A 72,089-nucleotide genomic window follows, 5' to 3' on the forward strand; every position below is an offset into this window, starting at 1 on the left:
TTTCACTTAGTCACTTCAATAACGATCTGATGTACAAGTCATGTTTGCAAAAGGTAAACGGTAAAACGGAATTCGACAAAATAACAAGTTATTAATGTCAAAACAAATAACCGTTTAAGTTTAACACAGATTGCATACAAAACGTAACAGAACCATTACCTTTTATTGGACATATATAAAATACTGTTTGATCGGCCTACTTACTTTTTATTGATAACCACGCCATTTCCATGTGTATTAGCACCGGAAGTTGGGCTGCGCATGTGCGTATAAAATGTTACTGTAACTGAGTTGGCGTTTTATCCGATTTAATAGACAGCACTGACCGTTACAGTTGTACTCTGAACACCTCGGCAGTAATTACGCTATTGTTTCAGCAGTTTAAAGATTTAATAGGCGCCGGTGACTGTGTCATTTCTACACCTGTAAAAACATCAGCCGGGTAGATCTACCGGTGTGTCAGAGATTAGTTCCGCTTGAGCGAACGGGTAGATGAGTTGTTGACTATCGTGTGTACTGATATCGGCGACCGCCTTGGGAAATTACCTGATGTAAGTAAAGCAGTACTTTTTATCACCAAGACTTGTTGTTATAAGATTCAACCGACAATTTCTTTTATGAATTTATGAAACACTTATAATAGCATGTAGGTTAGTAGTGCCGATATGTTCAGTATTACAAACGGAATTTAGCTCTTAAAAAATGTCGGCGTTTGCCACCGATCGACGAAAATTATACTTCGAGTTATTCGAACATTTCAAGTAGGATTTTTATTGTTGGGACCAAAGTTTACTTCGTATTATCCGAGTTTTTCGAGTTATCCGAATTCGAATTATCCGAGTTTTTTTTACTAAGATAAAGAGAGAATTCGGCCGGGACCGGCGAGGTACTTCGAGTTAAGCGGGGTATTCGAGTTATCCGAGTTCGAGTTAACGAAGTTCCACTGTACTATAATATGGGTGAGTTGAGGATCGTTATGGGGAATGTTTCATGTACGATTCCAGGTCAAATTCCGACAATTTATAATTCTATTCTTACTTCATGGTAACGTCCCCTGTCGTGGTTGAATGCGGGTCTGGAGATGTAGATGGCCCCTTTAACCCCTCTCTGGAACCAGCTGCATGGGGTCTTGATCCAGAACAGTGATGTTCTGTACTGCAAAGGAGTGGGAACGCTGGTTTATGTGCGTACCCAAAGTTGATGAGTTTCTCTGGTGTTCTGTGACCTCTTCCGGTCTTGCCTATATATGTAGCTGGACACTCTACACTATGGATGTGGAAGAAAGCTAATAACTTATCTTGTGCGTTTGTCTTGTCCTTAGGAGCCACTAGCCAAATAAGCAATGCTGATATGTCCTAAATGTGCAAATATAAGGGGGAAAAAAACAAGTAAAAACGTTTTGATAAAAGAAATATTCATTAAGTGCGGACGGTGAAGATTATTTAAAAAGATCTTTGGAGTTTTTTCTCCAAATCCGCATTAAATTGATTCCACTGTCACTGGAGTTAACAGTATCCCAATAGGACTGCAGTCCTGAATTAAAATAAGAATGTTTCTGAGTTTCTAATTTCATTTTAAATTTCTTATTTCTTTCTTGAATTCGTTTTGGTAACGTTTGAAAAAAAATAAAGAATAAACGAAACCATGATTTATACAAATGTCATCGAAACCCATTGAGCTGTTTCACTACTTCCTCGATTCGGCCCTGCCCCTTAGCCCGTAGGTGAGCCACGGCCTTCTTTCATACAACGTTGAATCTCCTTTTTCACAATTATTCTCCATATCACATTTCATAAAAAGTACCTTCAAATGTCCAGGACTAGTAGTAATTAAATGAAAATGATGACAGATGTCGGACCAGGTGAGAGAAAGAATTTGCTATATCCCCTCAATTGGGCCCCGCTCCTCATGCCCCTATAGGGATACGCCTCTCCCTCTGTTTATACTGAAATATTCCCCTTTTTTTCACCCAGGGATGCTTCAGCCGACAAGACACTCAATGGGCCTGTATTGCTAACCTGCTTCTAATGCAACTTTCTTTGCAGGTTTCTGTCTCTTATTTACTAAGAAATTGCTGTTAATTGATTTTAACAAAGTCTCCTATGTCTTTGAATGAAGGTCGAGGTCATTCGTTCAAATAATATTGGCTGCCTTTACCCCAGCATGGTACAGGTCCATATGGGCATCTTGTTTATTGAGAAGCCTTCAAAGATTTTAGAATATTTGACCCCTGTGACCTTAAATAAGCAATTTAGGTTGAGATCATTTGAACGAACTTGGTTGCCTTTTGTCCAGCATGCAACAGGCACAAAATCGAGTCATTGACACTTGTATTGAATGAACAAAGTTGATGCTGGACACCGCACCACAGCCGAAGATGACTTGGCCTTTGGGCAGTTGAACTAAATATGAATAAAATCCATTTGTTTCTAAAGCAGACAGATTTTAAGAAATTTGCTATGTTCCCCTATTTGGCCCTCCCATTATTTCCCTGTTGGTGACCTGTCATTGATACCAAATTGGTTATCCTTCACCTTAGGATGCTACAGACCAAAAAACTAGCAACGTTTTTCTGAAAAAGTCGATGGACAGACAATGGATTGACGCCACGCCATGGCATTATCTCACTGCTCCTTTGTACCAGACAAGCTTAAAGATCTTCTCTCAAACAAAAGTTAACGCTGCACAAAGCCATACCACAATACTTCCATCAAAATTTGACCTACAGAAACAAGGGATAGATCAAGCTGACAAAATAACCCTTTATGATTGTGGTCTTTCAATAATGATGGTCAGTAAGTGTCATACCAGTTGGATGAAGAAATTTAGTCTAAAGAGGCACATATGTCCTGGATAGTGTTCCATCGCATCAAATTAACACTTTAAAGTACATGTATAACAAACGACCTTTCAACCGAGAAATAAAACGGAAACAGTTCTTATCAGGAAAATTAAATTTTATTGTGATGTTTATATCAAGTACATGCATAAATTTATAGTATGTATAGAGAATTTGCATAGAATAAAAAAATAGATATTGTGAGCATATAATCAAATCTGAGTATAATAATTTAGTTTCTTCAACAGAATCAATCAGAACTGGGTTATCAAAATTAAAATTTAAACAAGTTTGATATTGTTCAGTATTTTATCTGGTAAGTCATAACTATTTTGAAAGATATTAACTGTTAAGTACAAGTTTACACGATATAATATTTAAAAATATACAAAATACATGGAATTTTATTGTACTGGTTGTACATAGTCAAGTTAAATATCTTGAGTAAAAACACTTATAGCAAGCAAAATATGAATTGGATTTCAACAAAAGGTGCCAATAGTAATGGAATTAATATCACGTTAAGCTTGAAATTATAATCACAGGAAACTTAGACTTGTAATGTCCACTCCTCTATGATACACTGTATTGAAAAGTATCGTAAAGTATTGCAGAGGAGCAGATATTACAAGTCACATTTTAATTAGATGGAGGAATCTTGTAAGGCAAACAGAGTTGAAATTTTGATTTATAAATTTACAATGTTGTAATTGTAATTAGAAGCTTTCACATGATATCAAGATTTTCTATCCTATATAGAATGCCAACAGTTTCTTAATTTGAGATGATCACATCTGCTATGTGAATACACTGTGCATATCACATCTATCAAAACAGATACAAACAGTTACAACATTAACTTGATTTATAATAAGATTCATAAGTCTAAATAATCTAAGTGATATGATCATTAAATGTCACTTCATAATCAAACTAATGTGTAACTTTCTCGACTTGTCAGTTAACTTGAGTTTAAATAAGGGTCACCTGTGCACTTGAATTCTTAATATCGATGTCAATCACCTGTGGTTGTAAACATCTTATTAGTCGGACCTATTGTCATGTCTACAGCTATCAGAACTATGTACAGAAACTGGCTGGCTTTTAATGCAGAAAACAGATTAGCTTATGCAGATTTGTAACAGGAATTTTTCACAAGCCCACAGACTAATAAAGCCCAGGAAGTCGGGCAAATGGAATTCTACATTCTTGGAGTCTTACCAGATCATAGCTCTTAAAAATAAAAGAGATTCTCCAACTAAATGTATATAATTTCTCTAGATTCCAAACTTTGTAGCATATGATTGTTTCAAATGACTCTTCAAAAGTTACAATATGAGCATCTCTTGTTATTATAATTGTACCAGGTATAGCAATATACCTGTATAGGTATAGAGACAAGGAGGCCAATGAGTATGCATCACACATATTCTTAAATGTTGTCACAACCAGACTACATATATTGGTAGTGGATAAATTTAATAGATAGAGAACACATTCTTCCACTCAGGGACTAACAAAGCAGGTAAAGGTCATTTATTTTAGAAACAAACAAAAATGTTATATCAAAGGTACAGCTTTACATTATGATCTAGACATGTAAACACATTTTTTTATATCTTTATATAAATAATTCAGATGTGCAACCCCGTATTTTTGACAAAATCGACAAAGGCCATTTATTGGAATAATTATTTTACCACAAAATTAATTTCATATCACATAGTGAGATTCCTGTTACCAAGGAAAACATGTCCTGGATTTGTAACTCATTCATATAGAAATAATTATAAGCTGTAAGAGTTGAAAAATTATATAAAAAAAATAATGAAAAAATATAAATTTCTATTAAAATAAAAACAAAATGCATTTAAGTTTCTTCACCCTCTATTATGCAATATTTCACATCAAATCATCAAATGAGACACAGATTTTATATATCATATTGAATGAAAAAAGTCTATAAAAAGAATGCTGATACAATCCATATAACTTCCTCTAAACAAACCTTTACAGGATCTAGCCAACCTCCACAACAGTATCACAAGTACTGGAATATGTAGCCACTCTAACACACTCATGAAGTTACTGGAATATTTAGATCAATATTGACTGTATACTATAAACATAAATTTAACTGGAATGTTAAGATAAATATTGAATTGTATACTAAGAACATAAAGTAAACTGAAATGTTAAGATAAATATTGAATTGTATACTAAGAACATAAAGTTAACTGAACTGGAATGTTAAGATCAATATTGATTGTATAATAAGAACATAAAGTTAACTGAACTGGAATGTTAAGATCAATATTGATTGTATACTAAGAACATAAAGTTAACTGAACTGGAATGTTAAGATCAATATTGATTGTATACTAAGAACATAAAGTTAACTGAACTGGAATGTTAAGATCAATATTGATTGTATAATAAGAACATAAAGTTAACTGAACTGGAATGTTAAGATCAATATTGAATTGTATACTAAGAACATAAGGTTACTGGAACATTAAGTCAATTTTGATTGTATACTAAGAAGAATCACATTACCTTAACTCATAAGTCATTAACTTACCCAACATAAGTGTATCATTAATATGTAAACCTAGTGATCACCAACATATCAAGATGACTATCAGAACCGCAAATACTTTTTACTCTCCTGTTTGTGGTTCATAGAGGTCAGTACAGAATACAATCAGTACAAAATAACCTCATCATAATCAGCTTCGACAATCATCATGCAATGCAGTGCGAGTCGCCATGTAACTTGAAAACTGTACTTGAAACACACATCTTCCATAGTACTGAGTTTGGAAACTAGGGTATAACAGACATATTCTATAATGGGACTCCAATATTTCACTGATAACTTACATGCATATGAAAAGTAGGCTCTACATAGGTAAAATAACAATGATAATTCAACTCTGTAATAAGATATGAAAGGCACATCATAAGTAACAATTGAACCAGAATATATAATACAAATGTATATCACAAAATATCTTGCACTGGAAAATATCTTATACAGTGCAACTTCCTGAAACTAATCCTTCTCAAAACCGGTCAGCTCTTGATATGATTGCATATGATAAGAAAGAAAACATTAGACCATTTTAAAATGCCATATCGATGTCATGAAAAATATTGGTAGGAACTGGTTAATGTTTAAATTATAGTTCTACGAACTTTTCTTGGTAAAGCCGTTAAAGTTGCAATGAAATAAACACTCCTTTTCATACCCTATAGCACAGAGGTGTAGCGACAGTCAGGATGCAGGTCTTTACCAATGAAACCATTGTGAAATTATATAATCATGGCATACATTTAATTTTGCAATCAGTACTAGAACTTATTTGGTTAGCTTTTTTTTTTATTCATTAACATCCATAATATTACCACTGTTTCAAGGATAGAAAATGTCTTTTTAATCAATATTACCCCGATCCTGACCAGTCAGAATAGATTCACTTCTCCACACCCTATCTAAAATGTCCCAATTTTCATGCACTGGGCATCATCGGTTTAAAGAAGTTCCACTATATTAAAACTTCTCGCACCCAAAACCTTATTTAACAACTATACTCAAAAACTAAAGCTGGATTACATGTGCAGATGACAGAAGTATATGATATAAGACAACATTTTTTCACAAAATGACAGAATTACATAATGCTAGACAGCCTTTTACCAAAAGTAACAGAAGTAAATAATATGAGACCACTTTTTTACACTAAGTGACAAAATTACATACTAAAAAAAATTTTTTTCATAAAGACAGCTTTTTCTGGCCATTTATGGGCCCCATTCCCAATTGAAGTTGTTTTCATGAAATGAAGATTATCTTCATTTTTTTCCTTCTAACCATACCAAGATAGGTAAATGTGAATAAAATGTCAATCTGATTAAAATCAGCTGTTACATTGCTATTTTTACTATGTACTACGCCTGTCAGGCGAAGTATATATTAAATGTAGCCATGTTACAGCTGATTTTGATCAGATTGTAAAAATGTCGCCAGTACAAAATAACTTTAAAATTTGAGATTTGAAAATTTGAAGACCCAAGCCCACTGACATGGCATTTTGCTGTATGGAATGTTGGGGATTTGTACTACAACTCCAGATTTTGTTCCTCTTTTCAAACTTATTTCACCCGAGTATCCGACTAGATGCACAACCGTGTCTGAGGTCAACTCAGGTGATCCCAGGAAGAGCTCATTATCAGTTGGCCAGTCCAGCACTATAGCATATACATCTCTCCCAGTGTCCGTTTTCTTTGAAGTGTACCTGGTAAAAAAAATGAATAAAAATATATTATTAATAAGTCTCTTTGACAATGATTAGGTATTTTTATGAGTGTTTATATGTGATTACCTGGTTATAAGGTTGGCGATATCAAACATCCATATAAATCACCCAAAAACTCAAGAAACAGTTTCATAGTGTTTATATTAACAGGTATCTTGCACTTAATTCTGAATGTCACAGGCCCCAGAAAACTATATTTTTGACAATGTCAAAAGACAAAATCCAATGACTAATTGTGTTAAATTAGTTTCATTATTTTATGGGATTGTGCAGTAGGACCTTGCATAAAAACAAACAAGAAACAAAGGTTCAAATCCATTCTTAACTTTATGACAAGTAGCGATTTAAAGGAATTGCCTCTATTTCCCCTATTGGGCCCCGCCCCATTGGCCCCTGGGGGTCACCATTTATGCAAAATCTGTTCCCCTTCCCATAAGGATGTTTCTGACTAAATCAGGTTCAAATCTATTCCCAACTTTATAACTAGTAGCAATTAAAAGGAATTGCCTCTATTTCCCCTATTTGACCCCTCCCCTTTGGCCCTTCGGGGTCAGAGTCACCATTTATGCAAAATCTGTTCCCCTTTCCCCAAGGTTGTTTCTGACCAAATTTGGTTAAAATCCACTAAAGTAGTTCATGACTAGTAGTGATTTAAAGCAAATGTTGATGGATGCCACGCCATGGCATAAGCTCACTGGAAAGATCAGGTAAAAAACTGTCATACTTAATCTTCCAATATATTTCTGGAATATCACGACTCATTAGTGATTGACAAAAATACAAAAAATGATACTTCCTGACAGGTTTATAAAGCAAAAGCTGGACTGAGAGATGAATCTAAATATCCAATTTCAAGTATCATAAGAGAAGTAATTAATCTCCAAGTATCAGAAGACAATTAATTAATCTCCAAGTATCAGAAGACAATTAATTAATCTCCTAAGATTTCAAATACAACGTACTAGTCGAATCAGAGGAGGGAAACAGCAGTTTTGCATTATGACACCCTTAATGTATTTCAAAACATTTCATTAATACATGACAGTGCTAATATCATTTTAACTTTAACTTTGTATTTTAACAATCAGTCTTGGCCCTGGATGGAAGCACAAGAAGTGTCTGGCTATACTGAGGCTCCGGCATAAACTGTAGGTTGTGAAAGGATGTGTGTGAAACAGGAGGTGTTTTGGTATGTGTCCTGTTTACTGTGGACTATTCAAATCAGCATCTTATTCATACAGTGCCACTTGATTTCAATGTCACAGACCTTGTTCAGTACAAGTAGTCCCTAATAATTTTATAAAATGCAGGTTTTACTTTCCTTCAATATGTGCATATATGTCTAAATTGTTCATAGGACTTACCAATTTGATGAAAAAGTACTTACAAAATATGATAATGCATGACATTTTAAAGGAACGCTCAGCTGACCTCTATGCTTACAATGCATTTTTCCCCCAACCATTCAAAACACCTCTCCTAATGACTGTCCAGCAGTGTACGTAAATTGAACAGACAATCAAAATAGTGTTTATAATGTTAAAATCTCATCTGTCCTGTTTTTGCTCCTACCTGGGTGGTTTCCTCCATATAAAGGAAAACCAGAGACAATGCATGCTCTGACTAATCAATACACTTTTGGGTTTGAAGGGTATTGTGATGAGTGAGGCCATTCTTAGTTTGGTAGACAATTGGAAAATTCAGATATTATATTGATTCAATAACGAACAACCTTGGCGAGTGCCATGGGCAATAGACTAGGTAATACAATTTAACCAGTTGCTTTTTGACTTGTTGTTTAAAAGGTTACTATCAGATCTTAATTATGAAGTATAGAATGATGATCTGTATCAGCTGCAATAAGATTGTGGATTTTCACTCTTAAATCTCCAATACACTTGCTTTTAGCAAATATGAAATGATAAAAGTAAAATAAGATTATGTTCATACCAGACACCAGATGTGATAGTATCATTCTGGTGTGTCCAGGGTTTGGTGGCGTAGATAGCCTCGCCATTAACATCCAGCCATTGACTCATCTGTTTGAGTCGTTCCGCAAAAATAGGAATCACACGTCCATCATGGGTTATACCAATGTTGATCAGGATATTACCACCACAACTGCAAAACAAAAATATTCATCATATGGTGATACAAGCTCAATGTGATTAAACAATCTCAAATACATACATATAAATTCATCAACTTCAAAAACATGAGCAAAGATTATTTCTAGTTTCATGTACCTATTTGCTGTAGTTAGCACTCTTGCTCCTTTAACGTCCCTCTACTATTTTATCTTTATATGACCTTGAATTTCAATGCAACAAAACTTTAACTCGACCATGAAAACATTAAGATCTTGCTACCTGACAGTTGAAACAATGTTCTCTATCAATTCTTCCATGGTGAAGTAATCATCGAGATCAGCTTCTCGTCGATATCCCCCCGCTTTCTTGTCCATTGTCATAATGTTCTCCCACTTGTGCTTTAAAAGAACTCCTAAGGAAATAACAAAGTACCAATTTGAACGAGGTGAGGCAATTTTGCCTATCCCATGAAAAAGTGTATACATTTTGACATCTTTCAAATAAAAGTGTTTTTCGAAAGTATAAAATAAACAATATACATGTATATATGCCATTCATTATGATCATATCGACATGTAAAATATGTCAATAGCAATGAAACCATCCTACTTGCTTTATTGCTTTTCATTTGAAATAAAATCGAAATTAATATTAAAAAAAAAAAGTCTATATTTTGTCATTTTAAACCATTTTAACCCCAAATTTATAAGTTCTACACATTTTGAGTTTAGAGAAAACCTGTTTTCAATGGGGGTTTTGTGCACTCTACAATACTATGAAAGGCCTTCTGCTTTCAAAATTCATAAAGACATGTATTGTAACAAAATAAATGTAAAATCAAAATATGTTGTTGAAGAACATTCATTTTACATAATGGTTACTGGTATAAAGCCCACAGGTATCACAAGAGGTTGGTGGACAAGAATTACCTTTACCAGGGTAATTATAATCTGTATTTTTTGCCTGTCCTAATTTAATTTGTCAATTTTGAAAGTTGTAAACTCCAAAATCGCTTAAATTTCTGTATTGTTTTCCCGAATGAAGAGATAGTGTGAAAGCCCCCATATCCCTAATAGATATGTACAATGTTGATAGATTGCAAAAGAAATAGAAAACATTCCCTAAATCATTTATCCTCAATATTCAGCTAAATATGACGTCCCCCTCCCCCCATAAAAGTCACACTTCCTGGAAATTAAGAAGAATGAATATATATACATGTTCCAGGTTTGGTTGAACAACACTAAAATGTTTTTGAAAAAATTGAGCAAATAGAATATGATCAAATTCCAAAGTCAAGCAACATTGATTATGTTACCTGGAATATTTTGACCATCTCCCGTGGTCTTCATCACTTCGCCAAATGATGGTCAGTAGTTGTGATTACAAGGTAATATTTAAAGATAAAAAAACATGTGAAAAAAGGCACAAAGAAACAACAGCTACCTTGAATGGATGTTCAAGATACCTAATAAAAAGGAAGAGTACAACCAAAGTGAATGTTGCCATACCTTACTAAGTTATGTAAGAGGAACATCTGAGGCCCAACACAGAATATTCAAACAACATTGAGTAAACATGTACCATAAACTATTTAACTCCATTAGACATTAGGGGCTGTGAAAAGATGTGGATACCCAGATCTGGCAATCTAGAAAATTAACAAGCTTAGGGAAATGAAATTTAAGACCAGGAGGCGCAACACCAAAGAAAAGACCAAGCAATCAAATGGAATGGAACACTATCCAGAACAAGTTCAGGCTGTGCCGACAAAATGGTGGTGTGGCTCGCACAGTGACATTATCCATCATGGCCACTGGTAACATAACATGTTTCACAAATGTGCATGTAGTATTATCTCTGCCACCAAAGCTGCAGTTCAGCAATATGTACTTTTTGTTGAAAATGAATTATAAAGGAAAGAACTATAATCATTTGTCTGAAATCTGAAGCACAACATCGTTATCATTTTTTCATGATTTTTGACATGGCTTATTGTCTTCATTTTCTACATTATATGTCAAGATAAAAGCTATTATTATTTTGGTGGTACTATATATTTTCAGCTATGTTGATATCTTTCACCTCCTGTTCGGGACAGTCCCCATGCATTCTCCTGTTCGGGACAGTCCCAATGCATTCGACTGGGAACAAGTCCAGCACACTTTCAGAACATGTGCCAGACAGTGAATCGAGCGCAACCCAGGTTACCTACGTTGAAGACAGAACTGAAACAAGGGCCCAATGGGCCCAAATCGCTCACCTGCAATGCAGTGATCTTTTCATATATGGATCCTGCAGTTATTTGAAAGCATGCTACAGGACCAATATAATGTCTCTCTGCACTTTGGCTTTTCACTAAAAGTCATTTAAAGATTTAAGCATACTTGATCGACGTGACCTTGAATGAAGGTCAAGGTCATTCATTTGAACAAACTTGGTAGCCCTTCACCCCAGCATGCTACAGACCCAATATCAACTCCCTGGGACTCTTGGTTATTGAGAAGAAGTTGTTTAAAGATTTTAGCCTTTTTGACCCCTGTGACCTTGAATGAAGGTCAAGGTCATTCATTTGAACAAACTTGGTAGCCCTTTACCCCAGCATGCTACAGACCCAATATCAACTCTCTGGAACCCTTGGTTATTGAGAAGAAGTCGTTTAAAGATTTTAGCCTTTTTGACTCCTGTGACCTTGAATGAAAGTCAAGGTCATTCATTTGAACAAACTTGGTAGCCCTTCACCCCAGCATGCTACAGGCCAAATATTAGGTCTCTGGGACTCTTGGTTATTGAGAAGAAGTCGTTTAAAGATTTTAGCCTTTTTGACTCCTGTGACCTTGAATGAAAGTCAAGGTCATTCATTTGAACAAACTTGGTAGCTCTTTACCCCAGCATGCTACAGGCCAAATATTAGGTCTCTGGGACTGTTGGTTATCGAGAAGAAGTCGTTTAAAGATTTTAGCCTTTTTGGCCCCTGTGACCTTGAATGAAGGTCAAGGTCATTCATTTGAACAAACTAGGTAGCCCTTCATCCCAGCATGCTACAGACCCAATATCAACTCCCTGGGACTGTTGGTTATTGAGAAGAAGTCGTTTGAAGATTTTAGCCTTTTTGACCCCTGTGACCTTGAATGAAGGTCAAGGTCATTCATTTGAACAAAATTGGTAGCCCTTTACCGCAGCATGCTACAGACCCAATATCAACTCCCTGAGACTCTTGGTTATTGAGAAGAAGTCGTTTAAAGATTTTAGCCTTTTTGACTCCTGTGACCTTGAATGAAGGTCAAGGTCATTCATTTGAACAAACTTGGTAGCCCTTCACCCCAGCATGCTACAGACCCAATATCAACTCCCTGGGACTCTTGGTTATTGAGAAGAAGTTGTTTAAAGATTTTAGCCTTTTTGACCCCTGTGACCTTGAATGAAGGTCAAGGTCATTCATTTGAACAAACTTGGTAGCCCTTTACCCCAGCATGCTACAGACCCAATATCAACTCTCTGGAACCCTTGGTTATTGAGAAGAAGTCGTTTAAAGATTTTAGCCTTTTTGACTCCTGTGACCTTGAATGAAGGTCAAGGTCATTCATTTGAACAAACTTGGTAGCCCTTCGCCCCAGCATGCTACAGACCCAATATCAAGTCCCTGGGTCTTTTGGCTATTTAGAAGAAGTCGTCTAATTTTTTTTTAGCCTTTTTGACTCCTGTGACCTTGAATGAAAGTCAAGGTCATTCATTTGAACAAACTTGGTAGCCCTTTACCCCAGCATGCTACAGACCCAATATCAACTCCCTGGGACTGTTGGTTGTTGAGAAGAAGTCGTTTGAAGATTTTAGCCTTTTTGACTCCTGTGACCTTGAATGAAGGTCAAGGTCATTCATTTGAACAAACTTGGTAGCCCTTCACCCCAGCATGCTACAGGCCCAATATTAGGTCTCTAGGCCTTTTGGTTATTGAGAAGAAGTTGCTTGAATGGAAAGTTGACGCCGGACGGACGGCCGGACGGCCGGACGGACGACGGACGGACGACGGACGCCGCGCCACGGCATAAGCTCACTTGCCCTTCGGGCAGGTGAGCTAAAAATGAAGAGTAGTTTATTACATTTAATGTGACCAAGGTTAACTGGGTGAAACAGGAAGGACTCTTGATACTAGGATTAAAGAATACTAGAACTGAACCAGTTCTGCAATACACAAACATTGTGCAAATAGTGGACATGTCACCAATCCTATCAGAACCAAAAGCCTATTAACAGAGGGGTGCAACATCAAAAGGAAGATAAAGGAAGCCAATACCATCAACATCCTCTGACCATCATTGAACAGGGCCTTGAGTTATCTCCACTTTACAACCATCGATGTCCTCTTGTATCATGTCACTGTGTCATGTGATAAGTAACCACAACATCCGATCATCAATTAGCTGATGAAGACCATGAGAGATTGTCAAAATATTCCAGGTAAAATAATGTTGCTTTGAGTTCCAATTTTAACAAGAGGCCCAATGGGCCTGTATCGCTCACCTGGCTCTACAGCAACTTTGAAGTTGATTGAGGTCATTTCTAGATACTATGCTGATTATCATAGTAAGCTAGGTTTATTCATATTAATAAATTTTCTAGTCCTTCATTCCAGCATTTTATTGGCCTAATATCTGGTCTAGGAGGCTCTTGGCTATCGCAAAATTATTTTTTACAGATTTAAGCCGATTTCACCCCTGTGACCTTAAATGTAGGTCAAGGGTCATTCATTTGAACAAACTTTGTAGCCCTTCACCCAAGCATGCTACAGGCCCAATATCAAGTCCCTGGGCCTCTTGGTTATTAAGAAGAAGTCATTTGAAGAATATAGCCTATTTGACCAATGTGACCTTAAGTGAAGGTCAAGGCAATTCATTTGAACAAACTTGGTACCCCTTCACCCAAGCATGCTACAGACCCAATACCAAGTCCCTGGGCCTCTTGGTTATTGAGAAGAAGTCGTTTGATGATTACAACCTATTTGACCAATGTGACCTTGAATGAAGGTCAAGGTCATTTATTTGAACAAACTTTGTAGCCCTTCCCCCCAGCATGCTACATGCCCAATATCAAGTCCCTGGGCCTCTTGCTTATTGAGAAGAAGTTGTTTGAAGAATATAGCCCATTTGACCCATGTGACCTTGAATGAAGGTCAAGGTCATTTATTTGAACAAACTTTGTAGCCCTTTACCCTAGCATGCTACAGGCCAAATATCAAGTCCCTGGGCCTCTTGGTTATTGAGAAGAAGTGGTTTGAAGATTATAGCCTATTTGACAAATGTGACCTTGAATGAAGGTCAAGGTCATTTATTTTAACAAACTTTGTAGCCCTTCACCCCAGCATGCTACAGGCCCAATACAAAGTCCCTGGGCCTCTTGGTTATTGAGAAGAAGTTGTTTGAAGATTATAGCCTATTTGACCCATGTGACCTTGAATGAAGGTCAAGGTCATTTATTTGAACAAACTTGGTAGCCCCTCACCCCAGCATGCTACAGGCCCAATATCAAGTCCCTGGGCCTCTTGGTTATTGAGAAGAAGTTGTTTGAAGATTATAGCCTATTTGACCAATGTGACCTTGAATGAAGGTCAAGGTCATTTATTTGAACAAACTTTGTAGCCCTTCACTCAAACATGCTACAGGCCCAATATGAAGTTCCTGGGCCTCTTGGTTATTGAGAAGAAGTCGTTTGAAGATTATAGCCTATTTGACCAGTGTGACCTTGAATGAAGGTCAAGGTCATTTATTTGAACAAACTTGGTAGTCCTTCACCCCAGCAAGCTACAGGCTCAATATCAAGTCCCTTGGCATCTTGGTTATTGAGAAGAAGTCGTTTGAAGATTATAGCCTATTTGACAAATGTGACCTTGAATGAAGGTCACAGCCATTTATTTTAACAAACTTAGTAGCCCTTCATCCCAGCATGCTACAGACCCAATATCAAGCCCTGGACCTCTTGGTTATTGAGAAGAAGTCGTTTGAAGATTATAGCCTATTTGACCCATGTGACCTTGAATGAAGGTCAAGGTCAATTATTTGAACAAACTTGGTAGCCCTTCACCCCAGTATGCTACAGGCCCAATATGAAGTTCCTGGGCCTCTTGGTTATTGAGAAGAAGTTGTTTAAATGAAAAAGTTGACGCCGGACGGCCGGACGGACGGAGGACGGACGCCGCACCATGGCATAAGCTCACTTGCCCTTCGGGCAGGTGAGCTAATAATATACTATTGATCCAATCTATTTGGTGAGCAAATAGAAGTTTACAATGTCTGGTCAGATCGACAATGTCATACAATAATACTCCTGTCATAGGATAGAGCAAATAAATTTAATTGATATTTATTATAATGTAGAACTATATTAAATTGTATATTATTAAAATTGTTACGTGGATTGTATCTGTCACGACAGTTCCAGTATCCACCATGGAGACATCTGGTATTACTACCCCATCGGTCATTCACCAACACTGTATCCTTCACTGGGCTGTGTAAAATAGGTACAGGTATATAGCATTAAAGCAATGACTACTTTCATATATCTTTTGTCTTGTCTTGTTAAGATAAATATTGAAAGATATTTAATGAGCAATACAGTATAATTTCCAATTATCATTTGCATTGTTTTCAACATTAAAATTACAATCGTCTGGAAGAGAGTTTTAGAGATGATACTGACCTTTCATTGTACAGCCAGGCAATGAATTCTGTTGAATTCCAGTAGGTATCTTTTGCCTCCCAATCTCCGTCTGACCAGATAATCTCAGGTTTGTATCTGTTGACCAGGTCATACATTTCTGGCATTGTCTTACGCTAGAGGAATATCGACAAAACAATTTTGTTGTACATGCACCTTTGCCTTTGTTTGTATACAGAATCTTGTCTAGACAACTTTTGCACAGAGTTCATGGAAACTTAACCAATGTAGTCAACTTACACTGACAATTTGCTTACACTACACTTATGTTTATGTATACATTCAACAATTAAGCATAGGTGCCCAACATCAGTGTGTGCTGACAACATCAGCAAAGTTTTGAAAAGTTTAGATATAGATTAAATCTAAATTCATTTTAAAGGGGCATGACAGACAAAAAACAGGTGGACAAAAGAAGTAAGTGCAGGTGCACAAAAAGTTCAATGTGTGATGATTATATCAGAGTTGTTTTCCAAAATCCTGCAAACTGCTTGAGTTGTCTCAATTCAGTCTGTAATCATAACTGAGACTACAATAAAATAGACTGACCCATAATTAAGCAGTCTGCAATCATAAGTAAGAGTACTATAAAATAGACTGACCCAAAATTAAGCCAAGAAGCACAACTAACGTGTGTGATGATTACATCCACAAAGTTTTGATGAAACTGTAGTGAGAGTTATACAGGCAAAAGCTACACACAGACAGACAGTTAAAAAGGTGAAAAACTTGATTCCAGTACATTGTGTAAGCACCTAACTTTGTCTTAAATTGTTCTAAATTGTTATCTGAACTTGCCTTGAGAGGCAATAATCATTGCACCTATATGCATTTGTTTACCAAGGTCAAATGCAAGCTGAATATTTATAGCACTCAATCATTGTCATGTGCTGGCAAAATATTATTTATATTTGTTTGACTGAACTTGGAAAGAAAATCATTGAAGTTTTTAACATATTTGACCACATGAAAATGGGTCAAGGGCATTAATATATAGAAATTTTAATGCGTTTTTCTTCATGTACTTGCAGGCCAAATATCAATTCTCAGTTGCTAATAGTTTTCTAGAGGAAGTAAAGTTGATTGACGAAGACTGAACACTCATGCACCAAACCATAAGCTCAATGAAATCCAAACTCTTCAAAGTGTGCATAACATAGCCTCCTTCTGTAATTCACCGATAATTTACCTCCAATAATAAACAGGATGACCAGCATCCTCTTATATATAATTGGAGTAATAATTGATTGACGAAAACAATTATTATTCTCTTTGATACACACTACCTTGCCGATGCCTACCTTGATGAATTCCTGCGTTTTGTATCCATTGGCTTTGTCCTGGAGGTATAGTGGGTGATAGAACTCATACAAGGAATGGTAAACTCCAAAGTGCAAACCTGGCTTCTTCTTCACAGCATCCACCAGTTCACCTGGAAAATAAAATAGGCAAGATTTATTGAAATTGTTCAAATAAAAACAGAATTATCATTGGAAAAAGTCATTTGGATTGAAAATATATGCAATAATTTGTAATCGGAAATCATCATTTATGTACAAATGTAATATGGTGAAAGTTACTTTTTGCATACTCAAAGTCATTAGAACACTACATGACTCTCAGTTGGAAAGCGTCCATTCACCTTCAAGAGCTAGGCCATTGCATCAAAAAGTCATTTGAAGATTAAAGTCACACTGCTTCTTTTTTTTAGTTTAAACATATTTTATTGACATAAAATGACAAAGGGATTGGTCGGTAAGTTTTGCCAACTTATTGTTGACCTTTCCCGCATAAATGACATATGATAATATACAGTGGTCACATGATGATATGTACAAATATTCAACAATATGATAAACAAAAGATGATTTATGAATTGTCTTTCTTAAAAAATAAAAAAAAAAGGTTATATTTTATTAGGGATGGAAAAAGAGAGAGAGAATGAGAGACAGGCAGGAGGAGAGAGAGAGGGGGGGTGACAATAGTTTTGTATAGCTTGCAACAAGTAAAATTAATGAACTGAGATTGTGTTTCCGATCCTTCCCGACACAGACGACACTTGTTACACTATTCACTTTCCAATCTTTCAGCTGTTTCAAATGTTCATCACATCCCGTGCGTAAGTGGCTTTCTCCTGGTTCCGTCCGCTCTTCCAGTTAACTACGTTTCTCAAGTGCCGTTTGGATCCGGAAGGACCAGAAATACAACCTACATTTTTAGATGGATTCAATTGATCCATTGTTGTCCTTACACTATATATAAAGTACGGATAGATAGGACACTTTTGAAGCAAGTTTATGAACTAATAAGATTAAGAAAAGGAGAGGAAAAAGGGAGGGGGAGTAAGAAACGGCAGCTAGTCGAATCTACCCGACCTTCTCAGGAAGTTTTGCACAGCTTTGGCGATTTTTACATTGTCATTTGGTGAAATATTAGGATCACCTTTACAAAGAACATCGATGTTGGCAGGACCGTACCATGATATTTCAGTAATAAGTGTTCTTCTTATCTGCTTCTAAAACAATATATGCTTATCCAAAGTAGACCAATATATGTTCACTTTGAAAAATTAAAAGCTCTTAGCAAAACATCCAGCCTCAAATTAAAATCAAACTTATCACCCTAAACTGGGATATTTCTGTGTTAGAAAATTGAGAAGGCTTTTTCTTCAAAACAGGGAAGCTTTATTTTGGCATGTCAAAATTTGGAGTTTCCATCAACTGTGTGTACAATTTTAGCATATTCCAATGTGCATGTTGCAATACTAATTTATGCTATCTGAACTGGAGATATAAAGTATTTACAGTTATAGGTACATTGAAGTTTTGTCATTGTTACGCAGTGATCAATCCTCTATTTTCTCCTAAAATAGAGTGGCAGCTACAGCCACATTACAAAATTACTTAGCTGGTAAAACAGTGCAACTGAAATATCTAGCATTCTAATATAAACAGCATTATAATTTGGTGTGTTAAATTTTGGCACTTTCATGCCAGGCGCCAATTAGTGAACCAAAATGTGGTCACATACCAACAATATCCCGTCTAGGTCCAACATCCATGGAGTTCCAGTTCCACGAGACATTGGAGGGCCAGTTGGTAAAACCTTCGTGGTGCTTGGTTGTCAGAATAACATATCTGTAAATCATCAACAGACAATTTCACAAGCTGTAGGTACAGGAAGAAGCCATTAAGCGGAAAAGCTAATTCAACATTTATTGTAGGAACATTGGATAGATCCAAACTTAAAAAAGGTTTTCTGATAATGTCTGTCCAAATAGACATGAAAATCCATATACCAGGTTCTATACATACATAGGTCAACATGAAAGAACAAAAGCAAGTTGATTGAATCACTAACATTTTAATGTTGTATATCAATATATTCAGGAGACTAACTTCAATGTCTTGGTATGACGACATTATGACAAAATACCGTATTTGACCTAATAAGGGCGCCTGCCCTACTAAGGGCGCCCATACCTTTTTTCAAGGAAATAAATCTTTGATTGAGTGTCAAAATGGTGTTCAAAAGTAATAATTCATGTGAAATATTTTGCTACTTTATGTGTTCAATTTTCTTCAGCAAATTAAGTAACTGGAACACATGTTTTCGCCACATTTTGTGTATTCCTACAGGCTACAGATGACATGTCAGTGCAAAGAGCACCCAAAACTAAACACACATACAAATAATAACTTACCATCTTTATTTGAAGATAAAGTAAAGACTTCATTCTTGTTGATAATAACTTTTGTTCAGAACAGAAAGCTAGTAAAAGACATTATAAATTAATTATTAGGTCAAAGAAAACGATGTCTAATATGATCTGGGAAATCACCTGTTTCTATAAATAGAACACAAAAGAGTTCCATTTGAACATAAATGGTGGAACACACGTTCTCTGGTCTAAAGATCAGCTGGCATGGTTTACAAGTTTACAGGAGTATTCAAGTGATGTTTAAGCTTAATATATGATAATAAATAGATATCTTCATCTGGAATATTTTTATGACTGAATATTTAACCGTTTCCACAACCTAGGGTATTCTGCTATAAGGTATAGTCTGTTTCATAAAACTTCAGAATAACTAATCTTAATAAGGGCGCCCCCACTGTCAATTACCCGCGCCCTGCGCCCTTATTAGGTCAAATACGGTACTAACGTAAAAATATTTTCACTTTAGGTCTCCACAAATTTGATCCTTGTCAATTATCTATCACTAATTAAATTATAAAGACATAGTTAATCAGATCCCCTACCAAGGGAACCCAGTCACAAGCGCAATTGAAAGGGGTCAATAGACTTATATTATATTTACACTTAAATAATATCCATTTTGAAATCTCCTTCTCAAGGCCAAGATAGAGTAGAATCAAATACTCTTCATAGATGGAATCTTAATTATATATAAGGTATTTTACAGAATTTTAACCTCCAATACTCAACATATTTTGACCATACACAATCACATTGTTTTATAATACAGAAGAGATAGTAAAATCAACATCTTCTTAACCACACTTAATTGGAGAAAGTATTGTATTCTTCTCCAGGCATAAATCAACTATCTGTAACTGTAAAAGTATATATACCCCGGTATTAAACTACTCAGTTACTTGTGACAATCCTATTTGACATGGTTAGTTAACTTTGCATTAACAGTTTGAAACTACGATGGACAAATAAAGTGAATGGAAGGTTATATCTGACAATCCTTCATTTTAGCATGAGAGTTCAAATTAATGTTTATCTGAATCAGTATTACATACTGCACTAATGTCAGATTATATGCAAAATTGATGATTCAGTATAGAACAGAATAAAGCAAGTTGGGAAATTACTTGAAAGGGCAGCAGTACAATAGATCTCTAGTGCAGTACAATGCACTACACTAGAAATCTTCAAGGCACATATACACAATGCAGCCCTTGATGATCTCAAGCATACACCGTAAATGTAACCCTGGTAAATACAAACCGCAATATACCGCTCGGCTAGAGAGATCTTCTCTTTAGCTCGATCGGTTGAGCGTAAGACTAGTAAGCCAGAGGTCCCTGGTTTGATCCCTAGCGGAGGCAGTGATTTAAATTTAATTAATCACCATGTGCTCTGTTACATTGGCGCCCATGTAGGGACCCGGGGAAAATACTCAGGATTGCTCCACAAGCATTGCTGTTACTCCTGGAAACTCGAGGATGAGTTATTTCCTGGAGGGGGAGTATGTAACCCTGGTAAATACTAGCCGCAATATACCGCTCGGCTCGGGAGATCTTCTCTTTAGCTCGATCGGTTGAGCGTAAGACTAGTAAGCCAGAGGTCCCTGGTTCGATCCCTAGCGGAGGCAGTGATTTTAAATTTAATTAATCATGTGCTCTGTTACATAAACACACCCTCATGTTTTTATCTTATAGTTCCCACTAAAAAAAAAATTAATAAAAAAAACCCTCTCACTGTAACTAAATTCCCTCACTTTTTTAACAGCACCCAACCAACAAATTTAACCGTCATTTTTGACGGTGGTCGTACCAAGAAGAAGAGGAGTGATGTTTTTGCGAGACGTCTTTCAATTTCACAATTGAGTGTGCCCTCAGATTCATCAATATTTCAGTATAATTTTCATTTGATTAAAAATCGCAACTCTTTTTTTTTACTTTTGCATACCACTCCAGCCCCGCTACATTATAAACAACCTAATCTATTGTTTTAACTTTTTTGCCCTTATTTATTGATTTTGGAGCGTCTGAGCTCGCCTTTTTTGAAATGCGTAAAAGTCATCAGAAAATAGAAACGAGGCTGCCTAAAATATAAATATATATAGGAGCACTCAACCGTTAAATGCATTGTCTCACAAAATCCCTGGAGACTGTCTCGCTATGGCGACGGAGTTCCCTACCTGTTTATTCGGGATATAACTTACTTCGCACCAGAGGCGCTTACGATGTCCGCCCATTGTTCCGGGTTGTAAAATTCGGCTGTAAATTTTGGTGCAAAATCAGCATAGGTAAAATCAGGTGGGTAATTTTGCTTCATGAATTTGACAATGGAGGGACTCTTGGAGGTCTGCCATTCGTACCAAAACCATTCGCCGACAAAGGCGGGTACAGAAAATACCCCGAAATGGAGTTCGATTCCAATCTTGGCCTCATCGAACCATGCTGGCAGGGGCCTGGAATCCAAAGATGCCCAGTCCGGAGTATACTTGGTGCTACATATCAATCCAATACTCGCACACAAAACCAGTAGTGTTGTGATATTAAGAACCCCCGACATGATTCACGTATCCAGTACTTGCTAGACTATGATAATAACAATTATCTTATAAGCGACATTGGAGTTCTTGATTCAAAGTAGACGTCCTGTTTATCAAATCCTGCAGCTAACCTTTTGTTGACAAGCGAGTATTTATGTAATTACGACGCACTTTGGTTAGAGATGCGCATGTGCTGAGAAACAAGAAGTGACAATGCGCATGTCAAAACTGTGGCTCAACCAATGGCAATCGCAACATCTCGGGGAAATTTGAGTAGATTTCCGAGTGTTGCCGGAAATTTCCCCGAGATGTTGCGATTGATGCCGTAGTTTTTCTACTCTCCGCTAGGCTTCGCTTAGTATTCATGCGCAGCCTAGCAGAGAGAAATGGTACTAAGGCAGGTAATCCAGTCTATTTACTTTGGTCCTGCGTGAGTGAAGCTGCATCAAGACTGCTTGTTGTTTATCCGCATATATATCATCTCAATACATAGAACTGCCTTATCGATCTCTCACATGTTCAAATTCGATCAATCTCCCAGGGTTCCTTGTAGATAATGGAGCACTCGGAACTCCTCGAATTTTAACTACGCAACCTATGGAACACAGCTGAAGAGTTCCGAGTGGTGGCTATACTTGCTGCAAAGTGAGAAAACTCACTAGACTAGATGTCTAATATCGACATAAGCCGACAAGAAAATAGAATTACCGACAATTTAAGAAGCCGACAAGAAAGAAACTGAAAGATAAAATAGTTCCTATTTATTAATACAATGTTTGATTTTTTTTCTATTTTGGATTGTTTTGTTGTCTGATATAATGTTGGCGACAGGAAATATTGAGCCGACAAGAAAAGTAGTTTTACCAACAAGAGGTTAGAATTACCGACAATAAGGAGGCGACAAGAAAGAAAATGAAAGATATTTGTTTTTATTATTATTAGGCATATTTATAAATACCATGTTTGATTTGGTTTTTTCCCTTATTTTTTATGGGTTTTTTTTCTAATGTAATGTTGGCGACATGACATATTGAGACGACAAGAAATATAGTTTTACCGACAAGAAAGAAAATGAAAGATAAAATAGTTGGTTTTTTTTATATATATATTATCTATGAATACCATGTTTAATTTTTTACTTTTTCTTTCTATTTTGGATTGTTATGTTGTCTGAAATGATGTTGGCGACAGGAAATATTGAGCCGACAAGAAAAGTAGATTTATCGACAAGAGGTTAAAATTACCGACAAGAAAGAAAATGAAAGATATGAAATAGATTTATTGTTATTATTTATAAAAACCATTTTGATTTGTTTTTCTGTTTTGGATTGTTTTGTTGTCTGATATAATGATGGCGACAGAAAATATTTAGCCGACAAGAAAAGCAGATTTACCAATTACAATGTAACAAGAGGTTAATTAGAATTACCGACAAGAAGTCGACACGAAAGAAAATTAAAGATAAAATAGTTGGTGAATTTGTTTGGTTTCAACTGTCAAATCTTCTATCACTAACGGTCCCATCAGACTCACTGAAGTGTTGGTTATATAAATGAGAGTGTTTTTGCATTTTTGGTGCGTTTTCTTTGCCCATTTGGAGGCTTGCTCGAGGTCTGAATAATCTCTTTGGTGAATGCATGGGTGTTTGGCAGAGTTCATGTTTATGACGCTTTGCATGTCGTCAGCAATATTTTGTTTATTTCTAGGATTCTTTTCCTTGTTCACAGCGTATTTCATGTTTTGGACACATTTCGATTCACGTTGCTGGTGATCAGTATGCCGTTTCTCTTAACACATGACTTCAATGTGCCGTCAGTCTGTTTCACGAAATATGTCGTTTTAGTAGCTGCGGATTTGGAATCCCACAATCATCCCAGAAATCCATTTTCTAAGCATATTTGCCTTTCTATTGATGTTACGTGCATAGTCAAGCACAAAGTACACATTCCTCTTAATGGAGAGTGGTTCACATTCAGATTCAGATTCTTTTATTTCTTGGTGTTTTTCAACACATCTGGTACTGTCATGTCCAATAGTGCTTTTTTTTGTAGTTCTTCAAAGTCATTCAGTTCGGGTGCTGGTATTTATGCTTTTTTACTGCATAGGAAGCCAGCCAGTTAAGTGTATATACAGGTACATATAACTTGGTGTGTTGTTGTCGTTGTGTAAGATTTCGCTGGTCACTATTACTCTTGGCGGAAATTTGTGTATACAAGTTACCCATGGACGCGGTATACCCTAATGCCAATCGGCAAGTGGCTCATATCAGGTGGAGGTACGATATTATAATTTCATTATATGGGCCCACCCATATCGCCAATATCTGGTAGTCACGGAGATACATTACAACATTTTCTCATGATTTAACTACATATACTTATATTTACGTGTTTATTACCCGATTTACTTTTTTAAATTAGTACAAACTTAGGAATATATATCGAGTATTCAAGAGTAGTTACTATATTCAATACACAATCAGCATGGAAGAAATCAAATTCCAACAATTTAAAGTAATACATTATCATATGATTTAATCGGACAATTTGTAGACTGTGTAAGAAAAATAAAACAATGTGAATAACAAAGTAATGTGATATTCTAACAAGAAATTGTATTGATATTACGATTCCTCACAAAAAAAAATTAAGATATGTTTTTGGTAAACATACTTTTGTGGATATTCTTTCTTCTGATTGCCTTCTATCCACGAAGTTTGCCGTAACTGTGGATTCCACGTTCCATTTTTGAACTCTTTTTGAAAGTCCGTGTTATAGTATACTTCGACAAAGACATAAACCGAAGGTTATGATGTAGATAGAAAGTAGTGACCAAGACACGAGCCAGAGGTTATGAGGTAGAGAGAAAGTATAGTGATGAAGACACGAGCCAGAGGTTATGAGGTAGAGAGAAAGTATAGTGACGAAGACACGAGCCAGAGGTTATGAGGTAGAGAGAAAGTCTAGTGACGAAGACACGAGCCAGAGGTTATGACGTAGAGAGAAAGTAGTGACGAAGACACGAGCCGGAGGTTATGACGTAGAGAGAAAGTAGTGACGAAGACACGAGCCGGAGGTTATGACGTAGAGAGAAAGTAGTGACGAAGACACGAGCCGGAGGTTATGAGGTAGAGAGAAAGTATAGTGACGAAGACACGAGCCAGAGGTTATGACGTAGAGAGAAAGTAGTGACGAAGACACGAGCAGGAGGTTATGAGGTAGAGAGAAAGTATAGTGACGAAGACACGAGCCAGAGGTTATGACGTAGAGAGAAATTATAGTGACGAAGACACGAGCCAGAGGTTATGAGGTAGAGAGAAAGTATAGTGACGAAGACACGAGCCAGAGGTTATGACGTAGAGAGAAAGTATAGTGACGAAGACACGAGCCGGAGGTTATGAGGTAGCGAGAAAGTATAGTGACGAAGACACGAGCCGGAGGTTATGAGGTAGAGAGAAATAGCGACGAAGACACGAGCTAGAGGTTATGACGTAGAGAGAAAGTATAGTGACGAAGACACGAGCCGGAGGTTATGAGGTAGAGAGAAATTATAGTGACGAAGACACGAGCCAGAGGTTATGAGGTAGAGAGAAATAGCGACAAAGACACGAGCCAGAGGTTATGAGGTAGAGAGAAAGTATAGTGATGAAGACACGAGCCGGAGGTTATGAGGTAGAGAGAAAGTAGTGACGAAGACACGAGCCGGAGGTTATGACGTAGAGAGAAAGTATAGTGACGAAGACACGGGCCACAGGTTATGAGGTAGAGCGAAAGTATAGTGACGAAGACACGAGCCGGAGGTTATGAGGTAGAGAGAAATAGCGACGAAGACACGAGCTAGAGGTTATGACGTAGAGAGAAAGTATAGTGACGAAGACACGAGCTAGAGGTTATGACGTAGAGAGAAATTATAGTGACGAAGACACGAGCCGGAGGTTATGAGGTAGAGAGAAAGTAGCGACAAAGACACGAGCCAGAGGTTATGAGGTAGAGAGAAAGTATAGTGATGAAGACACGAGCCGGAGGTTATGAGGTAGAGAGAAAGTAGTGACGAAGACACGAGCCGGAGGTTATGACGTAGAGAGAAAGTATAGTGACGAAGACACGGGCCAGAGGTTATGAGGTAGAGCGAAAGTATAGTGATGAAGACACGAGCCGGAGGTTATGAGGTAGAGAGAAAGTAGTGACGAAGACACGAGCCGGAGGTTATGACGTAGAGAGAAAGTATAGTGACGAAGACACGAGCTAGAGGTTATGACGTAGAGAGAAATTATAGTGACGAAGACACGAGCCGGAGGTTATGAGGTAGAGAGAAATAGCGACAAAGACACGAGCCAGAGGTTATGACGTAGAGAGAAATTATAGTGACGAAGACACGAGCCGGAGGTTATGAGGTAGAGAGAAAGTAGTGACGAAGACACGAGCCGGAGGTTATGACGTAGAGAGAAAGTATAGTGACGAAGACACGAGCCGGAGGTTATGAGGTAGAGAGAAAGTAGTGACGAAGACACGAGCCAGAGGTTATGAGGTGGAGAGAAAGTATAGTGACGAAGACACGAGCTAGAGATTATGACGTAGAGAGAAAGTAGTGACGAAGACACGAGCCGGAGGTTATGAGGTAGAGAGAAAGTATAGTGACGAAGACACGAGCCGGAGGTTATGAGGCAGAGAGAAATAGCGACAAAGACACGAGCCAGAGGTTATGAGGTAGACAGAAATAGCGACGAAGACACGAGCTAGAGGTTATGAGGTAGAGAGAAAGTAGTGACGAAGACACGAGCCGGAGGTTATGAGGTAGAGAGAAAGTATAGTGACGAAGACACGAGCCAGAGGTTATGAGGTGGAGAGAAACGAAGAAACGAAGACACGAGCACGATGTTATGAGGTAGAGGGAAAGAAGCGACGAAGACACGAGCCGGAGGTTATGAGGTAGAGAGAAAGTATAGTGACGAAGACACGAGCTAGAGGTTATGACGTAGAGAGAAAGTATAGTGACGAAGACACGAGCCGGAGGTTATGAGGTAGAGAGAAAGTAGTGACGAAGACACGAGCCAGAGGTTATGAGGTAGAGAGAAAGTATAGTGACGAAGACACGAGCCAGAGGTTATGAGGTAGAGAGAAATTATAGTGACGAAGACACGAGCTAGAGGTTATGACGTAGAGAGAAATTATAGTGACGAAGACACGAGCCGGAGGTTATGAGGTAGAGAGAAATAGCGACAAAGACACGAGCCAGAGGTTATGAGGTAGAGAGAAAGTATAGTGATGAAGACACGAGCCGGAGGTTATGAGGTAGAGAGAAAGTAGTGACGAAGACACGAGCCGGAGGTTATGACGTAGAGAGAAAGTATAGTGACGAAGACACGGGCCAGAGGTTATGAGGTAGAGCGAAAGTATAGTGATGAAGACACGAGCCGGAGGTTATGAGGTAGAGAGAAAGTAGTGACGAAGACACGAGCCGGAGGTTATGACGTAGAGAGAAAGTATAGTGACGAAGACACGAGCTAGAGGTTATGACGTAGAGAGAAATTATAGTGACGAAGACACGAGCCGGAGGTTATGAGGTAGAGAGAAATAGCGACAAAGACACGAGCTAGAGGTTATGACGTAGAGAGAAATTATAGTGACGAAGACACGAGCCGGAGGTTATGAGGTAGAGAGAAATAGCGACAAAGACACGAGCCAGAGGTTATGACGTAGAGAGAAATTATAGTGACGAAGACACGAGCCGGAGGTTATGAGGTAGAGAGAAAGTAGTGACGAAGACACGAGCCGGAGGTTATGACGTAGAGAGAAAGTATAGTGACGAAGACACGAGCCGGAGGTTATGAGGTAGAGAGAAAGTAGTGACGAAGACACGAGCCAGAGGTTATGAGGTGGAGAGAAAGTATAGTGACGAAGACACGAGCTAGAGATTATGACGTAGAGAGAAAGTAGTGACGAAGACACGAGCCGGAGGTTATGAGGTAGAGAGAAAGTATAGTGACGAAGACACGAGCCGGAGGTTATGAGGCAGAGAGAAATAGCGACAAAGACACGAGCCAGAGGTTATGAGGTAGACAGAAATAGCGACGAAGACACGAGCTAGAGGTTATGAGGTAGAGAGAAAGTAGTGACGAAGACACGAGCCGGAGGTTATGAGGTAGAGAGAAAGTATAGTGACGAAGACACGAGCCAGAGGTTATGAGGTGGAGAGAAACGAAGAAACGAAGACACGAGCACGATGTTATGAGGTAGAGGGAAAGAAGCGACGAAGACACGAGCCGGAGGTTATGACGTAGAGAGAAAGTATAGTGACGAAGACACGAGCTAGAGGTTATGACGTAGAGAGAAAGTATAGTGACGAAGACACGAGCCGGAGGTTATGAGGTAGAGAGAAAGTAGTGACGAAGACACGAGCCAGAAGTTATGAGGTAGAGAGAAAGTATAGTGACGAAGACACGAGCCAGAGGTTATGAGGTAGAGAGAAAGTATAGTGACGAAGACACGAGCCAGAGGTTATGAGGTAGAGAGAAATTATAGTGACGAAGACACGAGCCAGAGGTTATGAGGTAGAGAGAAAGTATAGTGACGAAGACACGAGCTAGAGGTTATGAGGTAGAGAGAAATAGCGACGAAGACACGAGCCGGAGGTTATGAGGTAGAGAGAAATTATAGTGACGAAGACATGGACCAGAGGTTATGAGGTAGAGCGAAAGTATAGTGATGAAGACACGAGCCGGAGGTTATGAGGTAGAGAGAAAGTAGCGACGAAGACACGAGCCAGAGGTTATGACGTAGAGAGAAATAGCGACAAAGACACGAGCCAGAGGTTATGAGGTAGAGAGAAAGTATAATGACGAAGACACGAGCTAGAGGTTATGAGGTAGAGAGAAAGTATAGTGACGAAGACACGAGCCGGAGGTTATGAGGTAGAGAGAAAGTAGTGACGACGACACGAGCCGGAGGTTTTGACGTAGAGAGAAAGTATAGTGACGAAGACACGAGCCAGAGGTTATGAGGTAGAGAGAAAGTAGTGACGAAGACACGAGCCGGAGGTTATGAGGTAGAGAGAAAGTATAGTGACGAAGACACGAGCCGGAGGTTATGAGGTAGAGAGAAAGTATAGTGACGAAGACACGAGCCGGAGGTTATGAGGTAGAGAGAAATAGCGACGAAGACACGAGCTAGAGGTTATGAGGTAGAGAGAAAGAAGCGACGAATACACGAGCCAGAGGTTATGAGGTAGAGAGAAAGTAGTGACGAAGACACGAGCCAGAGGTTATGACGTAGAGAGAAAGTATAGTGACGAAGACACGAGCTAGAGGTTATGACGTAGAGAGAAAGTATAGTGACGAAGACACGAGCTAGAGGTTATGAGGTAGAGAGAAAGTATAGTGACGAAGACACGAGCCAGAGGTTATGAGGTAGAGAGAAAGTAGTGACGAAGACACGAGCTAGAGGTTATGAGGTAGAGAGAAAGTATAGTGACGAAGACACGAACCAGGGGTTATGAGGTAGAGAGAAAGTATAGTGACGAAGACACGAGCCAGAGTTTATGAGGTAGAGAGAAAGTATAGTGACGAAGACACGAGCCAGAGGTTATGAGGTAGAGAGAAAGTATAGTGACGAAGACACGAGCCAGAGGTTATGAGGTAGAGAGAAAGTATAGTGACGTAGACACGAGCCGGAAGTTATGAGGTAGAGAGAAAGTAGTGACGAAGACACGAGCCGGAGGTTATGACGTAGAGAGAAAGTATAGTGACGAAGACACGAGCCAGAGGTTATGACGTAGAGAGAAAGTAGTGACGAAGACACGAGCCAGAGATTATGGGGTAGAGAGAAAGTATAGTGATGAAGACACGAGCCGGAGGTTATGAGGTAGAGAGAAAGTAGTGACGAAGACACGAGCCGGAGGTTATGAGGCAGAGAGAAATAGCGACAAAGACACGAGCCAGAGGTTATGAGGTAGAGAGAAAGTAGTGACGAAGACACGAGCCGGAGGTTATGAGGTAGAGAGAAAGTATAGTGACGAAGACACGAGCCAGAGGTTATGAGGTAGAGAGAAAGTCTAGTGACGAAGACACGAGCCAGAGGTTATGAGGTAGAGAGAAAGTATAGTGACGAAGACACTAGCCAGAGGTTATGAGGTAGAGAGAAAGTCTAGTGACGAAGACACGAGCCAGAGATTATGGGGTAGAGAGAAAGTATAGTGATGAAGACACGAGCCGGAGGTTATGAGGTAGAGAGAAAGTAGTGACGAAGACACGAGCCGGAGGTTATGAGGCAGAGAGAAATAGCGACAAAGACACGAGCCAGAGGTTATGAGGTAGAGAGAAAGTAGTGACGAAGACACGAGCCAGAGGTTATGGGGTAGAGAGAAAGTAGTGACGAAGACACGAGCCGGAGGTTATGACGTAGAGAGAAAGTATAGTGACGAAGACACGAGCCAGAGGTTATGAGGTAGAGAGAAAGTAGTGACGAAGACACGAGCCGGAGGTTATGACGTAGAGAGAAAGTAGTGACGAAGACACGAGCCAGAGATTATGGGGTAGAGAGAAAGTATAGTGATGAAGACACGAGCCGGAGGTTATGAGGTAGAGAGAAAGTAGTGACGAAGACACGAGCCGGAGGTTATGAGGCAGAGAGAAATAGCGACAAAGACACGAGCCAGAGGTTATGAGGTAGAGAGAAAGTAGTGATGAAGACACGAGCCGGAGGTTATGAGGTAGAGAGAAAGTATAGTGACGAAGACACGAGCCAGAGGTTATGACGTAGAGAGAAAGTATAGTGACGAAGACACGAGCCAGAGGTTATGAGGTAGAGAGAAAGTATAGTGACGAAGACACTAGCCAGAGGTTATGAGGTAGAGAGAAAGTATAGTGACGAAGACACGAGCCAGGGGTTATGAGGTAGAGAGAAAGTAGTGACGAAGACACGAGCTAGAGGTTATGAGGTAGAGAGAAAGTATAGTGACGAAGACACGAGCCAGGGGTTATGAGGTAGAGAGAAAGTATAGTGACGAAGACACGAGCCAGAGTTTATGAGGTAGAGAGAAAGTATAGTGACGAAGACACGAGCCGGAGGTTATGAGGTAGAGAGAAAGTATAGTGACGAAGACACGAGCCGGAGGTTATGAGGTAGAGAGAAATAGCGACGAAGACACGAACCAGAGATTATGGGGTAGAGAGAAAGTATGGTGACGAAGACACGAGCAAGAGGTTATGAGGTAGAGAGAAAGTAGTGACGAAGACACGAGCCGGAGGTTATGAGGTAGAGAGAAAGTATAGTGACGAAGACACGAGCCAGGGGTTATGAGGTAGAGAGAAAGTAGTGACGAAGACACGAGCTAGAGGTTATGAGGTAGAGAGAAAGTATAGTGACGAAGACACGAGCCAGAGTTTATGAGGTAGAGAGAAAGTAGTGACGAAGACACGAGCCGGAGGTTATGAGGCAGAGAGAAATAGCGACAAAGACACGAGCCAGAGGTTATGAGGTAGAGAGAAAGTAGTGACGAAGACACGAGCCAGAGGTTATGGGGTAGAGAGAAAGTAGTGACGAAGACACGAGCCGGAGGTTATGGGGTAGAGAGAAAGTAGTGACGAAGACACGAGCCGGAGGTTATGAGGTAGAGAGAAAGTATAGTGACGAAGACACGAGCCAGAGGTTATGAGGTAGAGAGAAAGTAGTGACGAAGACACGAGCTAGAGGTTATGAGGTAGAGAGAAAGTATAGTGACGAAGACACGAGCCAGAGTTTATGAGGTAGAGAGAAAGTATAGTGACGAAGACACGAGCCGGAGGTTATGAGGTAGAGAGAAAGTATAGTGACGAAGACACGAGCCGGAGGTTATGAGGTAGAGAGAAATAGCGACGAAGACACGAGCCAGAGATTATGGGGTAGAGAGAAAGTATGGTGACGAAGACACGAGCAAGAGGTTATGAGGTAGAGAGAAAGTAGTGACGAAGACACGAGCCGGAGGTTATGAGGCAGAGAGAAATAGCGACAAAGACACGAGCCAGAGGTTATGAGGTAGAGAGAAAGTAGTGACGAAGACACGAGCCAGAGGTTATGGGGTAGAGAGAAAGTAGTGACGAAGACACGAGCCGGAGGTTATGGGGTAGAGAGAAAGTAGTGACGAAGACACGAGCCGGAGGTTATGAGGTAGAGAGAAAGTATAGTGACGAAGACACGAGCCAGAGGTTATGAGGTAGAGAGAAAGTAGTGACGAAGACACGAGCCGGAGGTTATGAGGCAGAGAGAAATAGCGACAAAGACACGAGCCAGAGGTTATGAGGTAGAGAGAAAGTAGTGACGAAGACACGAGCCAGAGGTTATGAGGTAGAGAGAAAGTAGTGACGAAGACACGAGCCGGAGGTTATGAGGTAGAGAGAGAGTAGCGACAAAGACACGAGCCAGAGGTTATGAGGTAGAGAGAAAGTAGTGACGAAGACAAGAGCCAGAGGTTATGAGGTAGAGAGAAAGTATAGTGACAAAGACACGAGCCAGAGGTTATGAGGTAGAGAGAAAGTATAGTGACGAAGACACGAGCCAGAGATTATGAGGTGGAGAGAAACGAAGAAACGAAGACACGAGCACGATGTTATGAGGTAGAGAGAAATAGCGACGAAGACACGAGCTAGAGGTAATAAGGTAGAGAGAAAGTAGTGACGAAGACACGAGCCAGAGGTTATGAGGTAGAGAGAAAGTATAGTAACGAAGACACGAGCCGGAGGTTATGACGTAGATAGAAAGTATAGTGACGAAGACACGAGCAGGAGGTTATGAGGTAGAGCGAAAGTATAGTGACGAAGACACGAGCCGGAGGTTATGAGGTAGAGAGAAATAGCGACGAAGACACGAGCTAGAGGTTATGAGGTAGAGAGAAAGTAGCGACGAAGACACGAGCCAGAGGTTATGAGGTAGAGAGAAAGTAGTGACGAAGACACGAGCCAGAGGTTATGAGGTAGAGAGAAAGTAGTGACGAAGACACGAGCTAGAGGTTATGAGGTAGAGAGAAAGTATAGTGACGAAGACACGAGCCGGAGGTTATGAGGTAGAGAGAAAGTAGTGACGAAGACACGAGCCGGAGGTTATGAGGTAGAGAGAAAGTAGTGACGAAGACACGAGCCAGAGGTTATGAGGTAGAGAGAAAGTAGTGACGAAGACACGAGCCAGAGGTTATGAGGTAGAGAGAAAGTATAGTGACGAAGACACGAGCCGGAGGTTATGAGGTAGAGAGAAAGTATAGTGACGAAGACACGAGCTAGAGATTATGACGTAGAGAGAAAGTAGTGACGAAGACACGAGCCGGAGGTTATGAGATGAAGAGAAAGTATAGTGACGAAGACACGAGCCAGAGGTTATGACGTAGAGAGAAAGTAGTGACGAAGACACGAGCCGGAGGTTATGAGGTAGAGAGAAAGTATAGTGACGAAGACAAGAGCCGGAGGTTATGAGGTAGAGAGAAAGTAGTGACGAAGGCACGAGCCAGGGGTTATGAGGTAGAGAGAAAGTATAGTGACGAAGACACGAGCCGGAGGTTATGACGTAGAGAGAAAGTATAGTGACGAAGACACGAGCCAGAGGTTATGAGGTAGAGAGAAAGTAATAAGAAAATAGCGACAAGAAATCATATATTCTCGGTGTTGGAAATATATCATTTTTATCACTCGATCTGAATTCCTTGGTCTAAGCAGCACTTGCCCCACAACCGAAAGATATTATATTATTTTCTATGATATACTCGTTTAATGGGAATCACCAAGACGAATTGGCATCAGCGTAAGTCTGAAGAAAGAAAGAAATTGTGATTTAATCTTGTTTTCATCACTTTCGAGTCCTAGAAGGACGAACACCTCTTCAGTGGCACGTCTCCAGTACAATCCATTTTGATAATTTGTTATATAATGAATATAAAATGCGTTATTTACGACAAGGTAAAATGTTTAAAGAATATTCAACATAATAATCTTTTAGAAATTACGTAGTATAATATCATTATCAGCTATAAAAGGAACATATTACCCACTCATATTAAGATTATACGGGATTTAGCCTTATGTATTTTGATACCGCTTTCTTCCAATATGAACTTTCTAGAAACAATTTTGGCAATTCAAAAATGGCTGGATACACTATACAAGGATTTAATTTAGGAGTGAAGTGAGTAGAAATATTTCCAAAAAGTGACCTGTCCATGTCTAGTAGTTAATGTAAAACACTTGTTTGGGTATTATGATATTATATTACATGTGCATTGTATTGGTAATCTGATAAACATTACAAAACTACTTAGTATATTAGTTAGTTAGTTAGTTAGGGGCCGCGGTGGCCGAGTGGTTAAGGTGTCCCGACACTTTATCACAAGCCCTCCACCTCTGGGTTGCGAGTTCGAAACCTACGTGGGGCAGTTGCCAGGTACTGGCCGTAGGCCGGTGGTTTTTCTCCGGGTACTCCGGCTTTCCTCCACCTCCAAAACCTGGCACGTCCTTAAATGACCCTGGCTATTAATAGGACGTTAAACAAAAACAAACCAAACAAACCAAACAAGTTAGTTAGTTAGTTAGTTACTGGTTTTACGCCTACATGACTCCACCTACCACTAGGTTTGATCTCATCAACTGTAGTCGGTGTTATGTCGGACTTAGTTACTGGTTTACTGTCCACTTGACTCCACCAGTTATAAGGTTGCGTTTTGCCGACCATAGTTAGTGTTCTGTCGGCGTAAGGTGTTAGTAATTGAAAGTCAAACAGGTCCAATTTCGGGGAATGAAATGACAGGAAAGCTTCTACACCATTGAACATATATAATGGAGTAATTCAGAGAATCGAATATTCCGAAACTCATTGTCATTATCAATGAGTAAAAAGATGCATGGAAGGTTCCGTAACTGAAAGAATAGTAATAAAAATGAGGATTTATTCATATGCTTCAAAATTTTGCTATCACACCTATTCAATTTCTTTTTCTTCTATATTTTCATAATGATATAATAAATATATTCTCATTTCAAGTCGTTCTGTGCTTTAATAGTTTTGTCTTTTAAGCCTACTACAGTACAGTATATTCTGACGATTCACTGATAAGAGAGAATCTATGCGTCGTCAAAAAGGACTCTACAACCAGTGTACGGCGATAGGACAAAGCAGACGGCTATATATTCTGTATGTAATATCTCTGTATATAACTGTATGTGATATCTCTGTGTATGACTGTATGTAATATCTCTGTGTATAACTGTATGTGATATCTCTGTGTATGGCTGTATGTAATATCTCTGTGTATAACTGTAAGTGATATCTCTGCGTATAACTGTATGTGATATCTCTGTGTATAACTGTATGTGATATCTCTGTGTATAACTGTATGTGATATCTCTGTGTATAACTGTAAGTAATATCTCTGTGTATAACTGTATGTCATATCTCTGTGTATAACTGTATGTAATATCTCTGTGTATGACTGTATGTAATATCTCTGTATATAACCGTATGTAATATCTCTGTGTATAACTGTATGTAATATCTCTGTGTATGACTGTATGTAATATCTCTGTGTATGACTGTATGTAATATCTCTGTGCATAACTGTATGTAATATCTCTGTGTATGACTGTATGTAATATCTCTGTGTATGACTGTATGTAATATCTCTGTGTATAACTGTATGTAATATCTCTGTGTATAACCGTATGTAATATCTCTGTGTATGACTGTATGTAATATCTCTGTGTATAACTGTATGTGATATCTCTGTGTATAACTGTATGTAATATCTCTGTATATAACTGTATGTAATATCTCTGTGTATAACTGTATGTAATATCTCTGTATATAACTGTATGTCATATATCTGTGTATAACTGTATGTAATATCTCTGTGTATAACTGTATGTAATATCTATGTGTATAACTGTATGTGAAGGGGTCGAACTGGTTCTGGCGACACACTATTGTCACAAACATGTAGGTTCGGCATTGTTTTATCGATTTGGAGTAATAATTAAGATTTTGTTTACGTAACAGCTTTCTGTTTGATTTCGAGTGTTAGGAAGAAGTAGGAGGACATGGAAAGGCATTACGAATGTATTGCATTCATTTTCGATGTCTGATGACAGTCTGTAAAAATAAATCTAAGTCTCATTTTTTAACCCATAAGAACTGATACAATGCTATCATGGTTCGAGTTCAGTTTGGTACATAAACTAATGTCTTATGGCCGAAGATAAGGTAGAAAGCACGCTCTGTCATTGTATATCAGCTTTTAATCGATACCAATACAAGGGTTTCTACTTCAATGGGCTGTTTCCACTTATTTGGAGTACTAATTGTTTTCACGTTGGCGAAGTCCCTGACATTTCTATGAATACCACTTTTGTGATTGCTGGTCGGTAAGTTCTGTAGGCGTAAGTCCCTGACATTTCTCTGTATACCACTTTTGTGATTGCTGGTCGGTCAGTTCTGTAGGCGTAAGTCCCTGACATTTCTCTGTATACCGCTTTTGTGATTGCTGGTCGGTAAGTTCTGTAGGCGTAAGTCCCTGACATTTCTCTGTATACCACTTTTGTGAATGCTGGTCGGTAAGTTCTGTAGGCGTAAGTCCCTGACATTTCTCTGGATACCACTTTTGTGATTGCTGGTCGGTAAGTTCTGTAGGCGTAAGTCCCTGACATTTCTCTGTATACCACTTTTGTGATTGATGTCCGATAACCAGTGTAGGTGTCTTTGGTAAATTGTTGCTCCGCTCCAGAATATACACATCTTTTTCAGTATCTAAAAATACAAAACCAATAAGTTAATGGGTGTGTTTTTATATACATGTGTAGAATTGTTTGGAATCCCGACACAAAGTCCTACCGGTCTTAATGGTCATCTAAGTATAGCGAAATAAGTATTAGCCCAGTTGGTAGTGAGAACAATTTGCATATTTTTGGATCTTTTGTTAGGCAGCTCTAACTATATTCTATTAGCAGAACCCAGAACTGTATAAATTATAAATTGCATCTTTAGAACTACAGAAGAATAACAAAAGTTGGCAGGATTATTTCAGACGACACTAATTCCGGGTGCAAAACTGCATCAAACTCTAGGAATGTGTTTTAATGTGCTCCCGTACACGAAAAAGTTCTAAATTTTAAAAGCTTTAGCGACAGCTCAAAAATAACATTCTGCTGGCTTGAGTTTCTGAATATTCAAAAATAATTGGATTACTCGCAAAATTAGATATTTAGATATAAAGTTTCAAAGAAAAGTTGAAAGTTATTCCAACTTTTATGTAGGTACTTCCGATCGGACCAGTCATAATATAATTAATTTTCCTACCAAATGTGACAGCTGTGGAACGAGAGAATTTTTTTTTATTTCAGGGAGGTAACCAATTTGAATTTTGATCCGACCTGAAACCTAATAACACGTGGTCGTGACAACCTCGGAATCATGCATTGTTGAGATGAACGTTAAACGTTGAACATATACTACGAAGGGCGGCACATGACGACAGACGGTAAACATTGGGATAAGTCATCCCGACAAGAAAGGTCATATGACAAATGAACCGAAATGGCTGAAAGTTCTAAATCTTTTTGAAGTATCTAACATGTTGCCGTGAAATTACACACAATCGTCATATTAAACGTACTCCTATCATCCTCCTCCATCCCAAAGCTTTGCCTTTGATCCCTATCTTAAGAATATTCCTGCATCTTTCTCTCATCTTGCATAGTCCATTTATTCTTTTGCATTGCTATTCAGTAAAATATATCGTCGGCAACCCAGATCTTGACGCTCACGGACAGAGACAGTACATAGTCGGTAACCCACGGTCCTGACGCTAACGAACAGAGACAGTACATAGTCGGTAACCCACGGTCCTGACGTTCACGGACAGAGAGAGTACATAGTCGGTAACCAACGGTCCTGACGCTTACGGACAGAGAGAATACATAGTCGGTAACCAAAGGTCCTGACGCACAGATAGAGACAGTACATAGTTGGTAACCCACGGTCCTGACGCTCACGGACAGAGAGAGTACATCGTCGGTAACCAACTGACGTTCACGGATAGACACATTACATAGTTGGTAACCCACGGTCCTGACGCTCACCGACAGAGACGGTACATAGTCGGTAACCCACGGTCCTGACGCTCACCGACAGAGAGAGATTACATAGTCGGTAACCGACAGTCCTGACGCTCACGGACAGAGACAGTACATAGTCGGTAACCGACGGTCCTGACGTTCACGGACAGAGACTGTACATAGTCGGTAACCAACGGTCCTGACGCTCACGGACAGAGACGGTACATAGTCGGTAACCCGACGGTCCTGACGCTCACGGACAGAGAGAGTATATAGTCGGTAACCGACGGTCCTGACGTTCACGGACAGAGAGAGAGTACATAGTCGGTAACCAACGGTCCTGACGCTCACGGATAGAGACAGTACATAGTCGGTAACCGACGGTCCTGACGCTCACGGACAGAGAGAGAGTACATAGTCGGTAACCAACGGTCCTGACGTTCACGGACAGAGACTGTACATAGTCGGTAACCGACAGTCCTGACGCTCACGGACAGAGACGGTACATAGTCGGTAACCGACGGTCCTGACGTTCACGGACAGAGACAGTACATAGTTGGTAACCCACGGTCCTGACGCTCACGGAGAGAGACAGTACATAGTCGGTAACCGACGGTCCTGACGTTCACGGACAGAGAGAGAGTACATAGTCGGTAACCAACGGTCCTGACGCTCACGGATAGAGACAGTACATAGTCGGTAACCGACGGTCCTGACGTTCACGGACAGAGAGAGACAGTACATAGTCGGTAACCAACGGTCCTGACGCTCACGGATAGAGACAGTACATAGTCGGTAACCGACGGTCCTGACGCTCACGGATAGAGACAGTACATAGTCGGTAACCCACGGTCCTGACGTTCACGGACAGAGACGGTACATAGTCGGTAACCAACGGTCCTGACGCTCACGGATAGAGACAGTACATAGTCGGTAACCCACGGTCCTGACGCTCACGGACAGAGAGAGTAGATCGTCGGTAACCAACTGACGTTCACGGATAGAGACAGTACATAGTCGGTAACCGACAGTCCTGACGCTCACGGACAGAGACGGTACATAGTCGGTAACCAACGGTCCTGACGCTCACGGATAGAGAGAGAGAGTACATAGTCGGTAACCCACGGTCCTGACGCACGGACAGAGAGAATACATAGTCGGTAACCGACGGTCCTGACGCTCACGGATAGAGACAGTACATAGTTGGTAACCCACGGTCCTGACGCTCACGGACAGAGACAGTACATAGTCGGTAACCGACAGTCCTGACGCTCACGGACAGAGACGGTACATAGTCGGTAACCAACGGTCCTGACGCTCACGGATAGAGACAGTACATAGTTGGTAACCCACGGTCCTGACGCTTACGGACAGAGAGAGAGTACATAGTCGGTAACCGACGGTCCTGACGTTCACGGACAGAGAGAGAGTACATAGTCGGTAACCAACGGTCCTGACGCTCACGGATAGAGACAGTACATAGTCGGTAACCGACGGTCCTGACGCTCACGGATAGAGACAGTACATAGTCGGTAACCCACGGTCCTGACGCACGGACAGAGAGAGTACATAGTCGGTAACCGACGGTCCTGACGTTCACGGACAGAGACAGTACATAGTCGGTAACCAACGGTCCTGACGTTCACGGACAGAGACAGTACATAGTCGGTAACCGACAGTCCTGACGCTCACGGACAGAGACGGTACATAGTCGGTAACCGACGGTCCTGACGTTCACGGACAGAGACGGTACATAGTCGGTAACCAACGGTCCTGACGCTCACGGATAGAGACAGTACATAGTTGATAACCCACGGTCCTGACGCTTACGGACAGAGAGAGAGTACATAGTCGGTAACCGACGGTCCTGACGTTCACGGACAGAGAGAGAGTACATAGTCGGTAACCAACGGTCCTGACGCTCACGGATAGAGACAGTACATAGTCGGTAACCGACGGTCCTGACGCTCACGGATAGAGACAGTACATAGTCGGTAACCCACGGTCCTGACGCTTACGGACAGAGAGAGAGTACATAGTCGGTAACCGACGGTCCTGACGTTCACGGACAGAGACAGTACATAGTCGGTAACCAACGGTCCTGACGTTCACGGACAGAGACAGTACATAGTCGGTAACCGACAGTCCTGACGCTCACGGACAGAGACGGTACATAGTCGGTAACCGACGGTCCTGACGTTCACGGACAGAGACAGTACATAGTTGGTAACCCACGGTCCTGACGCTCACGGAGAGAGAGAGTACATAGTCGGTAACCGACGGTCCTGACGTTCACGGACAGAGAGAAAGTACATAGTCGGTAACCAACGGTCCTGACGCTCACGGATAGAGACAGTACATAGTCGGTAACCGACGGTCCTGACGTTCACGGACAGAGAGAGAGTACATAGTCGGTAACCAACGGTCCTGACGCTCACGGATAGAGACAGTACATAGTCGGTAACCGACGGTCCTGACGCTCACGGATAGAGACAGTACATAGCCGGTAACCTACGGTCCTGACGTTCACGGACAGAGACGGTACATAGTCGGTAACCAACGGTCCTGACGCTCACGGATAGAGAGAGAGTACATAGTCGGTAACCCACGGTCCTGACGCTCACGGACAGAGACGGTACATAGTCGGTAACCCGGGGTCCTGACGTTCACGGACAGAGAGAGAGTACATAGTCGGTAACCAACGGTCCTGACGCTCACGGATAGAGACAGTACATAGTCGGTAACCGACGGTCCTGACGTTCACGGACAGAGAGAGAGTACATAGTCGGTAATCCACGGTCCTGACGCTTACGGACAGAGACAGTACATAGTCGGTAACCGACGGTCCTGACGCTCACGGATAGAGACAGTACATAGTTGGTAACCCACGGTCCTGACGCTCACGGATAGAGACAGTACATAGTCGATAACCGACGGTCCTGACGTTCACGGACAGACAGAGAGAGTACATAGTCGGTAACCCACGGTCCTGACGCTCACGGACAGAGAGAGAGTACATAGTCGGTAACCAACGGTCCTGACGCTCACGGACAGAGAGAGAGAGTACATAGTCGGTAACCCACGGTCCTGACGCTCTCGGACAGAGACAGTACATAGTTGGTAACCCACGGTCCTGACGCTCACGGACAGAGACAGTACATAGTTGGTAACCCACGGTCCTGACGTTCACGGATAGAGACAGTATGTCGTCGGTAGCCAACGGTCCCGACGCTCACGGAGAGAGAGAATACATAGTCGGTAACCGACGGTCCTGACGCTCACGGACAGAGACAGTACATAGTCGGTAACCCACGGTCCTGACGCTCACGGACAGAGAGAGAGTACATAGTCGGTAACCGACAGTCCTGACGCTCACGGATAGAGACAGTACATAGTCGGTAACCGACGGTCCTGACGTTCACGGACAGAGACAGTACATAGTCGGTAACCCACGGTCCTGACGCTTACGGACAGAGAGAGAGTACATAGTCGATAACCAACGGTCCTAACGCTCACGGACAGAGACAGTACATAGTCGGTAACCAACGGTCCTGACGTTCACGGACAGATAGAGAGTACATAGTCGGTAACCGACGATAAGTAAAGTACTCCTTTTCGAAATACCATCGAGAAAACAAGATGAAAAATCCAGGTTAATATGCACTATTAATCATAACGTACCAGCACCCGTCAAAAGCCGAAACACTTCACCCCGCAAAGCTACATGATTATAAACCACGTGATTCGGTAGTTATCTTGTCTCAAATTGAAAAGAACATGTCAAATGATTTTTTAAAGTACATTGACGTCTTGGTGATATCTATATTACATGTTTATTGAGACAAGGGACTTGCCCATCTGACAGGGCAAGTTACCCTCGACATAACGGGCTGAGTGATCACGTGTCGGAACAGCAGCAGTGCTCTCAGCGCGTTCAATTGGCTCCAATCAGCCTTATAGAACACTATAATTGGATGCTTCTGATATGCACTTTTGGCGTTTGTCATTGCCAACACCAAACCCTTCGTTAAGTGCTTCTGAAATGTGCATTAGTAGGATCGGACAATCTCCTTTCAATTACATCGCTGATTTACCATACGATATATAGAAGTAAAAAATGCAGCGACATCGATTCATGGAGATTTGACTGTAATCACTTTATAAGACAGGGACAGATTACGATCAGAGCTGTTTCGATGTATTCCCTACATAGACAGATTTTATACTTGTTGGACCGCCTAAGCGATGTGAATGCGTTTAGTGGCGACCGACCGTCTATTTTCCTTTAAAAAAATATGTTAAGAACCCCCGAAAGGATTTCAGCCAACTGGTACGATGCTTTTCTTACCTAACGAATTAAATATTTGCATGTTCTTTATAACATGGCCATCCACAGGGAAGAGGTGCAGTGCCTTACAGCAGAAACTAAAGGTTATGTAGTCAATTAATACAGGGAAGTTGGAAACTCATTTTTTTTAAATAATAAAATCTCCCCTCCTTTCTTGTAGTAATGCACTGTAAAACAATATGTAGGTCCAAGACACGGTGCTATTTCCCCCCAATTATTCGTGTAGAGTCCTAGAGAGCCATTAGACGAGTCATTGTTTTTTAGCCGATCTAAACCAACGAAGGCTTTACTTGCCCCTAAATGCCCTGTTAATTACGAACTCACAGAAGGCATAGTCTTACGAAGACCACTTAAATGTCATTTTAAAATAGAGTCTTAATTGCCATAGCCCGAACACTTTATCGTGTCTACCTGAGGAGCGGCGAATGCCGAGAATCTATCCCTGGGTTCCACTCGACAAACTGAAAGTCAAATAGCGGCCATCATCTACCAATTTTGTGAACAATACAATTAACGTCGCGTTAACACAAACATAATAACGACAAAGAAACGAAAGTAAGAAAAGGCAGGTATAGATATATTTAAAATAATATCGAAACTCCCAACACAATAAAAGACAATACTAGTATGTTCGCACAGCTAAAAAAGAATAAGGGCGATATTTTCCTTAATTTTGATTACCAGGATTAGAGTTCTAATATTCATGTTGTCTAGAATTTTGCAACTATTAACAGGTCGTTTTAAAGAATTAACTCATTATATCACAATACAGTATTATTTGTGTTAGCCATTTTCTCTATAATAAGGATGACCTCCACTAATTACAGAATTATTGTGCAATGCTTCTTTTGTCTTTGGGACGTTAACATTTTGTTATGTTTTGTTCAATCCTTACATGTTGTTTAATAATTGTTTGTGAACATTTAAGGTTTGAATACATATTTTATGTGATGGAGACTTAACACAAACAACGGAGTGTACTCTGAATAATCTTCAAAGCGGTTGTGGTAACAGACGGAGTACATTCAAGGTTTTTTGTGTGTTATATCTCCGTAAAAAAAACCCACATTCCTGTTAATCCTTATGATTCAATTTACTCTTCACTATCACTCAATCCTGTTAATCCTTATGATTCAATTTCCTCCACATAATCTCTCATTCCTGTTAATCCTTATGATTCAATTCACTCTACACAATCTCTCAATCCTGTTAATCCTTATGATTAAATTTACTCTACACAATCTCTCACTCCTGTTAATCCTTATGATTAAATTTACTCTACACAATCTCTCATTCCTGTTTATCCTTATAATTCAATTTACTCTACACAATCTCTGTGGAAATCTACTTTTATTGATGGTCTCTTTCTCCTAGAAATTATTATGCAGTTGTATTAGCCATTCAAAAGTGACGTGACAAACGGCGACGTAGATTTTTTATATATTTTTTAAGACAATAAAAATACTTGTTGCAAACAACATCAAATTATTTTTCCGCATTATTTGGTTGTCGTTGTCCATCAGTGGCATATGTTCGTATTGTCATTGGCTATATTATCATGGTCTTCTGAACTTTCTGCATGGAATGGTTGTACAGTCATTGTATTTTAACTGTAAATTCGAAAAATGGAAACTGAAGAAAAAGGCGTAAAGCTAATTGCTGATTGAATTGTCACGTGAAAGGAAAGCTGCATTTCAAGTGAAGATATAACCTTCCTAAATGTTTGTATGCTGGTGTCAACATAAATTTGGTCATTTTTCAAAAATGATAACGTGGGCAGACCAAATTTTGGAGTTATGGAATTTGGATGCCTTTTTGTTTGTTTCTATTGAAATAGAATTTCGTAGCGTGGATGCAATTCTAATTTATAAGCCGGATTTGAAAGATTAAATTAATAAAACAACAACATATAATGCATTTAGCGGTATTTTACAAGGATTATTAAAATATGAATTATGAGCTGCTACGTAGATACTTTCAGTAGGTGTTGATGTCTCCATCCATTCTCTATGAAAATTTGAATTACTAATCCAGTTTTAGATGTTACACTCTCCTGAATGAGTTAATGAATTATGTCCCCTAGCTGGGATGAACAAAAGTCTATACAAGTGGTAATGCTGCTCTCCGCTTGACGGTAAGGGTTGGTCAGGCTGCTGTCAGTATACTGACAGGACTCCGGGATCACGAATCAGTCGTAAACTTATTTTACGATCACGGGGTCAGGTAGGTATCGTTATTGTCATGGCTAGGTATTGTATTTCAGGATGATGACACTGTATTAGCGTTCGCATGTGACACCATCATCAATAAATGAGCTTACCTGTTGTGGGGACGTTAAACCTTAACAAACAAACATTCTCAAGACCTTCAAATGACGCTTGGTATCTGATGTGGTTTTGGGTGCGGTATACAATATCGGAAGTCGCAGCACATTCGGTATAGAATAAATCAGACATGATGATTCAATATAACGTAGCTCAAAAAGAAAAGAAAATAGGAAACGTGATTATAGAAACGTGATGGTTTGTCGAAATGCATTTGATCTTATTATGGTATATGCGTTGGTGACTGGCAAGTAAGGAAATGGCTCAATAGTGATCCCAATTATATCCCATTATCGAACGATTCAAAGGACGTGTGGTACTAGTTATGTGACAGACGGAAACATCACAGAATTTTCCTTCTTTTTATCTAATTCGGGTTTCGTGTATTCGGCACAAACACATATATTAAGAAAGCAATTGATATCAACACTCGACAATGTACGAAGTGAATCACAATATGTCCCGCTCATTTTGTTCGTAGAAACATAATTATGCCGATATCACCTTATATTTCCATTACCCGATTCACAACGCCATTAAGGTCACTCGCGAGGTTTGATAATTGTTAGAATATAATACAGTCTGTTGATCCGTCTAGAGGTTTCTTGGCGCAAAATGTAATGTTTATCTAAACATGTTACATCTTAGATAAATAGGGATTACTAGAATGTCGAATTATATCATATCATTGTAGTGAACAGAGACAGAAACCGCATTATTTCATTGTACATAGTCATCTGGTTGGGTAAACGTTACGGTCGGGGAATGTCATCATTCAATTTAATGTCCCCTCTTAGTCATGACCCAGACACGGTAGTATAACAAACCATCAGTCAATTTAAAGTCCCCTCTTAGTCATGACCCAGACACGGTAGTATAACAAACCATCAGTCAATTTAATGTCCCCTCTTAGTCATGACCCAGACACGGTAGTATAACAAACCATCAGTCAATTTAATGTGTCATCTTAGTCATGACCAAGACACGGTAGTATATAACAAACCATCAGTCAATTTAAAGTCCCCTCTTAGTCATGACCCAGACACGGTAGTATAACAACTCATTAGTCAATTTAAAGTCCCCTCTTAGTCATGACCCAGACACGGTAGTATAACAAACCATCAGTCAATTTAAAGTCCCATCTTAGTCATGACCCAGACACGGTAGTATAACAAACCATCAGTCAATTTAAAGTGTCATCTTAGTCATGACCCAGACACGGTAGTATAACAAACCATCAGTCAATTTAAAGTGTCATCTTAGTCATGACCCAGACAAGGTAGTATAACAAACCATCAGTCAATTTAAAGTGTCATCTTAGTCATGACCCAGACACGGTAGTATAACAAACCATCAGTCAATTTAAAGTGTCATCTTAGTCATGACCCAGACACGGCAATATAACAACTCACCAGTCAATTTAAAGTCCCCTCTTAGTCATGACCCAGACAAGGTAATATATAACATCCTATCCGGTTACACACAGACAACAAGTCGTGACTCTCAACCATTGAAGCTGAGCACCAAGCAGACGATGGTGAATACCATGTTAAAGACTTGGCTGTCAACCCCCATCTACACCACAGGCGCTTGCATAGAAAATATGACTTTCAATTTTTTTTTGATATGACAGTGGTATGTGTAATCTGTTAAGTACTTAACAGATTACACATACCACTGTCATATCAAAATAAATGAAAATGACATTTTCTATGCAAGCGCCTGTGATCTACACATGTCGTATGCTCAACACCAAAGGTAGAAGGAAAGGATATCAGGAAACAAAAAGATAATTGAAGAGAAGGGAGATTCAGCAAGCAAATGATTCAAAGGTTGTTTTGTCACATGTATAAGAGAGTCGGAAAAATACGTCATATGCATTTCTTATTATATTCATGCGTATATATGTGCTGTGAGTTACATCCGGTTATTACCCAGGAGGTTGGTCAGTGATTATTATCCTCACACCAGCCACGGCCAGATGTACAATAAGTAACAGATACAGTCTACGCCAGGTTATGAATATAAAACTGCACTACATACCCTGAAATTTGAGCTACGAATTATTCTTTCGCCAGATCCATATCCATTTGACGCTAATTAAAGGAACGAGTGATTGTTTCTACAACAGATGAACCTACTTCTCCTTTCACAACCAAGATATTAAAATCGGATGACAGAATATTTGTTTATACGTTACACGTTTTGTTATATAGCCTTCTTTATTACCTTAGACACTACACGTTTTGTTATATAAACTATTTCTGGAGTACACTGTTGCCGGATATCAAAGAAACAACAACTATTTTTTCACAACGCAAGCAACAGAGGAACAGCTATATGTTATTTGTGAAAATTTCCAATTCCCTATTATTCTTTTCCCCCTTTTCACACTAACTTCCGTGTTTCTGTTTCTTCAAAAGATTGTTCCTAATATGATGGTTTCCGTGATAGACGCTACTGCTAAAAAAACATATTAAATGATTTTTCTTCGAGAGAAGCTCATAGATCAGAAGGAATTACGGGTTCGCTTGTATGTAGGTATTCTCTTGTTGTGTTTTAAATCACGTGGGGTAATTGATTTGCAGAATAGCTATTTTTGTTCCGCTCCGTAGGGAGTAAGCGGGAACATTAATCATTAGGATTCGAAACTAGAAACAACAATTTTGATAAAACAAAATCTTGTTTCCCCCTACTTTAAATTTATGGTCTCTGAGTAAATTGTTGAAATAATTGTGATTTTGAGGGATCATCTTATCGACAAAATACTTGTATTAACTATTTCCCGCGTGAAACAAAAAAAATAAAATAATAATGACGCACTTGAACTAGTCAAAGCCCAAAGAAAAAAAAAAGATTTTCTTTCTTTCTCACAACAACTGATGTGCTCCACCTCCCCGGATAATCGTTGTTTGTTTCCTCAGCGTTTCCTCTTTGGGGTTTTTGGTAAAAGCGACACTCATATAGTACGATAAAAATCTTTTCTTTAAAAGTCAACTATCTGCGTAGGAAAATAGAGTTTTAATAACATTTTGTACAGCTTGATGTCACAATTAATTTATATATAGGGATAGTCTCGCGCATACGAAACCAAACGACGTCCTCACTCTACCGACTTAATTAATGATCCTATTCTTTTTGGTGCAATTACATGTACACTGTACGTACAACAATCATCTGCTGTACCAATCACCTGGGGTAATGTTTATAATTCATGTGTTAACCTGTTTGGTAGAGTTCAGTGGTCATGCTATTTTTTTAATGGAATGACCAGCGCTTTTTTTGGGGTAGTATCACTCCCGTACTGGACGTTGACGCGGTCGGATGTATGCATATGTGCAATATATTGGTTGGCGCACCTTACATCGTTTGCCGATCGTTCCGACGTACGGGTTGTCTCCCCGGGAGTCGCCCTCTTCGTCTGTGAAGAAGGTTTCTTTATGAATGTAATAAACATTTGAATTGGAAAAGGTTTGTTGGGATTTTTCGTGCAAAAACCCCGAGTAGACCCTATTACAAAAAAATGTCATGCACTAACTCACAACTATCATTTGTTGTATACGTTACATTATTTATACAATTGTCCAGAAACTGCTTGCGTTGTAACTACCGAAGGTCAAAATTGAGGTCAATCTTACAACAAAGAGATTATCGAGTCCTCACTCTACGTACTTCATTAATGGTCAAATCTTTATCAATTACCTGACTGTCCTGGTCAGAAACGTAAATACATTTTGTTTAACAGCCATCAATCTTGTACGAATTCAAGTTTATCCACCTAGTGTCAAAATGGAGGGCCCTTTTACCATAAGCAAATTAACGATGTCCTTCCTCTACCAACTCCATTGATTCTCTCATAGTCCTGGAACTCCATACACCTACTCACAACCATCATCTTGTGGGCAAATTTGGTTTTCAATCTCCTGGGGTCGAAATTGAGGTCAGTGCTAGCTCCTAGCCTGCTGCTATAAATAGATGTTAATTATTCATATATATCTTCTAAAACTATTTACGCTTACTCCCAACTACGAATTTCTTGAATGAATTTGTATTTCAATCTGTGGGATCCAAATTGAGGTCACTTTTACTGTAAGCTGATTTTCATCGTCCTCACTCTATCAGCTAACTTCGTTATTTATCGGATATATACAGTTCTGCTTCTCTAAACGCTTACTAACAGCTATTATAGGATATTAAGTAGCGTTTTCCTGAGCGATATTGTGATTAAACAAGCCTTATAATCTTTTGTTGCGTACTGGTCAATGTTGAATAGCTAGGGGGATTCATATCCCTTGAGATACCTTGTTGTTTTACAAAGACACTTTAATATCATTATGTATATTTTCCATTTTATGTGCAAACTTCAGCGGATGTTTCGGGTGCTTGATTTGCCATTGTTCAATCGAAAATAGCAAACTGTATCAAATTATGGATTATTCTCAATCTGTAGTCCTAGAAGGACGAGGCAGCTGTTTGATGTCACTAACATCACTGATGAGCTGTAGAAGAACGAAATACTTTTGGGTGTCCCTAGCATCAATGACAGGATATGGAAGGTAAAACTGATATGTGATGAATGTTTTATCTCTAATCGGGGACTTCTTCTTGTGCCATCTTCTGGTGAATATGAAAGTGACTAAAAAAGCTGTGTAAAGTTGGTTCAACGTTCAGCATTCAATACATAATGTCGTGCCAGCGAGACATACGACATTTAACATTCAATATTTGAATGTCAGGCAAGTGTGACAAGAATTTTAATGTTGTGTCAGCGTGACATACGACATTTAATGTTGCGTCAGCGTGACATACGACATTTAATGTTGTGTCAGAGCAACATGCGACATACGACATTTAATAATTATAATTTAAATGTTGTGTCAGCAAGACATTCGACGTTCAACATTCGACATTCTGAATTTGAATGTATTGTCAACAACATACGAGAACTTTTTAAAAGATGTCGAGATGTATTCTGTTCACTATTACAACTTGTAGAAATCTAACGACATTAAAATGAAGGAAATATATATGTCTCTCTAAATTTCCGGTTATCTATACTATAACATAATTTTACACGTGTATTATGACCTGACATAGCTTTAAATTGTTTCCATTTTGACGTCATATCTTCTTTGGAATTATTTGGTTTCATCGAATCGGTATGCACAATGAAACATAATGTTTGACTGAAAAGATAATCAGAAATGAGTGAGGTTTTAAATATTTCTTCAGTTCATTTATATCCTTTTCGAGGGTAGGCCTATTCCAAGTTTCTTGAATAACAGCTCAAAACAAGGTACACTTTCATATTTAGGTTCCCCTTAGTGTCTAGTTGTGCATATTCCATTTTTAGACGTTAGTGTTCAGAAACTTCATCTTTGCTATATCGCATATTAAAGTTTTCCGTGTTATCAGATCATTAAGTGGAAAAGAGGAAATAATGGAAAATTAGAGAAAAGATCAGTCTAACATAGAATCAATAAAGATCATTCAATGGTGGACGCCAAGATCTCCCTGGGATATCTTGTTTAACTTGATTTCAGTTGATGGAGATGGCAGTATGATAATATGTTGAGATTTTAACCTTGTTATGAGGCCGACTATAGACTAGTCGTTTTAGAGATTAAGTAATTAAAGTTATTACAAAATGTGAAACGTGTTAACATTTATAAGGATCAAAGCCCAAACCATGGAAGACCAATAATCCCAAAACACAGATCAGATAAGACTGTTCCCCTACTTTAGAAAGTTTAGTTTCTTGTACATGTATTACTGTATCTTGTTTTGAACCTGGCTGCGAACTGATGGTATAGGAGTTTGGAATTTTGTTAAGTATCTATTGTATGAACAAGATTATTTGGAAATAGTTGTAACTATAATTTGAAATGTTAAACAACAATATTGCCTTCGAATGTCTACGGCGTTATACCCCAGTAAGATAGCACTACAAAGAAGGCCTAACACAGGGAGACAAAACACGAGCATACCGCTGCCTCACAAAGCTTACACTCACAATATGCATGCATTCCGCACACCGGAAGGCCTTCCAGTGTATAACCACCAAGCCCTTTCCCTTATTCTCCTGATAGTTTGATTCGATTTCTGATTGATGATCAGCTGCTTTAGGTCCTTGCTGATATAAATCAGGGAGAGAACTTCTGTATTTCTTATGCTTTATATAGGAAAATAAAAACAACAAGAGAGCCATAAAGAAAATGATTCCAAAAGAACTGAAACATAGCTAGTGCAAACGCCAATAATGAAGAATTTGAAGTTAAGATGAAAAATTGAAGTTTTACGTCTTAAAAATAAACGGTAAAGGACAAATGGATAAAGGAGGATAGAAAACTGGATAGAGGGGTCAATAAGTGGATAGATTAGTGTAAAAAGTGGATAGAGGAGGGTAAAAATGGATAGAGGAAGGAAAAAGGATATAGGAGGATGAAAAAGTGGACAGAGGAGGAACAAAAGGATAGAGGAGGGGGAACAAGTGGAAAAAGAAAGGAAAAAAGGAATAGAGGAGGGTAAAAAAAGTGGATACAGGAGGGTCAAAAATGGATAGAGGAGGTTGAAAAAGTGGATACAGGAGGTTAAAAGGATATAGGAGTGTAAAAAAGTGGACAAATGAGGGAAAAAAGGATAGAGGAGGGGGAACAAGTGGATAGAGGAGGGTAACAAAATGATAAAGGAGTGTGAAAAAGTGGACAGAGGAGGGAAAAAAGATAGAGGAAGGTGAAAAAGTGGGCAGAGGAAGGGAAAACAGGAAAGATGAGTGTAAAAAAAGTGGACAGAGGAGGGGAAAAAGATAGAGGAGGGTGAAAAAGTGGATACAGGAGGGTCAAAAATGGATAGAGGAGGGAGAAAAAGGATAGAGGAGGGTGAAAAGTGGATAGAGGAGGGTAAAAAAGGGTAGAGGAGTGTTAAAAAGGAATAGAGGATGAAAAAGTGGAAAGAGGAGGGTCGAAAGAGGGCAGAGGAAGGTCAAAAGATGGTAGAGGAGGGTCAAAAATGGATAGGGGAGGGTCAAATCCTATATTCTATTATTATCCAGAAAATCGTGTTTATTCTTCAACTATAATTCCAAAGCTTCACAAAATGATCTTTTTATTACAAACCAGGAAAATAATTTAGATGAAGTAAGCACGTAAAAATTTAGGGAGGTCGAGTATGTTAATCTCGATGATTTATCTTCTGGGCTGTAATGTTCCTTAAAAGTAATAAAAGTCCCGGTTCTGATGGTTTTACTGCTGATTGTTTAGAACGTGTTTGGAAATATCTGTAGGAGTTTGTTGTCAAATCTATCAATTTTGGTTTCTCTGTTGGTTAGCTTTCAATCACACGAAGACAAGACAAAATAGTTTGTAGTCCCAAGAGAAATAAACCACATTACTTATAAAGAAAAATGGATACTTATTTCTTTTTTAAATATCACATACAAAACAGCTTCAGGGATAACTTCTGAAAGAATTAGTTTTAAACAAATCAATAAGCAATGAACAAACATGCTTTTTATCAGATCGCTATATAGAGAGTTCATGTAGTCCGTTCTACTGGTATGTTATTTTCAATTATCAGTTCTAAATGTTGATTGTCATGTCGAATGTTGAGCCAACTGACTGGAATATACCTGATGTCTTTCTGTCAGCTGACCGAGATCTATTTCCCATGGTTTAATGGTTAACTTAGCTTGTGTTGTGACCAGGACAATAATCCGTGAAAAATGACCGAGTGACCTGTAATACAGTTTTGTCATTCGATTGAGAGGCCACTTTCAAGTTTTCCCAGTTTGGTGGACATATCACCACGGTAACTAACCTTTTGTGGTGACCATAAGCAGGCAATGTTATTACTGGTCATTAGATTAATGTCATTTTAGTATCACGATCTCCCCTCTCATTTCAACTAATATAGACATGACCGGGGTCGAATAGAAGATGAAATTGCAAATCAGGTCAACAATCAGTATCTTCAATGCTGGTACTTTCCAAGTATTACAATCAGTCGCACCATTGCCGTTCTATATTGTTTTTCTGCAAGCTGCCCGATTGATTGGAATAGGTTCAGCCCTGAAAATAGATTTATAATTGGCTAGAGGGGAGGAAACGACTTGTCACCGACAGCACATGTTCTTATTATTTTCTCGGCGACATTGGAGCCGCCTTTCTATAAAATCACTTTACGATTGTAACTTGCATTCCACACGTTTTATACAAAATCGTTGTACGATTTTAACATGTATTCTACACGTTTTATATAAAATCACTTTACGATTGCAACTTGCATTCCACACGTTTTATACAAAATCACTTTACGATTGTAACATGTATTCTACACGTTTTATACAAAATCACTTTACGATTGTAACATGTATTCTACACGTTTTATATAAAATCACTTTACGATTGCAACTTGCATTCCACACGTTTTATATAAAATCATTGTACGATTGTAACATGTATTCTACACGTTTTATATAAAATCACTTTACGATTGTAATATGTATTCTACACGTTTTATATAAAATCATTGTACGATTGTAATATGTATTCTACACGTTTTATATAAAATCATTGTACGATTGTAACATGTATTCTACACGTTTTATATAAAATCATTGTACGATTGTAACATGTATTCTACACGTTTTATACAAAATCATTGTACGATTGTAACATGTATTCTACACGTTTTATACAAAATCACTTTACGATTGTAACATGTATTCCACACGTTTTATATAAAATCATTGTACGATTGTAACATATATTCTACACGTTTTATATAAAATCATTGTACGATTGTAACATGTATTCTACACGTTTTATACAAAATCATTGTACGATTGTAACATGTATTCTACACGTTTTATACAAAATCACTTTACGATTGTAACATGTATTCTACACGTTTTATATAAAATCATTGTACGATTGTAACATATATTCTACACGTTTTATACAAAATCATTGTACGATTGTAACATGTATTCCGCACGTTTTATATAAAATCATTGTACGATTGTAACATGTATTCTACACGTTTTATACAAAATCACTTTACGATTGTAACATGTATTCTACACGTTTTATATAAAATCATTGTACGATTGTAACATGTATTCTACACGTTTTATATAAAATCATTGTACGATTGTAATATGTTTTCTATGTGTTTTATATAAAATCATTGTACGATTGTAACATGTATTCCACACGTTTTATATAAAATCATTGTACGATTGTAACATGTATTCTACACGTTTTATATAAAATCATTGTACGATTGTAACATGTATTCCACACGTTTTATATAAAATCATTGTACGATTGTAACATGTATTCTACACGTTTTATATAAAATCATTGTACGATTGTAACATGTATTCTACACGTTTTATATAAAATCATTGTACGATAGTAACATGTATTCTACACGTTTTATATAAAATCATTGTACGATTGTAACATGTATTCCACACGTTTTATATAAAATCATTGTACGATTGTAACATGTATTCTACACGTTTTATATAAAATCATTGTACGATTGTAACATGTATTCCACACGTTTTATATAAAATCATTGTACGATTGTAACATGTATTCCACACGTTTTATATAAAATCATTGTACGATTGTAACATGTATTCTACACGTTTTATATAAAATCATTGTACGATTGTAACATGTATTCCACACGTTTTATATAAATCATTGTACGATTGTAACATGTATTCTACACGTTTTATATAAAATCATTGTACGATTGTAACATGTATTCCGCACGTTTTATATAAAATCATTGTACGATTGTAACATGTATTCCACACGTTTTATATAAAATCATTGTACGATTGTAACATGCATTCTACGCGTTTTATATAAAATCATTGTACGATTGTAACATGTATTCTACGCGTTTTATATAAATCATTGTACGATTGTAACATGTATTCTACACGTTTTATCTAAAATCATTGTACGAATATTTCAATTTCTACTCAAGTTGGACTCAATGAAACTACCAAACTTAATCTGTTTCATTTGCTCATGAATTTGACCAGATTAACACTGATCAGCGCGTATGAATACATGGTTTAATCCTTCTGCGGAACGATTTCACCTTTTCTACATTGTTGTTATAAACATGGAATAGTTATTAAAATTATCAAATTTATAATGTATTCTTGTATTTTATGAAAGGCCAGATATGCTAAATACTTTTATTTTGACAAAATAATGCTATTTTTAATCCTAAAATTGCGGACTATTTTACTCGACCGACTAGACATGCACAATCCGGAACTCCTCGGGCTTTTCCGCATTTGGACTTGCACATGCTTCGAGACATTAATATCTAGACCGACTTTTTTATTCCAAAAAAAAAAAAAACAATTGAAATATAAGGCTTCGCAGTTCATTAAATTTGTCTCAAGAGCAACTCAATTCATGACCCCATGAAATCGACCAAATCAAGATTCAATCCTTAATTGTAACATGTTTTCTACGTGTTTTATATAAATCATTGTACGATTGTAACATGTATTCTACACGTTTTATATAAAATCATTGTACGATTGTAACATGTTTTCTACACGTTTTATATAAAATCACTTTACGATTGTAACATGTTTTCTACGTGTTTTATATAAAATCATTGTACATTGTAACATGTATTCTACACGTTTTATATAAAATCATTGTACGATTGTAACATGTATTCTACACGTTTTATATAAAATCACTTTACGATTGTAACATGTATTCTACACGTTTTATATAAAATCATTGTACGATTGTAACATGTTTTCTACACGTTTAATTTAAAATCATTGTACGATTGTAACATGTATTCTACGTGTTTTCAATAGAACCGGACGTAAGAACTTTTTAAATGAAAACTTGTAATGTTTAAAGAATCAATATGTATTACGGATTTTACATACCAGTTACAAATTCAAATTCATATTAATTTCATTTCTCTTTTCATGTGATATTGCACAAAGAAAACATATTTACAATTTAATGTAACATTGTAACATTGTAGTGTTCGTAGTCGGTATGGAAACCAGTCAGTACCACAAGACCTGCAGTTAGGGCGCATCAATGGTACCCGCTGCACCAATATCATGATCGCAAGATCGTAATATGAGATCTTATATTTTCTCCGTTTGTTTTTTCTATACAACTTTCTTTTTTTCTGATGTCTCCTTTGCTACAACAATGCACTCCACTTTTGACCTTTAGTTGAGGGGTCACGCTTTTGAAGAAGGCTTATGGTTCTGTCTCCAGACCGAGACATATCAGAGTCTATGAAATTGGTAGTTGGTCCTCTTACTTAACGTTAATTATGTTCGAAGTGTGATGATTGGTTCGCCCGAATTTTCATATTGATGAATACTAAACTTGGATACATATGTCATTCAGTGATGTCTACTGGTCGTCAAAGTGGTAACTTACTTTTTTTTTACATATCCCATATTTGTACCAACATTTTCATTAGGCTGTATTCGCATATGCTCATACTGAAAAATTGAACAATAGAATAGTACCAGATATCAAAATATTGAATTTCAAAAATGCACGCGGATTTATTTTTATTATACTGTTGCACGTACACGTATACAATGTACACATCATTATCGTGCAACTGCCACCGCATTGTCGGAATACATCACCATATATATTTGTGCTGTATACGGCAGTGACGGAAAACAGCTGTATTTTGGAATCTTAGCACGTGCGTCAGTTCGACTGACCTACTTCAAAGTGAAACTACGTTTAAAAGGCGAACATATTTCTATCATTTTTGACACCGTTTCACTTCAAAATGATTACTTTTGATGATTATTTTATGACTGATGCAGGATAAATAGAATACATGGTCAGTGTCTTAAAATATAAGCTGTATTTTTGGCTCGGGACAGAAAGACAAAAGTGGCTCGCCAAGGATCGCCCCTTTTGTCTTTCTTTACCCTCGCCAAAATACAGCTTATATTTTAAGACACTGACCATGTATTCTCTATATATTCGACCTGTAGCCATGTAAATTGAAATTGAAAGGAATTCGTTGCGAACTTATAGTGCTATCCTATAGAAATATCATAACAGTGATCACATTAAGCAGACCGTTAAGTACGAATACGCAATTACGATTCGAAGACCTTGGTACATCCGAACAAAGGCAAGTTCCCTCTTGTTAATCCCCATGACGAAGAGACAAAATTGAGATGGTGCCAAGTGAGGAAAGCCCTACAATAGAAAAGGGAAACTGCTAATATGAGGAACGAGAGGATATGTGTTGATAACCCATCTATCGCAATGGAGTTTTCATTGTCATCATGTTGTGTTAAGGGTAAGGGCGATTTGCTACACAAGTAATATTGATTTTCGTTTCATCTCTCGTCTAGAACTGAATGACATGCGTGACCCTACCAGGAGGTTAATACGACAGCAAGACCTCGGGGTCACCGGAATACACAAACAACGTGATATGTTGGGAAACAATAACAAATCCTAGCGAGACTAGGCAAACGGAGATGCGTCCCCGTGGTAGTGCGATGACATTTAGCTATTGGTTCTGTGGAGAGTTAAAGCTGTCCTATTACACTATTGTGATAGCCGCGTCTAATACACACTGAATGTATTAGTCATGGTTTTATTTTTATAGTAAGAAAACAAGTTGATAACGAAGAATTTTTTTCTGCTGACAATTTGAAAAGGAAAACAATTATGTTTTGTTATGTTTGTTTGTTCAGTGGCAGGTAAAACGTCCTCTAAATAGTTGAGGACCTATCATGATAAGTATCAAGGGTGCTGGTCATTGTTTTGTGATGTCAAATAAACGGTCGGGTCCTATCAGGTTACGCGCCGAGGGAACTTGTCATTATTGTATGACGTCATATCAACGGTCGGGTCCTACCATGGTAAGGCGTAGAGGGGGCTGGTCATTATTGTATGACGTCATATCAACGGTCGGGTCCAACCATGGTAAGGCGTAGAGGGGACTGGTCATTATTGTGTGACGTCATATTAACGGTCGGGTACTATCATGATAAGGCGTAGAGGGGCTGGTCATTCTTGAGTGACGTCATATCAACATTATAATGTCATAACTATCAACAGTAGACAGAAAGAACAAAAATTCAATGTGTTACGATGGAGTTGGGGTTTTTGGTCATTGTCTGAAATAGAACATTAATTCTTGAGGTTACTTTTATTGAGATAATGTAATCCGACAAAATATATATATTACATGATTATATTACTGTATTGTCACTATGTCTTTTTTTTAAATCAAATATTACATTTACTCAGATGGTTTTTACTGTAACAGTTATGATTTATAGTTTATATGGATGTTATGGAACTATACACAGTTAAATGGCGGGCCTTGCGACAGCCATGGTCATATGAGGACGGGTGTGAAAGAGACACCAACAGCCAAGGTCATATGAGGACGGGTGTGAAAGAGACACCAACAACCAAGGTCATATGAGGACGGGTGTCAAAGTGACACCAACAGCCAGGGTCATATGAGGACGGATGTCAAAGAGACACCAACAGCCAAGGTCATATGAGGACGGGTGTCAAAGAGACACCAACAGCCAGGGTCATATGAGGACGGGTGTCAAAGAGACACCAACAGCCAAGGTCATATGAGGACGGATGTCAAAGAGACACCAACAGCCAGGGTCATATGAGGACGGTGTCAAAGTGACACAACCAGCTAGGGTCATATGAGGACGGATGTCAAAGAGAAACCAACAGCCAGGGTCATATGAGGACGGATGTCAAAGAGACACCAAAAGCCAGGGTCATATGAAGACGGGTGTCAAAGAGACACCAACAGCCAGGGTCATATGAGGACGGGTGTCAAAGAGACACCAACAGCCAGGGTCATATGAAGACGGGTGTCAAAGAGACACCAACAGCCAGGGTCATATGAGGACGGGTGTCAAAGAGACACCAACAGCCAGGGTCATATGAGGACGGTGTCAAAGTGACACAACCAGCCAGGGTCATATGAGGACGGATGTCAAAGAGAAACCAACAGCCAGGGTCATATGAGGACGGATGTCAAAGAGACACCAAAAGCCAGGGTCATATGAAGACGGGTATCAAAGAGACACCAACAGCCAAGGTCATATGAGGACGGGTGTCAAAGAGACACCAACAGCCAGGGTCATATGAAGACGGGTGTCAAAGAGACACCAACAGCCAGGGTCATATGAGGACGGGTGTCAAAGAGACACCAACAGCCAGGGTCATATGAGGACGTATGTCAAAGAGACACCAAAAGCCAGGGTCATATGAAGACGGGTGTCAAAGAGACACCAACAGCCAGGGTCATATGAGGACGGATGTCAAAGAGACACCAAAAGCCAGGGTCATATGAAGACGGGTGTCAAAGAGACACCAACAGCCAGGGTCATATGAGGACGGGAGTCAAAGAGACACCAACAGCCAGGGTCATATGAGGACGGATGTCAAAGAGACACCAAAAGCCAGGGTCATATGAAGACGGGTGTCAAAGAGACACCAACAGCCAGGGTCATATGAGGACGGGTGTCAAAGAGACACCAATAGCCATGGCAGGGTCATATGAGGACGGGTGTCAAAGAGACACCAACAGCCAGGGTCATATGAGGACGGATGTCAAAGGGACACCAACAGCCACGGCTATATGATGACGGATGTCAAAGAGACACCAAAAGCCAGGGTCATATGAAGACGGGTGTCAAAGAGACACCAACAGCCAGGGTCATATGAGGACGGGTGTCAAAGAGACACCAATAGCCATGGCAGGGTCATATGAGGACGGGTGTCAAAGAGACACCAACAGCCAGGGTCATATGAGGACGGATGTCAAAGAGACACCAACAGCCATGGCTATATGATGACGGGTGTCAAAGAGACACCAACAACCAAGGTCATATGAGGACGGGTGTCAAAGAGACACCAACAGCCAAGGTCATATGAGGACGGGTGTCAAAGAGACACCAACAGCCAGGGTCATATGAGGACGGGTGTCAAAGAGACACCAACAGCCAGGGTCATATGAGGACGGGTGTCAAAGAGACACCAACAGCCAGGGTCATATGAGGACGGGTGTCAAAGAGACACCAACAGCCAGGGTCATATGAGGACGGATGTCAAAGAGACACCAACAACCATGGCTATATGATGACGGGTGTCAAAGAGACACCAACAGCCAGGGTCATATGAGGACGGGTGTCAAAGAGACACCAACAGCCAGGGTCATATGAGGACGGATGAAAAGGAGACACAAACAGAAATTTAAGCAATAAAGGAAACCCGGAGATGAATACAGGAAAAGATAGGAAAGATAGGAAAGAAAGAATAAGATAAAATGAATAAACAGATAACTTACAGATGCCTGAGTGTTTATGTTTCTTTTACTCTGTCTTACGTATAGCATAGCATCTTAGTGTGACACCCGATATTGATAATGAACCATAGAACATCACAATAGGATTTTGATAATCACACCTTGTGGCGCTGAATAAGACACTAAAACTGAGGACCACACAACAATGGCAGCTTCCTCTACCCTAGGTTCTGTGATGTCGGAACTTACCCAGCCTGTCAAGCCAAACTTTGAAAAGGCGAGTATGGCAATTCGAAACCATGTATGTTACAAAGTTTAATCAGAAAGAAAATTACCATCGAGATATCTTAAAGGCGTTGACAAGCTGTAAAAATTGCTTTAATTATGTACAAGTCATATCAGCCGTTGGCAAACACAGCCTACACTAGAAATAGCGGTAAATATGCCTGCTACATTAAATTTATTTTAGGTTAGATTACATGTACATTCAATTATCGATCATGAATTTTCCCTTTGGCGTCTACGTCACATTTTACTGTGCTCAGCCTTTTTATATATACAGAACTAATTAGAACTTGCTAAACAGATAATTCTTTGTAACTTATTACTTTTTTTTCTAAAATGGAAAAATCAGTAGACATCCGCTCTTGACAGATGATAGTTTTGACATTTAAGAGCAATATTCCATATTATATAAACCAATGAAAAACTATAAATTGTGGCAGGGACTTACAGTCACCAGGGACCACACGCGACTTGCTGAATCTATCACATCAATATACATATCGAAGTTAGTTGCTGCACTGTTTGGTCTTGTCGAGTGCCTTTACATCTGATAAAACGTTGGTGTGCAGCAGTTACAGTTATCTTAGTTAGGACGACTCTAAGTTCGCTGATCTAAATACACATAAAGTTGACGGTATAAAGCAATCCACTTAAGTTTATAGTAAGGAGCCAGCCACCAAAGTTGACGGCAAAGAGTAAACCACTATAGTTGACGTTAAAGAGTCTGTCACTAAGTTTACGTTAAAGAGTCTGTCACTAAGTTTACGTTAAAGAGTCAGCGAATAAAGTTGACGTTAAAGCGTCAGTCCATCAATTTGACGATAAAAAAAAGTCAGACATTTAAATTGACGTTAAAAGAGTCTGCAGCTCAAGTTTACGGTAAAGAGTCAGCCATAAAGTTGATGGTAAAGAGTCAGCCATAAAGTTGATGGTAAAGAGTCAGTCATAAAGTTGATGGTAAAGAGTCAGCCATAAAGTTGATGGTAAAGAGTCAGTCATAAAGTTGATGGTAAAGAGTCAGTCATAAAGTTGATGGTAAAGAGTCAGTCATAAAGTTGATGGTAAAGAGTCAGTCATAAAGTTGATGGTAAAGAGTCAGTCATAAAGTTGATGGTAAAGAGTCAGTCATAAAGTTGATGGTAAAGAGTTAGTCATAAAGTTGATGGTAAAGAGACAGCAATAAAGTTGATGGTAAAGAGTCAGTCATAAAGTTGATGGTAAAGAGTCAGTCATAAAGTTGATGGTAAAGAGTCAGTCATAAAGTTGATGGTAAAGAGTCAGTCATAAAGTTGATGGTAAAGAGTCAGCCATAAAGTTGATGGTAAAGAGTCAGCCGCTAGTATTTACGGTAAAGAGTCTATCACTACCAATACCATTTAAGAGTCCGGTCTTGTCTTATGACCCTTTGGCGGACCTACCCAATGCTACCGCACTATGTCCTTATATCATAAGATTGGAGACCTCTCATCGATACATTGCTTTGTGCCACCAAAGTTGGTTCCCATGGCTATACATTTAGCCCAACTCAATCAATGATGCACTTGCCTACTAAACTAATAACGCAGATTATCACAAAACAGCAAAAAAAAAAAAAAAAAAAAAGACTTTTTATTTATTTTTTGTTTTTGTTTTTGTTTTTTTATTTTTGTGTGTGTCATCCCAATGACTTGCTGAACGATAGTCGACATAACCTACCATCCTGTTACACTCCAAGCCTTAATGTACACGTATGCATTTCCTAATATATAGTAATACATTGCATGTATACAAGTAATACCAAAATGTGTAGGTCATGTCCTTAAATGTTCATCGCTGTGAATTATAATTAGGATTTTAATCGTATATTACATGACCGATAGTGAATAAACAAATCTTGCAAAAATATACCCATTATACCCCAATATCATTGAACTTTTGACATTGCTCTTCACATTTTCATCAAGTAAATAGTTTCTATGTCTATAGATTATATCATATTATAGCGCTTCTATCTTATTTACTTAATCGCGCCTGACAGAAACTTTAAATATCCCATTGTTATCCATAAGGTATTTATTTATGGTCAGTCCTCCAAAGCCAAAGGCACACTGTTTATGAAGAGTTCCGATAAAACATCGAGTGCGCAAAACACCTACTCATCTTTCGTCACAAACTGCGGTGTCCTAGGTCCTGACGTAAAATCATCAATGATCTTTTGCAGATACCATATATGCTACAAAAGTAGGAGTATTCCTTTAATCTGCATTTCTCCTCTCTGGATGGTGCAGATTGTATAGCCTGGACACGTAAGACAAAACAGTTTTTAGACATTCTTTCAAGTTGTTCGTCCTCTATTTACACTGGTATCTTCACTCCAAACCACGATTATACATTACTGTTACTGTAGGTAAAACGAATACGCTCTTTTCAACATGTCAGTTTACAGTATAGCGAAAGCATTTTATTCCATAGTAAAAGCATTAAACATTGTTCCATTGTACCTTGGACGTGGACATCTCAAAAGGATAAAATATTGTGGATCACAACACGATGTTCTCCGAATCAATTCTTGGCAAGCGAGCAAGTGTTATACTTAACGGTACATACATCTTTATTCCGACGAGTTCTGATCACAAGCTCCAGAGGATCCCTTATGACCAGAAGATGGAGCGTATCTATTTGAAGCTAATGAGCATAACTCTGCCTTATGTTTACATTTCGGGCATAGTAGGAACTTCCCCTGGAGGCAATAATGGTGCAAGAATACAAAAGCCATCATCGATAGTTGGATAATTCCAGATTTGGAATCACGTGATTTATCAATGAAGATATCATATCAAGGAGTCATATCAAGGCCGATTCAAGAAATGGCAGCTTTTTAAACCAAAACTTCACTCCAACTATTTCAAAGATCTCATCGCGGCAGTCGTTAAGTGGTAACAGCCTGTCTCAATAGAATCCGAGGACCCAAATACAGCATGTTAGAACACAGAGCGAGACGCAAAGGATAGGGCACTTGCTGACAAAATGAAAGAGCGCATTTGTGTTCACAACACCAGATCAGCGTGTGAAAGACAAGAAGATCTTGCCAGAAGTCACTATTTGTCAAACAAGATGCGACTGCGGATAATTGTGACTTTCCAAATCTAGACATGTAATGCATTCGGACAATATCCTGTGATACATAACAAATAACACTGGCAGCTAGCTGCATCATTGAACACTTCAGTGATGATGGTGACTACGAGATCTGGATCTTTCGGCACTCACGGGACATTGTACGTTGTAAGGTCCATACGAGAACCAGTGTAAAGCACAATGTTTTGATTCAGCATGACAGCTCCAACACCATTTACCCCATAAACGGTTATTATTGCCAGTGCCCTTCTTGACAGAGAACCATGGGGGTATATGCCCACGTAGCTAGTATCCTATACTATTTAGGATACCACATAAATTGGGAATAAGTAAGCCTATGCATCCAAAAGTCAAAAGGTTTAAGACAAACCTCAAGTAATGTAGATTTCGCTACCAACTTCCATGTAATAGGTATGGTCGACTGGGACAATTTGAAATTGATTTAAACACGGGCATGGCTAATCAGATCTTAGGACGAGGAAGCAATCTTGGATTCCAGATTAGTAAGTTTAATGTATACACTAACATAAATCTTCCTTGTAGCTTTCTTGTGGTAGACTTTTGTCAGCAGTTGTAAGATCATTTCATATTTGTGGTTATCGGGGAACATGTTGGCTATATTGAAAGTGGAATTTTCACTAGTGGGTTATTAGTGTAGGGGTCATTTCCTGGGCACTCATAAAGCCAAGTATAAATATTATGTTTCAGTTCACTTTACTATATTTCAATTCAAACAGTTTCCCCCTATGCTCGACTTTCTTTAAAAAATGGTTTTTTTTTTAAACATGTCAATCAATGATAATTACTTTGCACAAAACTCCTAATTACTATTTTTTGCCAATTTATTTTGTACCATTGAAGATGTTAATTGTTTTAATATTGTTATGTTTTGGTACAAAAACGGCGTTATATTCTTGTGTATGGACATGTTTGAACTTAAATGCCCATTTGTAAATGAAGGACTACAGATACTTCAAAAAGCAAAAGAAAAAGTTTTGGAAGTTTCTTTATATAACTAAGATTTTGAAATGACCAACAATTTAATGATTTTCATGCCTTTTTGTTTGTTTTTGTTTTAGTTTTTGTTTTTTGTTTTTGTTTTGTTTTTCCCCCCAAAGTTTTGTAATATGACATCTTCCTGGCTCAGATATCACGGAGCTTAACTTTTCCTCTGTGATTTACTTGACCAATATTCAGCGTTTTACTATCAAGGTTTGTAATGTTGTACTGGTTTTATTCTATTTGTAATATTGTACTGGTTTTATTCTATTTGTAATATTGTACTGGTTTTATTCTATTTGTAATATTATCCTGATTTTATTCTATTTGTAATATTGTACTGGTTTTATTAAAGTTGTAATATTGTACTGGTTTTATTCTATTTGTAATATTATCCTGGTTTTATTCTATTTGTAATATTGTACTGGTTTTATTCTATTTGTAATATTGTCCTGGTTTTATTCTATTTGTAATATTGTACTGGTTTTATTCTATTTGCAATGTTGTACTGGTTTTATTCTATTTGTAATATTGTACTGGTTTTATTTTATTTGTAATATTGTACTGGTTTTATTCTATTTGTAATATTGTACTGGTTTTATTTTATTTGTTATATTCTACTAGTTTTATTTTATTTGTAATATTGTACTGGTTTTATTTTATTTGTAATATTGAACTGGTTTTATTCTATTTGTAATGTTGTACTGGTTTTATTTTATTTGTAATATTGTACTGGTTTTATTTTATTTGTAATATTGTACTAGTTTTATTTTATTTGTAATATTGAACTGGTTTTATTCTATTTGTAATGTTGGACTGGTTTTATTCTATTTGTAATATTGTACTAGTTTTATTTTATTTGTAATATTGTACTGGTTTTATTTTATTTGTAATATTGTACTGGTTTTATTCTATTTGTAATATTGTACTGGTTTTATTTTATTTGTAATATTGTACTTGTTTTATTTTATTTGTAATATTGTACTGGTTTTATTCTATTTGTGATATTGTACTGGTTTTATTCTATTTGTGATATTGTACCGGTTTTATTCTATTTGTAATATTGTACTGGTTTTATTCTATTTGTAATATTGTCCTGGTTTTATTCTATTTGTAATATTGTACTGGTTTTATTCTATTTGTAATATTGTACTGGTTTTATTCTATTTGCAATGTTGTACTGGTTTTATTTTATTTGTAATATTGTACTGGTTTTATTCAAGTTGTAATATTGTACTGGTTTTATTCTATTTGTAATATTGTACTGGTTTTATTTTATTTGTAATATTCTACTAGTTTTATTCTATTTGTAATATTGTCCTGGTTTTATTCTATTTGTAATATTGTCCTGGTTTTATTCTATTTGTAATATTGTACTGGTTTTATTCAATTTGTAATATTGTACTGGTTTTATTCTATTTGCAATGTTGTACTGGTTTTATTCTATTTGTAATATTGTACTGGTTTTATTCAATTTGTAATATTGTACTGGTTTTATTCTATTTGTAATATTGTACTGGTTTTATTCTATTTGCAATGTTGTACTGGTTTTATTCTATTTGTAATATTGTACTGGTTTTATTTTATTTGTAATATTGTACTGGTTTTATTCTATTTGTAATATTGTACTGGTTTTATTTTATTTGTTATATTCTACTAGTTTTATTTTATTTGTAATATTGTACTGGTTTTATTTTATTTGTAATATTGAACTGGTTTTATTCTATTTGTAATGTTGTACTGGTTTTATTTTATTTGTAATATTGTACTGGTTTTATTTTATTTGTAATATTGTACTAGTTTTATTTTATTTGTAATATTGTACTGGTTTTATTCTATTTGTAATGTTGGACTGGTTTTATTCTATTTGTAATATTGTACTAGTTTTATTTTATTTGTAATATTGTACTGGTTTTATTTTATTTGTAATATTGTACTGGTTTTATTCTATTTGTAATATTGTACTGGTTTTATTTTATTTGTAATATTGTACTTGTTTTATTTTATTTGTAATATTGTACTGGTTTTATTCTATTTGTAATATTGTACTAGTTTTATTCTATTTGTAATATTGTACTTGTTTTATTATATTTGTAATATTGTACTAGTTTTATTCTATTTGTAATATTGTACTAGTTTTATTCTATTTGTAATATTGTACTTGTTTTATTATATTTGTAATATTGTACTAGTTTTATTCTATTTGTAATATTGTACTGGTTTTATTCTATTTGTAATGTTGTACTGGTTTTATTCTATTTGTAATATTGTACTGGTTTTATTCTATTTGTAATGTTGTACTGGTTTTATTCTATTTGTCATTTTATTTGTAATATTGTACTGGTTTTATTCAAGTTGTAATATTGTACTGGTTTTATTCTATTTGTGATATTGTACTGGTTTTATTCTATTTGTAATATTGTACTTGTTTTATTCTATTTGTAATATTGTACTAGTTTTATTCTATTTGTGATATTGTACTGGTTTTATTCTATTTGTGATATTGTACCGGTTTTATTCTATTTGTAATATTGTACTGGTTTTATTCTATTTGTAATATTGTCCTGGTTTTATTCTATTTGTAATATTGTACTGGTTTTATTCTATTTGTAATATTGTACTGGTTTTATTCTATTTGCAATGTTGTACTGGTTTTATTTTATTTGTAATATTGTACTGGTTTTATTCAAGTTGTAATATTGTACTGGTTTTATTCTATTTGTAATATTGTACTGGTTTTATTTTATTTGTAATATTCTACTAGTTTTATTCTATTTGTAATATTGTCCTGGTTTTATTCTATTTGTAATATTGTCCTGGTTTTATTCTATTTGTAATATTGTACTGGTTTTATTCAATTTGTAATATTGTACTGGTTTTATTTTATTTGCAATGTTGTACTGGTTTTATTCTATTTGTAATATTGTACTGGTTTTATTCAATTTGTAATATTGTACTGGTTTTATTCTATTTGTAATATTGTACTGGTTTTATTCTATTTGCAATGTTGTACTGGTTTTATTCTATTTGTAATATTGTACTGGTTTTATTTTATTTGTAATATTGTACTGGTTTTATTCTATTTGTAATATTGTACTGGTTTTATTTTATTTGTTATATTCTACTAGTTTTATTTTATTTGTAATATTGTACTGGTTTTATTTTATTTGTAATATTGAACTGGTTTTATTCTATTTGTAATGTTGTACTGGTTTTATTTTATTTGTAATATTGTACTGGTTTTATTTTATTTGTAATATTGTACTAGTTTTATTTTATTTGTAATATTGAACTGGTTTTATTCTATTTGTAATGTTGGACTGGTTTTATTCTATTTGTAATATTGTACTAGTTTTATTTTATTTGTAATATTGTACTGGTTTTATTTTATTTGTAATATTGTACTTGTTTTATTCTATTTGTAATATTGTACTGGTTTTATTTTATTTGTAATATTGTACTTGTTTTATTTTATTTGTAATATTGTACTGGTTTTATTCTATTTGTAATATTGTACTAGTTTTATTCTATTTGTAATATTGTACTTGTTTTATTATATTTGTAATATTGTACTAGTTTTATTCTATTTGTAATATTGTACTAGTTTTATTCTATTTGTAATATTGTACTTGTTTTATTATATTTGTAATATTGTACTAGTTTTATTCTATTTGTAATATTGTACTGGTTTTATTCTATTTGTAATGTTGTACTGGTTTTATTCTATTTGTAATATTGTACTGGTTTTATTCTATTTGTAATGTTGTACTGGTTTTATTCAAGTTGTAATGTTGAACTGGTTTTATTCAAGTTGTAATGTTGTACTAGTTTTATTATATTTGTAATATGTACTGGTTTTATTCTATTTGTAATATTGAACTGGTTTTATTCTATTTGTAATATTGAACTAGTTTTATTCTATTTGTAATATTGTACTTGTTTTATTATATTTGTAATATTGTACTAGTTTTATTCTATTTGTAATATTGTACTGGTTTTATTCTATTTGTAATATTGTACTGGTTTTATTTTATTTGTAATGTTTTACTGATTTAATTTTATTTGCGATATTGTACTTGTTTTATTCTATTTGTAATATTTTACTGATTTGATTTTATTTTTGATATTGTGTTGGTTTAATTATATTTGTAATGTTGTACTGGTTTTTATTCTATTTTACTCGTGATATTATCCTGGTTTTATTCTTTTTGTGATATTGTACTGGTTTTATTCTATTTGTGATATTGTACTGGTTTTATTCTATTTGTAATATTGTACTGGTTTTATTCTTTTTGTAAAACCAGCTGCTGCAATTTTATAATCAACATTTAAGAGAGATTTTGATTTCTAATTGATCTCTATTTTATAAAATCTAGTTTTGACATCACTTATTTTGGGATACAGTTAATTACGCATTGTCTCTGAAAAAAAAACTTAAAAGGTTATGGCACGTCTTATTCCTGAAAAAGAGAACGTTTAAATAGCGTAGTGATGATTGGCCCGATACCCTGACATGATCACAGTGGTAAATCGTATACATAATATTATGAATTATCGTGTCAGTGGCTCTAGAACATAGATTGATCAACTTGATTTCGTTAGATTTGGCTAATTTGTCGGCTGGACAATTAACTACATGATTCTGGTCCTGCTAGCTATCTGTATACATTATCACATAAAACACCATGAATTAGCCCGTGCAACACATTTTCGCATCGGAATATAATTCGAAAGTCAATTACAACAGATCGCTGGCGACATAAATGATGTTTATGGCCAAAGGTTTTGTACGCTGTCTGGTTTCCTCATTACCGTAACCTTGATTTGGGACATGACATGACGTTATATCCTGGTAAGTATTACAGATAACAAAAGCTTTTACGTCCAAAAAGATACCGTTGCCAAAACAAGTCCATCAACCTAGATGATTAGCATTTGATTGCATGCAATTCAAGAATTTTTACCATTTTATTGTCCCTACAGCTTGACATATAACAATGGATAAATTATCTTTTTTAGGTTTTATGTCCTGATATGGATAGTGTGATCAACCACATATTCCGGATTCATCGGAATGACGTCTATGTAACTACTTAACCAAAACTTTAAATTAACCTGCAGACAAGGGTTAATGGTACTCGGACTTATCGTTTCCATCTGACCGGCCGGCATTCATCGACTCTAACTGATCAAATCACGCGACAAATTGAAACGCACATTCACTTGTTGCAAATACGAAGTAAGAGTAATATAGAAAATATCATTGTCTTCTGACGAAATGATATACATGTAGTTCATTGTGTGCGCACTATGATGGAGGAATGGGCGATAATTGAACAGCTGTAGGAATAAGCGATCATTACGCTAGCTGGAAAGACGATAGCTAGACAAATGGGTGTTATTTACACTCGGTAATAGACGAAAGCTATAACTGGGCGATAATTACGCTGGTTGATTGATGATAGCTAGAAAAATGGGTGATACTTCCGTTCGTTGGATGGACGATTGCTATAACATTGGGCGATAACTACACTCGGAAATAGACGATAGCTATATGAATGGGCGATAATTACACTCGGTTATAGACGATTGCTATATGAATGGGCGATAATTGCGTTAGGTTGATAGACGGTAGATACATGAATAGGTTATAATTACGTTCGTTGCATGGACGATTGCTATATGAATGGGCGATACCTACGCTCGGTAATAGATGATAGATATATGAATGGGCGAATATTACACTCGGTAATAGACGATAGCTATATGAATGGGCGATAACTACACTCGGTAATAACCGATAGCTATATAGTTAAGTAAACTGAGGACGTATTTCTATGACAATACTTATCCTGCGAACCAAACGCTCTGACTTTATGCATTATTTCATTAAAACAAATCGGCAACGCCATTGGTCCCACAAAACATACACTATAAATGCTATTCAGTTTTCTATGTGAAAACAAATGCCTCCAGTACAGCAAACCGACGAACGGAAGTTGTCCTTTTAGGATTGCTAAAAAGATACCCACACTACTCAACTCACGCATATTGCCATGAGTGGTCTCGACGATTCCCAACAGTTATATATCAATACCAGAGTAAATAATTGTTTACTCTTTCTTTCTATAGTTATTGTTAGTGTTGTTAGACATCCGTCCTGATATAGCCCTGGTTATGCCGATGACTTCAGATCCCAAACAGATCTTCGGCTGATCCATGGCAATTATATTTTATTTCTCGCCAAGTGATGTCAATTGCAGTTTACTAGGTCGCAATGTAAATACCACACGAGATAGTTCGGTCAACGCTATTACTCCTGGTGGTGCTAACCGAATGCTAGACTGATTGTAACATACTGATACTGCTCTGGATTTTGTTTTAATGTTCTGGTATCTACACCAGTTACCATTTAGTGTAGATCTTTCAGTTGGTATACCGATATGTTTATTGTTTGTTATGTATATAGTTGTAATCTAAATATTTGTTTCCCCAACCCTTACTCCCAGCTCTGGTAGGTTTGAGAACGCAATCAGCATGTGTTTGCTGTTATCCACTGCTGGCCAGATATAGACAAAAATGACAGACAAATAAAGTTGGAAAAAATGAACATGTACGATCTGTGTTCCTCTTTTTATCATCTAAATCTTCCTTTGACCTAACTTTACTAAAAATTGTCTAATGACTATCGGTGACGTTGTATGGTGTTTATTTTCACAACTATGTATACTATACCTGCGCTTAAAGATTTGGTTTAATGTTGCGCCGCCGAATAATGATTTTGTTTATTGTTACACCTCCTCATAATGATTTTGTTTACTGTTACACCTCCTCACAGTGATTTGGTTTATTGTTACACCTCATAACTATTTGGTTTACTGTTACACCTCCTCACAATGATTTGGTTTACTGTTATCCCTCCCCATAATGATTTGGTTTACTGTTACACCTCCTCATAATGATTTGGTTTACTGTTACACCTCCTCACAATGATTTGGTTTACTGTAACACCTGCCCATAATAATGATTTGGTTCATTGTTACACCTCCTCATAATGATTTGGTTTACTGTTACACCTCCTCATAATGATTTGGTTTACTGTTACACCTGCCTATAATGATTTGGTTTACTGTTACACCTCCTCACAATGATTTGGTTTACTGTTACACCTGCCTATAATGATTTGGTTTACTGTTACACCTCCTCACAATGATTTGGTTTACTGTTACACCTGCCTATAATGATTTGGTTTATTGTTACACCTCCTCATAATGATTTGGTTTACTGTTACACCTGCCTATAATGATTTGGTTTACTGTTACACCTCCTCACAATGATTTGGTTTACTGTTACACCTGCCCATAATGATTTGGTTTACTGTTATACCTC

The 72,089-nt window shown here is 37.7% G+C and overlaps 1 protein-coding gene across 1 annotated transcript; it reads right to left on the reverse strand.

Annotated features, from left to right (window-relative positions):
* Nucleotides 1-2,936: 2,936 nt before the first annotated feature.
* LOC117328748 (alpha-L-fucosidase-like) lies at nt 2,937-22,536 on the reverse strand. Its single transcript, XM_033886268.1, has 8 exons — nt 21,884-22,536; nt 18,993-19,099; nt 17,264-17,394; nt 15,945-16,078; nt 15,655-15,752; nt 9,528-9,660; nt 9,109-9,279; nt 2,937-7,137 (listed from the first exon to the last, which is right to left on the reverse strand). Exons 1-8 carry the CDS (start codon nt 22,234-22,236, stop codon nt 6,882-6,884), a joined length of 1,383 nt encoding a protein of 460 aa, XP_033742159.1. The 5' UTR covers nt 22,237-22,536; the 3' UTR covers nt 2,937-6,881.
* Nucleotides 22,537-72,089: the final 49,553 nt, after the last annotated feature.

Source organism: Pecten maximus, chromosome 1, assembly GCF_902652985.1.
Source record: "Pecten maximus chromosome 1, xPecMax1.1, whole genome shotgun sequence".
Classification (NCBI taxonomy): Eukaryota; Metazoa; Mollusca; class Bivalvia; order Pectinida; family Pectinidae; genus Pecten; species Pecten maximus.

Excerpts from the sequence above, each read along its gene's own strand:
- LOC117328748 (XM_033886268.1), bottom strand. The coding sequence starts at position 22,236 with ATGTCGGGGGTTCTTAATATCACAACACTACTGGTTTTGTGTGCGAGT. Across the intron at positions 9,661-15,654 it reads TCGTGACAGATACAATCCAC|GAGTTCTTTTAAAGCACAAG; the intron begins GTAACAATTTTA and ends TTATTTCCTTAG. Across the intron at positions 9,280-9,527 it reads AACATTGTTTCAACTGTCAG|TTGTGGTGGTAATATCCTGA; the intron begins GTAGCAAGATCT and ends TTTGTTTTGCAG.